General features: G+C 34.7%; 2 protein-coding genes across 4 annotated transcripts; both read left to right on the forward strand.

The window, feature by feature from the left end:
* The first annotated feature begins 12,766 nt into the window (after positions 1–12,766).
* LOC140964640 (probable phosphoinositide phosphatase SAC9) lies at positions 12,767–39,041 on the forward strand. Of its 3 annotated transcripts, none has more exons than XM_073424512.1 (13): positions 12,767–13,085; positions 13,354–13,952; positions 15,402–15,534; positions 16,642–17,858; positions 18,747–18,854; positions 19,033–19,203; positions 20,656–20,898; positions 21,665–22,090; positions 34,286–35,125; positions 35,704–35,901; positions 36,712–37,167; positions 37,247–37,477; positions 38,453–39,041. In XM_073424512.1, the coding sequence occupies exons 1-13, from the start codon at positions 13,082–13,084 to the stop codon at positions 38,732–38,734; spliced, it is 4,908 nt and encodes a 1,635-aa protein (XP_073280613.1). In that variant the 5' UTR covers positions 12,767–13,081; the 3' UTR covers positions 38,735–39,041. The 3 variants fall into 3 exon arrangements, with proteins under 3 accessions (XP_073280613.1, XP_073280620.1, XP_073280603.1); XM_073424519.1 differs by having other exon boundaries at positions 34,289–35,125; XM_073424502.1 differs by lacking the exon at positions 12,767–13,085 and having other exon boundaries at positions 13,293–13,952.
* A 13,469-nt stretch (positions 39,042–52,510) lies between these two features.
* On the forward strand, positions 52,511–57,420 carry LOC140964660 (formin-like protein 2). The gene is made up of 4 exons (XM_073424529.1): positions 52,511–54,011; positions 54,257–54,456; positions 55,612–55,856; positions 56,437–57,420. The coding sequence occupies exons 1-4, from the start codon at positions 52,564–52,566 to the stop codon at positions 57,265–57,267; spliced, it is 2,724 nt and encodes a 907-aa protein (XP_073280630.1). The 5' UTR covers positions 52,511–52,563; the 3' UTR covers positions 57,268–57,420.
* The last annotated feature ends 14,669 nt before the right edge of the window (positions 57,421–72,089 follow it).

The raw sequence follows: 72,089 nt of genomic DNA on the forward strand, positions 1-72,089 counted from the left end.
AAAAAAGTAAAGAAAATTATATACAAGTGTAGAAAGATGAAAAAACGTTCTAGAAGTGAGCGAGCCTTTACAGACACCATTGTAAAAAGTTCTGGAATGCGCATAAAGATGCATGTTTGTGACAATTAGCTTCAATTTAAGGGTTCAATGCGAAAATTGCTATGAATTAAATCATAAAGATTTTTTCAAATAAAAAAATTAATACTTGTTAATAATGTGGATATCATTTGAAAATGAGTAGTTAAGGAAAAAAATTGAATTTTCGGTCAATCGTGATAATAGGAATTTATGACATTTTCAACCTTAGAGCATATATTAAATATTTTTCACTTGTTTTAGTTGTACTTACGAATAAATTGATATCTCTTTTAATTCAATATAATCATAAAACTATATGATTTATTCGAAATTGGCATAAGTTTCTGGTTGGATTTATTCGGAACATTTTTCCTAAGTGATTTGTATATTAATATTTCTTTCATTGAGTTTACCTCTTATTCATATAGTTCCATATTTCGAAAAAAAAATTCCAAGTACAATAATTGATGTCGGTAGAAGAAAAGTCAACAAATGTTGGCTGGTACAACTTGTAGCATAATTTGAAGATGGAGAAAAAAAACGTGGGTTGGCAATCCCCAAGAAATTTCAGACGGAAATAACACGTATTTAACGTGTTTTCACACCGACAGAAGCTCTATAAATAGAGCTTTCCTCTTTATTCTAAAATAATTTTTTTTTCGAGTTTTCTCTCATTTATAGCATTTGAGTGCTTAGTTCTATAATATTTGTGAGGTTTTTGTTCTCCTGTATTAAAAGAGTGTGTGTTCTCTTTGAAAACATAGTGAGTGTGTTGTACAACATAAAATATTATAGTGGAAATCTTTTCATCTTGCCCGTGATTTTTACTCTAATAATTTTTTCGAGGTTTTTCACGTAAATCTCGGTGTCCAGTTTATTCTTTATTTTCGGGTTTATTATCTCAAATTACCGAAAGTGAGACCAACAAGTTGTATTAGAGCCTTGGTTTAAAATTTTCTTAAAATTTTGAGTATGCTATGTGGTTGCAGCCTAGACTGATTTTCCACATCAGAAAAGATTTTTTGAGATTTTTTATTAAGGCGAGATTATTTTGTTCAGTCTACTAAATTGTTGTAGACATAATTGCGGGCAGGTACGATATAGCAAAGTTCAACGGAAGTAATTTTATGCTGTGAAAAATAAAGATACAAGCAGTTTTAAGAAAGGAGAATTGCTTGACGGCTATTGTAGATAGACATGTGGAAATTATGGATGATGGAAAGTAGAATGAGATGAATGATAATGTTGTTGCCAATTTACACTTGGCTATATCAGACGAAGTATTGTGAAGTATCTCTTAGATAAAAACAGCAAAAGTTATCTGGGATACTCTGACAAAGATGTACGAGGTCAAGTCCTTACACAACATGATTTTCCTAAAGAGAAGGTTTTATACTATTCGGATGACGGAATCCTCATCGATGACCGACCATATCAATACACTAAATACTCTATTTGCCCAACTCACTTCCATGAGACATAAAATATGGGAAAATGAATGTGTGGAGCTTCTACTTCAAAGTCTACCAGATTCATATGATCAACTTATCATCAACATTACCAATAATATTCTTATGGGCTTTCTAAAATTCGATGATGTCTTAACTGCAGTTCTCAGAAAAGAAAGCCAGCGCAAGAATAAGGAAGATATGTTGGTAACCTCGAAGCAGGCAGATGCTTTACCGATGATAAGAGGAAGATTTATGGACCGTGACTCCAGTGGGAGCCAAAGACGAGGTAGATCAAAGTCAAGAAGTAAGAAGAAAAATATTTACTACTTTAAATATGACGGTAAAGGGGAAAGAGTGTACGAGTATCGAGACGAATTCTCAAGGAAATGTGACCGGTACTTCAGGCAGTGGTGAAATATTATTCAGCGAAGCAGCAATTGTTACAGAAGGAAGGAACACATTTTGTGACACATGGATTATAGATTCAGGAGAGACGTGGCACATGACGTCTCGGAGAGAATGATTTTATCACTATGAACCAGTCTCAGGAGGATCTGTATTCATGGGAAATGATCATGCCTTGGAAAGTGCTGGGGTCGGTACTATCAAAATTAAAATTTTTTATGGCACCATTCACACCATACAGGAAGTACGACATGTGAAAGGACTGACGAAGAATCTTTTGTCCTTGGGGCAATTGGATGATATCGGGTGCAAAACATGGATCGAGAGCATGATCATGAAAATTGTGAAAGGTGCGCTTGTGGTTATGAAGGCGGAAAAAATTGCTGCAAATCTGTATGTACTTTTGGGAGAAACACACAAAGAGGTAGAACTAGTTGTTGCATCAAATGGTTCAAAAGAAGAATTAACAGTGTTATGGCATAGAAAGCTCGGGCATATGTCAGAACAATGGTTGAAAATTCTCTCAGAACGGAAGCTGCTGCCGTGACTTACAAAAGTGTCATTACCCTTTTGTGAGCATTGTGTTACTAGTAAAAAACACAGATTAAAGTTTGGCATTTCTGCTGCCAGGAGCAAAAGTATATTGGAGTTGATTCATTCAGATGTTTGGCAAGCACCGGTTGTATCTCTAGGAAGAGCGAGATACTTTGTCTCGTTCATTGATGATATTTCTAGGAGATGTTAGGTGTGTCCAATCAAGAAGAAATCAGACGCTTTCCAGATCTTCAAAGATTTCAAAGTGAGAGTTGAACTTGATTCAGAAAAGAAAATCAAGTGTCTGAGAACTGACAATGGACGAGAATATATCAGTGATGAATTTGATGCATATTGTCAACATGAAAGTATCAAAAGACAGTTCACGACGGCTTACACATCTCAACAGAATGGAGTGGCGGAGCGGATGAACAGAACCTTGTTGGACAGAACAAGAGCTATGTTGAGGACTGCAGGTCTAGAAAAGTCATTTTGGGCGGAAGCAGTCAAAACCGCTTGTTATATTATCAATCGTTATCCTTCAATGGCGATTGATCTGAAGACTCCGATGGAGATGTGGACTGAGAAGTCGACAGATTATTCTCATTTGCATACATTTGGAAGTCCTGTGTACGTTTTGTACAATGAGCAAAAAAGATCGAAGTTGGATTCGAAATCCAGAAAATATATCTTCTTGGGTTATGCTGATGGAGTAAAGGGGTTTCGCTCGTAGGATCCTACTGTCCACAAGCTTGTCATCAGCAGAGATGTTATCTTTGAGGAAGATAAAGTAAAGAGAGACAAAGGCACACCGAATTCAGAAACTACTATTTTTCAGGTGGAAAATTAAGACGGACGAAGGTCAAGTTTCTTGTGAAGTAGTACCAGAGCACGAAGAACAAGAACATGTTGAGTCTGAGGTTTCTAATGTGAGGCAGTCAACTCGAGACAGAAGACCATCAAGTTGACTTTCAGATTATGTCACTGAAAGCAATATTGCATATTGTCTATTATCAAAGGATGGTGAGCCATCGAGTTTCCACGAAGCTACTCAAAGCTCGGATGTATCCTTGTTGACGATAGCAATGCAAGAAGAATTGGAGGCATTAGACAAGAATAAAACTTGGGATCTTGTTACACTACCACGAGGAAGGAAAGCCATTGGAAACAGATGAGTCTATAAGATCAAGCGTGATGGCAATAACCAAGTGGAGCAGTATCGTGCTAGGTTGGTGGTAACAGGATATGCTCAGAAAGAAGGCATTGACTTCAATGAGATATTTTCTCATGTGTTTCGGCTTACAACAGTCAGAATAATGTTGGCATTGTGTGCGGTGTTTGACCTACATTTAGAATAGCTAGATGTAAAAACGGCGTTTCTTCATGGAGATCTTGAAGAAGAAATTTATATGCTTCAGCCAGAAGGTTTTGAGGAAAAAGGCAAAGAGAACTTGGTTTTCAGGTTGAACAAATCTCTGTACGGTCTCAAACAGGCGCTGAGGTGTTGGTACAAGAGATTTGATTCCTATATCATGAGCCTTGGATACAACAGACTGAGTACAGACCCATGTACATATTTCAAGAGGTCTGGTGATGATTATATTATTTTGCTGTTGTATGTAGACGACATGTTGGTAGCAGGCCCCAACAAAAATCAGGTCCAAGGATTGAAGGCACTTGGCTAGGGAATTTGATATGAAGGACTAGGGACCAGCAAACAAGATTCTAGGGATGCAAGTTCACCGAGATAGAAGTATCAGAAAAATTATTTGAAGAAAATATTGCAACGCTTCAACATACAAGATAGTAAGCCAATTTCGACCCCTCTTCCTGTTAACTTGAAGTTATCCTCCGAGATGTGTTCTAGCAGTGAAGCAGAGAAGATGTAGATGTCTCGAGTACCATACGCATCAGCAGTGAGAAGTTTGATGTTCGCTATGATCTGTACAAGACCGGACATTGCTCAAGCAGTGGGAGCAGTTAGTCGGTATATGGCGAATCCTGGACGAGAGCATTGTAGCATTGTGAAGAGGATCCTTAGATATATTAAGGGTACCTCAAATGCTGCATTGTGTTTTTGAGGATCGGATTTTATACTGAGGGGCTATGTCGATTCAGATTATGCAGGTGATCCTGATAAGAGAAAATCTACTACTGGTTATGTGTTTACACTTGCAGGGGGAGTAGTAAGCTGGGTTTTAAAACTGCAAACAGTTATGGCGTTATCTACAACGGAGGCAGAATATATGGCAGCTACTCAAGCTTGCAAGGAGGCAATATGGATTAAAAGGTTATTGGAGGAGATCAGACACAAACAAGAGAATGTTCCTTTGTTTTGTGACAGTCAGAGTGCCTTGCACATCGCAAGAAATCTAGCCTTTCATTCTAGAACGAAACATATTGGAGTCCAATTTCACTTTGTAAGGGAAGTAGTAGAAGAATGAAGCGTGGATATGCAGAAGATCCATACAAAAGATAACGTAGCTGATTTTCTGACAAAACCAGTGAACACTGATAAGTTTGAGTGGTGTAGATCATCAAGCGGCCTAGCAGAAATGTAAGCAGCAGGAAATGACAATATTGAAAGGATGTGTGGAGATGTGTTTGATTCTCAATCAAATCTCCAAGTGGGAGAAATGTCGGTAAAAGAAAAGTCAACAAATGTTGGCTGGTACAACTTGTAGCATAATTTGAAGACGGAGAAAAAAAAACGTGGGTTGGCAATCCGCAGGAAATTTCAGACGGAAATAACGCGTTTTTAACGTGTTTTCACACTAACAGAAGCTATATAAATAGAACTCTCCTCTTTATTATGAAATTATCCCTTCTTCGAGTTTTCTCTCATTCTATGGCATTTGAGTGCTTAGTTCTATAATATTTGTGAGGTGTTTGTTCTCCTGTATTAAGAGAGTGTGTGTTCTCTTTGGAAACACAGTGAGTGGGTTGTACACCATAAAATATTATAGTGGAAACTTTTTCATCTTGCCCGTGGTTTTTACCCTAATAATTTTTTTGAGGTTTTCTACGTAAATCTCGGTGTCCAATTTATTCTTTATTTTCGGATTTATTATCTCAAATTACCGCAAGTGAGACCAACAATTGACTCAAGTGTTATTTTTTCCCAAGGCTTTGCTTCTTCAGGTCTTTTAACTAAAATACAGAGAGTTACACTATCAGTACCAACTCTTCAATCTGAGTGGTCAATAATAATTAATGCATGTAAGTACTATTTGTACCAACTCTTCAATATAAGTGATTAATAATTAGTAATGCATGCAAGTATGATGATATTAAGCTTTGTTCGAGCTAGATGATAAAGATTATCATGTCAGTTTCTTCAAAAGATGGAGGTATCTCTTCAATATAAGTGATTAATAATGATTAATGCATGCATGTACGATGATATTAAGCTTTGTTCGAGCTAGATGATAAAGATTAGCATGTTCGGTTTCTTCAAAAGATGATAGTATCACCTCTGATAATATGAAATCATGACTGTGCTGTAATTTTCTATATATTAATTTCTTTTTATAATAAAATTTTCGTCAACCTAAAAAATTCAATTGCATAATTGTGTGTTTTAACAATCAAAATTTTTCATATTAAAAAAAATTAGTCAAAATTTATGTAAATAAATATAACGTAAAATAACAAAAAAATCTAATTTTATTCTGAAATTTCAATATGTTTCATAAATTATGCCCATGCTTTATTAAGAAGATACACAATTTTGGTGTTTTTTTTTATAAAGTATCTAAAAATTTGGAGTGCACAAAATTTTGTTAAAGTTTGTGAGAATGTGGAACACATTAAAATTTGAGCTTAAAGGTAAGATTTTTAAGTTATTTTACAAAATATCTAATATATTCTTTATAATATGGTAAATTAAAAATATTATTTTGAACTTTCTTTATATATATATGTTTTGTTTTTGTTGTGAAAAATAATTTCAAGAAAATACATAACAATAAATTTGTTGAAATTTAATATTTTAATATTGAATATTTGAATATTGAATGTTGAATATTTGAATGTTGAAAATTAGGTAAAATTAGGTGTTGAATATTGAAATTTGTGTGTGATGATGAAGGTAATGATGTAATTTATTTTTGGATTATTTGTAAAGATTTTCTATAAATAGATCTCTCATTTGTGAAGAAAATCACAATTGAGTTGAGAGAAAAATATTATAAAGTGTGTAGTGTGATAATTTTGAGAGTTTGAGATTTTTACTTTTTACCGTAAATTTTTACTTTTTCACAACATGTTATCAGCACGAAGCTCTAAAAGTCCTCCATATTTTTCCAAGCTCCAAAACAGAAGAAAAAGGTAACAAAAGTAATAATATTTATTTTACTGTTTATTTATTTATTGTGTATATACTTAATATATAATATAATGTTATAATAAAATAAATTTTTCAAAAACTTGTTATAAATCCTGGGAGGATGTTAAGACGACATCCCACACTCCCGGTAAGGGATACGACAAGTATAAAAGTCTATAAGGTTTTTAAACAAAATATCTTATGACACCTCATTATAATATTGTGATATGATATACATAATTATTTAAAACATTACTAATATTATATACACCATATTATTACCATAAAATTATACAAATACATACATTTATTTTCTTGTACACCAACGGTCATAAACGGTAACAAAACGGCTAGTTTTTGCCCTATAAATATGATCTCACAAACACATTCAATCACTCCAACTTTCTCTTCTTCTCTAAAATTATTCTTCATCAAATTTTTGAAGAAAAAAGAAGATGGCTTTCACAAAGTTATTTTTAATTATTTTGGTTATAATACTCACGAATCTTGTACTTATCGGAGAATATCCTCCTCATGTGTTTTCTTTATTTTTACGAATGCTTGTATTTGTTGTTTATCCATTACTTTGTATTGCAATATTCATTAACTAATAAAATGCATCATAATTTTTTTTAGTACCACCATGTCAAACTTGACAAAGCTCGAATTTGTTGCACTCGACATTACGGGGAAAAATTATATGCCATGGACTCTCGATGTAGAAATGCATCTTGAGTCATTGGGTCTAAGCGAGACCATTAAAGAAAATGGTATATCTTCATCACAAGAAAAAGCAAAAGCTATAATATTTTTGCGTCGACATCTCGATGAAGGTTTAAAATGTGAATATCTCATCGAAAAAGATCTCATGGCTCTGTGGAAAGGATTGAAAGAAAGATTTGAACATATAAGGGAAGTTATACTTCCGACCGCCCGTGATGAATGGAATATGTTAAGATTCCAAGATTTTAAGAAAGTCAGTGATTACAATTCAGCGATGTATCGAATAATCTCGCAGCTAAAATTTTGTGGACATGAGGTCACAGAATCGGAAATGCTTGAAAAAACATTTTCCACGTTTCACGCATCAAATATAACTTTACAGCAACAATATAGAGTGCGTGGATTTGCGAGATATTCTGAGCTCATCGCCTGTCTTCTTGTGGCGGAAAAAAACAACGAGCTACTAATGAGAAATCATCAGTCCCGACCCACTGGATCATCAGCATTTCCAGAAGTAAATGCTGTAAGTAAAAATGAATTTAAACCTGGAAACCAAAATCAAATTCAAAGACAAGGTTTTGGTCGAGGTCGAGGTCGAGGTCGTGGTCGTGGACGTGGACGTGGAATTGGTCGTGGTCGTGGTCGAGGCCGTGGTTTTGAAAACAATAGAGATAGTTATTTTTATAACTCATCTCAAAAGGGCGTCACGAACCACCCACAGAAAAGGCATCATGAGAACATGAGTGTTAATGAAAATCACTCGAAAAGATTTGAAAGTTCTTGTTTCAGATGCGGCACTCCAGGACATTGGTCTCGTATTTGTCGAGCCCCTGAGCACCTTTGCAAGCTCTATAAAGAATCGATAAAGGGGAAAGAAAAAGAGACCAACTTCACTGAGCGAAGTGACCGTTTGAGTGATTCAACTCATTTTGATGCTGCTGATTTTATGAATGATTTCTCTGGAAATGATCAATATGTTGGTGGGATAGAAATGAACAATATTGATGCTGCAGATTTTCTCAATGATTTCTCTGAAAATGAACAATATAGTGGTAGAATATAAATGTACAATAATTTATTTTTCATGTATTTATATGATAATGTTTTATTGTACAATTATGATATGTGTTATATTTAAATATGTATTGTCATTAATTTTTTTTCATTGCATATTTTTTGAAGTTCAAATATGGAAAATGCTATGAGCAAAGCTGAAGTTTGCATACCCGATAGTGGTACAACGCACACTATCCTCCGAGATAAAAGATATTTCTTGGAACTAAAACCAACAAAAACAACGGTGAATACAATATCAGGTCCTGTAGACTTGATTAAAGGATGTGGTAAAGCACAATTTTTGTTACCTAATGGTACAAAATTTTTGATCAATGATGCTTTATATTCACCACAATCGAAAAGAAATTTGTTGAGTTTTAATGATATATATTCCCATGGGTATGATACTCAAACAATGAATGAAGGGAATGAGAAATATATGTGTCTTACCACATATAAATCAGGAAAGAAATATGTGATTGAAAAACTACCAATGCTCCCTACTGGATTGCATTATACACATATACGTCCCATTGAATCAAACATGGTAATTGATAATTCTTCAATATTAACCAATTGGCATGATCGATTAGGACATCCTGGTTCAACAATGATGCGAAGAATTATAGAAAATACACATGGTCATCCATTGAAAGACCAGAAGATCTTTCAGAATAATAAGTTTCAATGTAAAGCATGTTCTCTTGGAAAACTTATTATAAGACCATCACCAGCCAAAATCCAAACTGAATCACCAATGTTTCTTGAACGTATTCAGGGTGATATTTGTGGACCAATCCATCCACCATGTGGACCATTCAGATACTTTATGGTATTGATTGATGCCTCCAGCAGATGGTCACATGTATGTTTATTGTCAACTCGAAATGTTGCATTTGCAAGATTACTTGCTCAAATAATAAAATTGAGGAATCAATTTCCCGATTATACAATCAAGAAAATTAGACTTGATAATGCTGGTGAATTTACTTCCCAGACTTTCAATGATTATTGTATGTCTATGGGAATCATTGTTGAGCATCCTGTTGCTCATGTACATACTCAAAATGGATTGGCTGAATCATTGATTAAACGTCTGCAAATGATTGCTAGACCAATGATTATGAAAACAAAGCTCCCTATTTCTATATGGGGACATGCAATTTTACATGCTGCTTCATTAATTCGCATCAGACCAAGTGCATATCATAAATACTCCCCATTGCAGCTTGCATTTGGTAAAGAACCAGACATTTCTCATCTGAGAATTTTTGGATGTATGGTGTATGTGCCTATTGCACCACCTCAACGAAAGAAAATGGGACCTCAAAGAAAGATTGGAATTTATATTGGTTATGATAGTCCATCGATCATTCGATATCTTGAACCACAGACAGGCGACGTGTTCACAGCACGTTTTGCTGATTGTCATTTTAATGAGGAAATCTTCCCAATGTTAGGGGGAGAACAGAAACATACCGAAAAAGAAATTACATGGTATGTATCATCATTGTTACATCTGGATCCAAGAACAAAACAATGTGAAAAAGATGTACAGCAAATTGTGCACTTGCAAAGAATAGCAAATCAAATACCAGATGCATTTGCAGACACAAAAGGGGTAACTAAATCATATATACATGCTGCAAATGCCCCTGCTCGAATTGAAATTCCGAAGAAACAAATTGAAGATAGTCATGATGTCATTAAACGCCTGAAGCGTGGAAGGCCAGTTGGTTCCAAGGATAAAAATCCTCGAAAAAGAAAATTCATAGAGAAACACAATGATCACAAAATAGAGAATGATGTTCCTGAAGAAACACATAATGATCACAAAATAGAGAATGATGTTCCTGAAGAAACACATGATGATGAAAATGTTTTGTCAGAACCACAAACTGACGAGAATCATGAAATCTCTATCAATTATATTAATACTGGAAAAATATGGAACCGAAAAGATATAGAAGAAATTGATGATATATTTTCTTATAATGTGGCAATCGACATCATAAATGATAATGAAGATCATGAACCAAAATCTTTTGGTGAATGTAAAAATCGGCAGGATTGGATAAAATGGAAAGATGCCATCCAGGTTGAATTGGATTCGCTAAATAAACGTAATGTTTTTGGACCTATAGTCCTTACACCTGAAGGTGTAAAACCTGTTGGATACAAATGGGTTTTTATTCGAAAGCGAAATGAGAAAAATGAAATAGTAAGATATAAAGCTCGACTTGTTGCACAAGGTTTTTCTCAAAGGCCTGGAATTGATTATGAAGAAACGTATTCTCCTGTGATGGATGCAATTACGTTTCGGTATTTGATTAGCTTGGCAGTATCTGAAAATTTAGAAATGCGTCTTATGGATGTTGTTACAGCCTACTTATATGGATCACTTGATAGTAATATATATATGAAAATCCCTGAAGGATTTAAGATGCCTGAAGCACAAAGTTCAAAACCCAGAGAATGTTATTCTGTGAAATTACTAAGATCATTATATGGGTTGAAGCAATCCGGCAGAATGTGGTATAATAGGCTAAGTGATCACTTGATGAAAAAGGGATATGTAAATAATTCAATATGCCCTTGTGTTTTCATTAAGAAAACAACATCCGGATGCGTAATTATTGCTGTATATGTTGATGATTTAAACATCATTGGAACAAATAAGGAAATTCAAGAAGTTGTGTCATACTTGAAAGAAGAATTTGAAATGAAGGATCTTGGAAAAACCAAGTATTGTCTGGGTTTACAAATTGAACAAAAAGAATGTGGAATATTTGTTCACCAGACAAATTATACAGAAAAGATCCTTAAACGTTTTAATATGGACAAATCAAATCCTTTAAGTACTCCAATGGTTGTTAGATCATTAAACATAGAAAAGGATCCATTCCGTCCATGTGAAGATGATGAAGATATTCTTGGTCCAGAAGTACCATATCTAAGTGCTATCGGTGCCCTTATGTATCTTACAAATTGTACAAGGCCTGATATATCTTTTGCCGTAAATTTATTGGCAAGATTTAGCACATATCCAACAAAGAGACATTGGAACGGAATTAAACATATATTCCGTTATCTACGAGGAACGACAGACTTGGGACTTTTGTATTCAAAAGATGCTAATCCAAGTATAATTGGTTATGCCGATGCTGGATACTTATCTGATCCACACAAAGCACGTTCTCAAACTGGATATGTATTTACTCGTGGAGGCACTGCAATTTCTTGGCGTTCACAGAAACAAACACTTGTAACAACTTCATCAAATCATGCCGAGATTATTGCACTACATGAAGCAAGCCGTGAATGTGTGTGGTTAAAATCAATGACTCAACATATCCAAATCTCATGCGGATTATCATTCGACGAGAAGCCTGTGATACTATATGAAGATAATGCTGCATGTGTTGCTCAAATGAAAGAAGGATACATAAAAAGCGACAGAACTAAACATATTCCTCCTAAGTTCTTCGCATTCACCAAGGAGCTTGAGAAGAATAAATGTATTGATGTTCGTCACATTCAATCAAGTGAAAACTCATCAGATCTCTTCACAAAGGCACTTCCTACGACAATATTCAGAAAGCATATATATAATATTGGGATGCGCAATCTACGAAATCTGTGAAGAATTGTTCGTGTCAACATGAGGTGGAGTTTACGTGACTGCACTCTTTTTTCCTTACTATGATTTTTATCCCAATGGGTTTTTCCTAGTAAGGTTTTTAACGAGGCAGTATAAAAACACGTAATGAAGACAATCATTATGATCATCATCACAAGGGGGAGTATTGAAATTTAATATTTTAATATTGAATATTTGAATATTGAATGTTGAATATTTGAATGTTGAAAATTAAGTAAAATTAGGTGTTGAATATTGAAATGTGTGTGTGATGATGAAGGTAATGATGTAATTTATTTTTGGATTATTTGTAAAGATTTTCTATAAATAGATATCTCATTTGTGAAGAAAATCACAATTGAGTTGAGAGAAAAATATTATAAAGTGTGTAGTGTGATAATTTTGATAGTTTGAGATTTTTATTTTTTATCGTAAATTTTTAATTTTTCACAACAAAATTGAATAATAAATTGATTTTTTTAAAAAAAGATAAAATAAAAAAAGAAGTAAAGGAACATGTGATTTAATGGTGTGTTCTAACAAATTTATTTATAATCCTCCTTCCGACCGAGAAACCCATTGTATATTTTGAAACCAATTGTATTTTTATCTTAGTTCGGCTTTTCGGAGTTTCCGAATTGCAGCATTTCCCATTTTGAAAAATTTGGTCTTCTTTTTTCTCTGAATTTGGCCTTGATTCACGATTTAGGGTTTTTTTTTAAGTGAAGCATGTATAGTGGATCGAGTGATGGCGAAGGTCACGACACGTCTGCGCCAAGGAAAATTCCGCCGGCTTCTTCGATGCTTTGGGTCTGAAACATTCGCAGATATATCGGATCCTGTGCGGGCCTCGGCTCCGAAGCTCTCATGGGTTTGTTTGTTCTTCCCATCAAACTCTAGTTGTACGAACTAATTAGGGAGTTATAGAATTTCAGTTGACTAAGCTGGAAATTTTCATATATTTCTTAAATTGGACATTCTCCTTTGGGCAGAAGTTAAATGTGGTTTTGAAATATAAGAAATGGAGACATGGGTGTGTTTTTAGATCAAATAGGTTTGAAGTGTTCAGATTCTGTGTTTATCAGCTTTAATCATGGTTTTTTTTGCTTATATCTTATGTTTCCTGATGCCTACTGCAGATGGTGGTCTAAGAGATACATCTGTCCTTGTTGTTACGTTGGACTCTGGTGAAGTATATATCATTGTTAGCTTGTCTACTAGAAGTGATACTCAGTTGATCTATGTTGATCCAACTACTGGGGCTCTTCGTTATACAGCAAAGCAGGGTTATGATATTTTCAAGTCTCAAAAGGAAGCGCTAGATTATTTAACCAACGGTTCAAAGTGGCTTTGCAAGAGCGTAACCCATGCACGGGCTATATTAGGCTATGCAGCCCTAGGTAGCTTTGCAGTACTGCTTGTGGCAACGAGGTTGATTCCCAGCATACCTAATTTGCCTGGTGGAGGATGTGTTTACACTGTAACTGAGAGCCAGTGGATTAAAATTTCTCTTCAAAACCCTCAACCACAGAGCAAAACTGAAAACAAGAATATTCAAGAACTCACTGAGTCTGACATCGATGGGAAACATTACTTCTGTGAAACGAGGGACATAACTCGGCCATTTCCCAGCCGCATGCCCTTGCAGAGTCCTGATGAGGAATTCGTGTGGAATAAATGGTTTTCAATGCCTTTCAAAAACATTGGGCTTTCACAGCATTGTGTCATTCTTCTGCAGGTTTTAGTCACACTGTGTAGCTTTATGTCTATTATCATCTGAACGGTTTTGACTTATTTGGATTTCTTTTCTACGGACTTTTTGTTTATTTTAGATCTCAGAAGCTGTGGTTCTAAAATTGTTTGTGTATGTTATCTTTGTATAAAAAGGCTAAAAGTATTAATGATTTTGAAAGTTTAACTCAATACTGTTTATCTGCACAGTGTTATCTTTTCTGTTGAATTCTTAAAAAATCTTCTTAAAAAATAATACAGATATGTTTTTATCTTTCAAAACCGTTCTCATAACCTTTCCCCAATTATTTTTCAGAATATCATAAACAAAACAGAACATGCACTTGAAGCTTCTACCAATACTTTATTTGTACCTTTAGTGTTAAGAGTTACTTTAGATATTGTTGATTGCTTAGCATTTATATATAGCATCACCACCAGTCTGGATTTTTGACATGTTTGTCTTGGAGCTCTGACTGTTGGTAAACATCTGCGTCTTAATTTATGGGGTACATCCTTGAATTGTTGCAGTATAATTTGCTTTTGTGTCATGCTGTCTTCAAAAGAGATGAAGGAACCTGAAGAAGCAGCCGGAGTACATATTTTAGAATAATATGTGGCAAATTTCATTTATTACTCATGTGAAATATCAAAAGGCATAAAACCCCCTAAGTTAAATTAAAGGTCTTTTACAACTCTGTGCCCGATTTGCAGGGGGGGTGTAAATTGGATTTTTAAAAGCACAGGGTATGATAATGTTAAAACAGGATTTTATTGCTTAAGAGTAAGAATATAACGATAACAAATGATTAATGAAAAGCTAAAGAGAAATGGTATGATCAGATGGCGGAGAACCGAAGGACGAAAATTAACGCAGTCACTAGTTGTTTGGAGAATGTTTTAAATGCATTATTTCCTCGAGTAATCCTCTAGAAAAGCAAAAGAGCTCCTGAAAATAAGATGAAGTGAGTTATACTTGATTTTTTTTGGGTGTACGCTTTTATTTTCTATAGTTTGTTTAGAATCTATTTGCTGACATATGCTATGTAACTGTCTTCTTTGTGGGCTGACATTCTATTAAGCTCCATTAATTTTAGAAGTGTATTTAACCTGGATGGTCATGTCGCAATTGTGTCCTTATTAACCGTAAATAGATTTAAAATTCTGGAATCCGTATTTCTTTAAATATTTAGTGCTGTTAAAAAAAAATAAAGAATAGTATTCTGTTCTTCAAAGAAAAGAATACTCATTTTTTGTGATAAAAAAGTTATATTTTCTTTTCTATCAAATATACCTTCAGTAGCTCGGTGTCTTTTCTTTTGTGGTAATATGTGCAGTTGGTTGCCTTTATTTTATGGAATTTACATTCTAATTTCATCGTGAAAGTAATAATGTTTCTAAGTGTAATTTTAATCTGAATAATCTGTTTTTCTATGGATATTTATAAAATGTACAGGGGTTTGCGGAATGCAAGACTTTTGGTAGCCTAGGTCAGCAGGAGGGTGTTGTTGCACTCACTGCTCGTCGCAGTAGGTTGCATCCTGGAACTCGATACCTAGCAAGGGGTTTAAACTCATGTTATAGCACAGGTAATTCTTCCTATGATTTATTTTCTTTATATTGCATCTGCTTTCTTCTTTTACAGGTTGAACTGTTAACACTTAATCACTCTTTTGGATAGTTCCTTTTCACGTATGATATATACATTCCTCGAAAAAAATTGTATTCTTGTCATTTCTTTGTCATAATCTTTAAAGGTAAGAAGAGAAATGTCTATCAACACTTTGTCACCACCGAAGTTTTACTTGGAATTTCCTCCAGATTGCAGAGTAGTTATCACCTACTTGACAACTTATAATTGAAAATGCTGTGTGGCTGAGGAGGAAACATTCTTCAAATTAATCCAATTCTTCACTGAAACATAGATCTAAACAAGTTCAAAATAAGTTTTCAAGATCCAAGTCCAACTTTTCTTTTCTGTTTCTTAAAGCTCCTCCTGTCTTATTTTTTGGCACTTCCGAAAATTTTCCATCTCCTTATTTAAATCTTTTACTCTAAGCTCAATCCCATACTCTCCAGTTTATATTTGTGGTATATACAATGAGAAAAGTGAGTTGGTGGAGATGTCACACCTTCACCTCCTTTTCTACTTTGAGAAATGTGGAAAATGAAGCTAGTTAGTTTCATACAAGTTAAGATGGGAACTAAGAATGGGAGAGAAGATTACATGTGGTTGGGACTTTGGAATAATGGTGGGAGTGGCATGAGAGAGGGAAGAGTTGAGAAGATTACAAACAGGAGACATGTTAATTTTTTTGCTATGGTAGTCTAGTCGACTGATCTTAACTAATTATCCCATTTTATTCTTATCTCATAAAATTATATTATATATCATTCAACAAATAATCAACCCATTATCCCATCAATAAAAAAATTTAGCCGTACTGAGTGTGTTCATCTCGCCGTTCATATCTATTTCTCCTTACATCTCTGTATCTTGATTTGGTACATCTTTTCATATTTATGGATTATCACATCATGTTGCTGCTTGCACTTAAAAGCATTCTTTAATCGTTGTATCATATTACTTATCACATCCAGATTTTCAATACAATGTTACTGTATACTATCCATCAATGACCTTTTCTTCTATGGGTCTTTTCCTCTTCCGATCATCTACTATTTTCAATGAGCAGGCAATGAAGTTGAGTGTGAACAACTTGTTTGGATTCCCAAAAGAGCTGGTCAAAGTGTTCCTTTCAACACATACATTTGGCGAAGAGGTACCATCCCTATCTGGTGGGGTGCAGAGCTAAAACTTACTGCTGCAGAAGCAGAAATATATGTTTCAGACCGTGATCCTTATAGGGGAAGTTCTCAGTATTACCAGAGGTTGACTCAAAAATATGATTCGCGAAATCTGGATGTGGCTGTTGGTGGATATAAGAAAAGGAGTGCTTTGGTTCCAATCGTTTGTGTCAACTTGCTAAGGAATGCGGAAGGGAAATCTGAATCCATTTTAGTCCAACATTTTGAAGAATCTTTAAACTATATTCGATCAATAGGAACACTTCCTTATACTCGAATTCACTTGATAAATTATGATTGGCATGCTAGTGTAAAACTCAAGGGAGAACAGCAAACAATTGAAGGGCTTTGGTATCTTCTTAAGGCCCCTACTGTTTCTATTGATATTTCTGAGGGTGATTATCTGAGATCTCGTGAACGAATTAAAGATTGCAAAGGTGAGATAATCTATAACGATGACTATGATGGTGCTTTCTGCCTAAGATTGCATCAAAATGGAGTACTACGTTTTAATTGTGCGGATTCTTTGGATAGAACAAACGCTGCTAGTTTTTTTGGAGCTCTCCAGGTTTTTATGGAACAATGTAGACGGTTAGGCATATCACTTGATAGTGATTTGGCATATGGTTCACAATCATCTGGTAACTATGCTGGGTATGTTGCTCCATTGCCACCTGGCTGGGAAAAACGGTCTGATTCTGTGACGGGGAAAACATATTTCATTGATCACAACACTAGGACTACTACATGGAATCATCCTTGTCCAGATAAACCTTGGAAGAGGTTTGACATGACCTTTGAGGAGTTTAAGAGATCAACAATCTTATCACCTATATCTCAACTTGCGGATCTTTTTTTGGCTGCCGGTGATATTCATGCAACATTGTATACGGGTTCCAAAGCTATGCACAGCCAAATTCTTAGCATTTTTAATGAAGAATCTGGAAAGTTCAAGCAGTTTTCTGCTGCACAGAATATGAAAATCACCCTTCAGAGAAGGTATAAGAATGCAGTTGTTGATAGCTCGCGTCAGAAGCAACTACAGATTTTTCTTGGATTAAGGCTCTTCAAGCATTTCCCTTCAGCAATGATTCATCCCATACATGTATGCTATTATAGATCTCGACAAATTATTTTGTCTTTGTAGTTTAAGTCTTCTTTTAAGCCGTCTAGTTACTTATGTTGTTTCTGACTCTCCTTAATTTTACTGTCTTGTTCAGTAAACTGATTTCTCTTAAACTTTCACAAGGTTTTCTGTTCGTTCCCGTCATTTTATCCATTGATGGCCATTTAGTAACTTGTGATAGTTGTCAGATCAGTAAACCACTGAAATTCTCCCTCTTTTTATTTGCTCCAGTCTTAACAACTAAATAAAATTGGTTTTAAGTTTGCGTGTCAATTTCTTATTCTTTTTTAATTTTTGCTTCCTTTCCGGTGGATTGAATTTTATTTATAAACTAATTTACTATCTTATTAACTTATATGACATGAATGGACATTGTTGGAACCTGATGAATGCAATGGAGCTACCGACCCAACTATTTCACGAAGGGAAATTTTTTTTTGCAAGTTCTTATTAAGCAAGCACATGTATTTTCGAGGTTGACGTAGTAAGTGCTGACTGGAAGTCTGAAGATGGTTAGACTATGACTTAAATTTAATCTTAATTAAAAATGACTGATGTTTGAGATTCAAGTGGCTTGGTCTATTCATGTACTGTATGTTGTTACACTCTGTTGGCCGCCAATTGTTAGAACACTATTTAATATGTATTACAAGGTTGTAGAATGACAGAGTGGTAGGTAAGAAATGGTTGGCAAAATTATGATGTGTGAAACAGTTGTAGCAACTCTTCCTTTCTTATCATTTGTGAAAGGTTGCTTTAGTCAGACATGCCATTTTTTATTTCAGTCACGGCGCAGAATTTCTGCACCATGTTAGTTTTCTCATGATGAAACTGGCATTATTTTATTCTTTGTGCTGATTTTTACAGGTACCTTCTCGACCATTTGGATGCTTTCTGAAACCAGTCCCAAGCATGCTATCACGTTCCGATGGGGGAGCTGATCTTCTGAGTTTCAAAAGAAAAGACCTCATATGGGTATCTTACTTTATGTTTGTTGTTTTATAGGACTTTTATGGCACTTAAGAATTTGGGTGAATTTAATTCAACTCACCAAACCCTCAACCCCATGTATCATAGATTCATAATCAAACCATCTTCCTCAGGTTTCAAATCGTTGGATTCAAGTTGTTGATCACTGCTTTTGCGTGTATAGGTTTCTTCACAGGATGCAGATGTGATTGAGCTCTTCATCTATCTTGGAGAGCCTTGCCATGTCTGTCAGCTTCTTCTCACTGTTTCACATGGGGTGGATGACACTACTTTTCCCTCAACAGTCGACGTCAGAACAGGGCGTTCTCTGGATGGACTGAAACTTGTTCTCGAGGTCTGGTATATCACTGACATTGATTTTTGAACTATCAGTGACGTGGTTAGCACCGGAAATAGTTTTCTATGATCTGGTGCTCTTTCAGTTACGTTGTTGAACTAAAGAAAATTTATCCTTTAAATCTGTTTTTGAATCGTTTTGTTCTCTTTTCTTTGATGGAAAAACTTGATTGTAGCTGTATTTACAGCCAAAACTAGGTACAAGCGCTCAGGCATGCATCATTAAGGAATTCTTTTATTTTGTGTTTCAGTTTCAACGACAATGGAAAATTTATCCCTCATAATTTTAGGTATTAAATTATATGTACATGTGATAAATTTTGTTTGACTTTGATATACCTGACTTTAATAAAGCGAGTCTCACCTTGCTCCTTAAGCCTTAGTACGAGATGCTCTATCACCCAATCTCTTTGAGTTGGAAATGCTTGACGGTTGCAAAGGTGTGGCTCATTAGCAGACCTAACGTTGTCATGATTGAGAACTATATTTGCAACGAGGATGATAAACCTTTTTGGGATTAGTCCATTAAGTGTTGTAAATTGCGGTAGGCAGTGGCGAGGCGGTCAGTGACAGCTCACCGCCTCGGCTACCTAGGCAGTTGAATTTTTTTACTATTCTTTATACATAATTTTATATAATTATGCAATGCAATTACAAATAGTCATTATTCTTTATGTAATATATGTAATTAATTGATGTTTATGCATAAGTGAGCTTCATACAATAAAATATAATTTATATTAGGTGCAAATAAATATATAAATGCAACTAAAAAGATAATTAATAAAGATTCATCACCGTATTATTACTAAAAAATTAATATTATTACTTTTACCAAAAGTCTAAGTTTGAAATTCAAAGTTTCTCTTTTTCGGCCATTAATCTTCAACAATTAAATAAAAGATTAGAACAAGAATTTTTCGGACATATACAAGAACCTAGTGGGCTGGTGGTGGGCAGTTCGAGGCGAAAGGAGGCCGGGTGGTGTTTAAGTGACTGGTCTGGTGGGCCTATCATGTTTTGGAAGAGAAAGTGTACAAGTGTACTATTAATTAGAGTTTTTTTAATTTTTGTTGACTATGACCTCCTCGCCGCCCGCCCGCTTCGCACCCGTCACCCACCCCTTCTCATCTTGTACCGCCTAAGGCAAAGGCAGGTGGTGCGGGTCAACGGCCGCCTTGACCGCCATTTAGAACACTTGGTCAAATTCTTGAATAGCATATAGTTACACATTGCTTTGTTGGTTTTGCTTCATTCCTGTGGTAGGTAATTAGGTTTGTCTTTCTAGTGTTTTTTGATTTATCTGATTTTGTGATTTGTCTCTGGATCATTTTTCATATTAAAACAAAAGCTATTAAAGTAAATAGAAATTGTTTTTTTAATGTTTCCTTTACTTTGAATTAGTGCTGTCGACCTTATGGTTTTCTGTTAACATATTGACTGTCCATAGGGAGCTTCCATACCTCAATGTGCTAGTGGGACAAACATTCTGATACCACTAACAGGATCAATTAATGCTGAGGATGTGGCTGTTACTGGGGCAGGTGCTCGTTTGCATGGCCAAGAAACTTCTAGTCCTTCCATGTTGTACGACTTTGAAGAATTGGAAGGAGAACTGGATTTTCTTACTCGTGTTGTTGCGCTTACATTTTATCCTGCAGTAGCTGGAAGAGGTCCAATGACACTTGGCGAGGTATAAAGAAATAAGTAAATGTTGTCTTCTCGGCTTCAGTATTGTGTTTGATCTGTTTCATTTTTTTTCTAGATGAGTGTGCTTCATTGGTTGAGATTTGGGTATAAAATTTAGTGTAAATCAAATCTTAGTTTTTTCTGAAAATGTAACGGGATTATGTTTCCCTCACAAATTCATCTAGTGTTCTATTTGTGTATTTAGAAACGACACCTCCAATACGTATATATCATGTTTTAGAGATCCTGGACAAGATTGAGCTCTATTAACATATCTTATCGGCCCCTGCCCTGTGATTATCTTTGCCATGGAAGCTTAAATTTTTGTCGAAGTGCATGATATATTTTTCATAATGAGACTTAAGTTTTAAAAAAAATTTACTATTTGTGGTACATATTTGGTTTAATATTTTCTTTTCACAGTTGATTGGTTAAGTACTAGTTAAAGTTGCTAAACGTTCATATTGTTTATTAATTGCTGCCAAGGCAATATGACCAAGACATACCATTGTCCACACTCGTTTAAGATGGGGCATAACAAATTGCACACTGAATATGGTATCTGCCATCAATTTAAGCTCAACAAAGAGAAAAATCCTTCAGGACCACTTTTTATAAATCAAACAAGGGATAAGAATGATTTTGAAGAAATATAGAAGGATATGATTATTCAACTTGGCCATTTTTGTTATAATTATTTGATCAGAATTTTATGCTGTGTCATAACTTCTCATTAAGAAGATTATGATCCTGTAGTGGATTACGTGCAGGTAGAGATCCTTGGAGTTTCACTTCCATGGAGATCTATTTTGTCCTGTGAAGATAGCAGCTCCAAAATTTTTCAACGAATAAATTCTCAGCAAATGGAATCGAACTGTTCTGTTTTGGATACCAACCCTTTTGCGGCTACCATAGTACATGATAAAGAGCCTCCATCATTTCATTCGGAACCATCTGCCGATTCATTTGTAGACCTTTTGACAGGAGAATTGCAACTTTCAGACTCCATTCCTCAGCCATTTACAGGAACTGTTGATCACCAAGGGAGTGACTTACTTGACTTTTGGGATGATCCTGTGACTGAGCTGGTTGCTGATGTACATAATGACTCCAATATTATTTCATCTCAAGGACCTTCTGATAATGCTTCTCAACTTTACGTTAGATCTTTCAAACTTCTCGCAGGACCTCACTGGGTATGTTTTTATTCTGAACTGAAATCCATATGTCTTACGCTTGTGCTCAATTGTAGTTGTTGATTTCTTTGTTTTAAGTTTTGAATTTCAATTACATTGGGTATTCAATGAGACTCATCTCTCAAGTGGCTCAACCGTGATTGTGCTAATTTTCTGGATTTTTTTTACTTATATTCTTCTGTCAAGCATTTGTAGGGATAAAAATTGATACTCAATTCTATAATTTTAGAAGAAAGAGTCCTGTTGTTGCATCCAGGAATTCATGCACTAAATATTTGATATCATTGATCACTTTACACTCAAACATGCTTCTGTAAATCCTTCAGTGAATTTCAGAATTATTTGAAAATCATTACTTCTCTTATCAAACATCGGGCTAACAGTACAGTAACGGTAACGGGGAGGAATTGTTATAAGATTATCATCTGCTAAACTGATCTATTATGAACACGAACGGTTATTACATGATTCCAATATTTAATTGCTCAATTTATTGTGTAAATTTTCCGTATGAGTTGCTATGATCAGATGGTCAAGACAGATATGTTCAGTTTGTTGCTTTATTTTGGTTCTGCATCATGTGACTATACCATCCAAGATGAGTTTCATAGAGATTGTTTCTCATATTAAAAAAAAAGAGTTTCATAGAGGAAATAAAGATTCAAATGCCACATCTTATGGTCCAACAACAATTCATCAACACTGCGTGTATCATGCATTTGCCTATGTATCTAACTCCTTTTGTCTTTTTTAATTCTTCTTTTTCCAGAGTGGAAAATTAAAAGAGAGCTTCTCTTTTGTGTTTTTGTCGAGTTGGAAAGTTATGTTATTGTTCTTTGACAAATCTTTGGAAGCTTGTATTTTTTTTAAAAATAGCATCCATTCAAAAAGGTAATTATTTTTTGTACAATTACACTATACTTCCGGAGGAGATAGCAAGTATTGAACCGATGGAACCAATAATACTATCACCAACTACCATACCCCGGTTCTAGAAACAAGTGAAGATGATCATATTCACAGACAACATAAGAAAAAATAATAATACAATCAGGAGCCTATATCCAGATGACTTGGAGAACGTCAAAGAGTAAGTCTTGATTTTCCTAATGATATCCTCGGGACACAAACATTTCTTCTTCAATCAAAAATAGCTCAATTGCGTGCATTCCAAACATCTCATCTTGGACAATGCAGAATTATCTCTATAGACACCTTGACAAGCTTTTAGAACCGATGTTGCAGATCCCATGATTTTGCGCATGTCTAGCCATTCTTTGATGTCATTTTAGATTCTCTTCAACACATCACAAGCAAAGAAGAGATGACCAGCTGATTCCTCATTGTTATTACAAAGTTCACACATCTTGTTCTCAATATAGCATTGCCTATCTTTAGTTAAGAATTTACCGTGTGCAAACAACCACATGGCAAAATGATACTTGGGGAGTTTACATTGTTTCCAAATAATAAGTTTCCATGGTCATTGCCTTTCTTTTTGAGCAAAGAAATCATAAGCTCGGGCAAGACCACCTTGACATCCGAACCAATTCAACATCCCTGCACTCGCAGTCAAGGGTTGTCTAAGTAAAAGAACATCTCGGATTCTCAGAATTTGTTTAATCAAAGGAGACTCATCTTTGTTCCAATTCCATTCCCAAACGCTACCAAACCTTACAGGGATCTCATTCACGCATTTCACCCACATGCTATCCTTCTTCATATGAATCTTCCATAATGTTTTTGCAATCAAAGCATTGTTCCAAGCAAATAATTTTTTAAGCCCATGCCCTCATCTTTATTTGGTCTACAAAACATGTTCCACGAGATAGGACAGTGCTTCGAGGGCCACACAAACTTCCTACAAATCTGGTAAATGTCATCCACGATCTTAGAATGGAGTGGTAGAATAGATAACCAGAAGCATTCCACTCTTTTTAAGTATCGACCGAATCATTTGATCTTCCCGACATATGATAGTGAGTGTCTCGGCCAGGAGCTAATTTTAGCCCCAATCGCATCCACAAGTAGGCTATAATCTGAGGTGTGCAACTTCCTAGATGCAAGAGGAATACCGAGTTATCGAAACGGAAGGTGACCAGCATTATGATAGCAAGTGTCATATACAAAATGGACTCCATTACACCATTATCCATGCCGACCATAAAATATGTTCAACTTCATATATCGAATCATTCGATCTTCCCGGCATATGATAGTGAGTGTCTCGGCTAGGAGCTAATTTTTGCCCCAATCGCATCCACAAGTAGGCTATAATCTGAGGTGTGCAACTTCCTAGATGCAGGAGGAATACCGAGGTATCGAAACGGAAGGTGACCAGCATTATGATAATGAGTGTCATATACAAAATGGACTCCCTTACACCATCATCCATGACCGCAGTAAAATATGTTCAACTTCATATGGTTCACTCTCAACCCCACCGTATTACCAAAACGATTCAAGCAATCCATCATCATAGAAACATTGCTAATATACTCTTTCGAGAATAAAAGTAAATCATCTGCATATGCAAGGTGTGTAATGCCCAGCTTACCGCATCTTGGGTGGAACCCTTGGATGATGATTTAAAATGTAGAAGCATACTATCACGTTCTTTATGAGAAATTGACAGAGATTCGCTACTCGAATGACTCACTAAAGCTGGAAAGGATGGACATTGATTTTTCCAGGTTTGCTTTTCAAAAGCTTCATTGACTTCCAAAAGATAGAGCGCCACAAAATCTCTTTAGCACTGTCAATCGTCTTCCCTGAGCCCAAATCCTGAAATGGACAGTGAGAGGGTAAAAAATTAGCTATGCAATTATGATCTCTTGTAAGTTTACTCATGACAACAAATTACATTTTAAGTTGAAACAAACAAAGCGTAGAAAGAATAGAATTTATTATATCTCGCAATTGATTACAATGTTACATATAAATAAGAGCCTAATATTCTAAATCCAGTAATAAGATCCCTACAAATCTGGGATAGAATATTCACCGTACAACTAACATAATCTGCATGATTTATCTACTATAATAGAAGGTTAATTCTAATCATATATTATCTACAGAATCTGACATTCCCCTTCAAGCTGGTGAATGGATATCGCCTATTCCAAGTTTGCTAACAATGTTTGTGAACAACCTACTGGATAGTGCCTTTGTGAATATATCTGCCAACTGATCCTTGGAAGAGACAAATGGAGTGCATATTAATCCACTTTCCAATTTCTCTGTGATGAAGTGTCTATCTGACTTCAACGTGTTTCGTACGGTCATGTTGCACCGGATTGTGAGCTATACAAATTGCTGATTTATTGTCACAATATAACTTAATGGGTGTCTTCCACTTAATTCTCAAGTCATCAAGAATTATCTGCAACCATAGCAATTCACATATTCCCAAAGCCATAACTCAAAATTCTGATTCTGCGCTTGATCTTGCAACCACATTTTGCTTTTTACTTCTCCACGTCACTAGGTTTCCCATGTGCAATAGCCGGAAGTGGACCTTCGATCATCCAAGGAGCCTGTATAGTCAGCGTCTGTATAGGCTTAAAGAGTCATAGCATCCCTTTTTGTGAATAATATACCTTTTCCTGGACTGCCTTTAAGATACTGCGATATCCTATGGACTGCCTTGAGGTGTTTTTCCTGCGGATTTTGCATATATCTGCTAACTACACTTACAACATACGAAATGTCTGGTCTAGAGTGAGTTAAATATTGTAACACCCAACCAGCCTCTGATAAGAACCTCTTTCTACCACTGGGTCATTTGGTGCATCACATGGTCCGTGATTGACTTCAATAGGGGTGTCTGCCAGCTTGCATCCCATCTTTCCCGAGTCTTTCAACAAATCCAGCACATATTTTTGTTGGGAAATGAATATCCCATGCCATGAATGAGCCACTTCAATTCCTAGAAAGTATTTTAACTTCTCAAGTTCTTTTATATCAAACTCTTTAAGTAAGCGCTGCTTCAGATCCTGTATTCCTGCTAGATCATTCCCGGATACTATCATATCATCAACATACACCATCATAATAGTCACTCCCCCTGAAGCTGAGCGCTTCACAAACAAAGAATGATCCCCTTGGCTTTGTCCGTATCCCAACCTAGTCATTGCTTTACTGAGTCTTCCAAACCAAGCACATGGTGATTGTTTGAGGCCATAAAGTGCCTTTTTCAGCCTACACATCATCCTATTTTTAGATTCAAAACCCGGTGGGATATCCATATAAACTTTTTCGGCAAGATCACCATGAAGAAATGCATTCTAAACATCAAATTGGAACATATTCCATCCAAAATTTGCCGCTAATGACAGAAGGATCCGTACTGTGTTCATCTTTGCAACATGTGCAAAGGTTTCCCAATAGTCAAGTTCATATGTTTTGGTGTATCCTTTTGCAACTAGCCTCGTCTTATAACGTTCAATTGTCCCATCTTATTTATATTTGATAGTGAATACCCATCGACAACCAACCGGTTTAACATCATGTGGCAATCTAACCAGTTCCCATGTTTTGTTTCTTTCAAGAGCTTCCATTTCTATTTTCATGGCATCTTCACACTTCTTGTCTCTTAATGCCTCTAATAGATTTCTCGGAATTGATATGTTGTGAAGATTGGTCAATAAGGCTTTATGGCTGTGGAACAGGTTATGATAGGTCATAAAATTATGTAAGGGATGTTTAGTACATGTTTTAATTCATTTTCTTAATGCGATTGGCAAGTTCATGGCCTGGTCAACACCATCTAAGGTCTTAGAATCTGTTAAGATTTTTGGTTCAACGATTATTTCACTATCGGCTATGGCTTGGCCTTTTCCAGCTGGTAGCGTGGAAATTTCAGGAACTCGTGCAACGTTCAGAGGTGGTGGTGCTACTATAGAGGCTGTAAATTTTTTCCTAGAATAAGTTTTGAGTGGCTGTGTTGGGGTTTCTTTTTCCTTATCCATGATCATATCGTTCTGTGGGGCTCATTTGGATGTTTGATCAGGAAGTATAGATGGTGAGTTGTGTTGTAGTGACAGTGTGCTAGACTCGAAGGGAAGATCAAGTGAAAGGCTTATATCCCATCCATCCCTATTTGTTTTGTTTTCTAGAGATTTTGAGGGAAAATAAGGCTCATTTTCGACAAAGGTGACATCAGCAGAAACAAAAGTTTTTCGAGTGGAAGGATGAAAGCACTTATATCCCTTTTGAGTAGAGGAATACCCGATTTCCTCTATTTTGGGAATGTATGTGAACGAAGACGACACTTCCAAAAATTCTAGGACCAATAATATTATACGCAACAAAATTTGGAAAAAATTGTCAGAATTTCTATTGGGGTTTTAAAATCAAGAATACTAGTGGGAAGTTTATTAATAAAGTGTGCAGCGGTAAGGACAGCTTCTCCCCAATATTGTTGAGGAACATTTTTGTGAAACAATAATGCTCTTGTGATATTTAGGAGGTGGCCGTTCTTTCGTTCAGCTACACGTTTTGTTGTGGTGTATTGACACAAAAGGATTCATGCAAAATTCGTTCTTTTTGAAAGAAAGAGGAAAGGGACAAATTGAAGTAATATTTGGCATTGTCAAACCTAAATCTTTTAATTCTCACATCAAATTGCGTCTTAATCATGTTATAGAATTTTGGAAAAATAGTGCTTTAGATTTATTTTTCAAAAGATAAATCCATGTCACGCGAGTGCAGTCATCGATAAAAGACACAAACCACTTGGCACCAAAAATATTTTGAACACTGGAGGGACTTCATATATCGCTATGGATCAAAGAGAATGGAATAATAGTTCTTTTATTGCTTGTTGGAAATGAAACACGTTTGTGTTTCGTAAATTCACGGTCATTATAATGAAAAGACTCTAATTTATTTTCTTTAAACCATAAAGGAAACATTGACTTAAGGACCCTAAAGGAAAGATTTTATTTTTATTTGACAAAACAGACTCAGAAAAGAATGATGTGGATCTCTCCATCCTAGTTCCTCCATTTTGACTTTTCAGATAGAAAAGACCATTTCTCTCATTAGCACGTCCAATCATCCTCTTCATTTTCAGTTCCCGAAACTCACAATGGGAAGAGAAGAAGGTCACACAACGATTGGAATCCATGGTTAGTTTCTCAATGGACATTAGGTTTGCAAACAATTTTGGAACGTGGAGGACATTTTTAAGAACAAGGGATGGGCTTATATGGATATCATCTTGACCAGCAATAGTAGTGAAAGATCCATCAGCTAAGGTGATTTTCTTGTGGCTAGAGCATGGTGTACAGGTAGAGAATGATTTGGAATTATAGGTCATGTGATCAGTGGCCCCGGAATCGATTATCCATAACTTTGGAGAAATCATTTCAGAGATATTAACATAGCTAGAAGTAGGAGCGGTACCTGAAAAAGCCAAGGAGTTAGTACCTGACGAGGAGGGTTTCTCAAGTGACCCTAAGAAATTTTTCAACGCCTTGATCTCCTGCTCACTTAATCCTGCAGCAAGGTTTTGTTCGCTTCCTTCATTGTTCGATGGTGCACTTACCATATGGGCTTTGCCTCCTTCATCAATGTTTCGATCAGGCCTACCTTGCAGCTTCCAACACTGATCTTTGGTGTGACCATTTTTTCTGCGGTAAGTGCAATATAGAGATTGACGACGGTTGAATCTTGATTTTGTGTTGATTGTTGAACTTGGATTCTTTTATCCCAACCGTTTTAGCAACAAGTGCAGATCCTTCCTCTCCGTGTGTCTCGAGCATCACCCTTCTACGACCCTCTTCTGCCCGAATGGTAGAGATTGTTTCATTTAAGGAAGGCAGATCTGCCTTTCCTAAAATTTGCACTCTGACTGCATCGAACTTCATGTTGAGGCCAACCAGAAATTCATAGGTTTGTTTCCTTCAATAAACTGCTTTAAGACTGTAGCATCTGATGCACACGGCATCTTAATGCACTGGTATTGATCCAGCTCTTGCCACAGTCCTTGTAAGAGATTAGCGTACTCTGTTGTGGTCTGATTTACTTGCTTTGTTGTTGCGATCTTTGACTTAACTTCGTAAATCTGGGCTGCGTCATTAGCCTTGGAGTAAGTCTGTCGCATGGCCTCCCAAATTTCTTTGGTTGATCCAAGGAACATGCACGTATCGCTAATCTCAGGCAACATCGAATTCCATAGCCATGACATTACCATGGAATCACATTACCATGGAATCTTGTTCATCCCAAGATGCAAATTTGGGATGTTTCTCCGAAGGTCCAGTACCTGTTAAATGATCCAGCCGCCTCGACCTTTCAGAAAGGTCTTGACAAGTTGGGACCATTTCAAGTTATTTTTCTATGAGCAGAACGAAGATTTTGTAATTCCCCTGTTGCTGCAGTATGTTCGACAGTGGCAGCATCAGATCTAGGGCTGCTTACAGTTCTATCTGACATTTTTGCTGGAGATGGATGAACTTTGCTCTGATAACAAAACAAAGCGTAGAAAGAATAGAATTTATTATATCTCGTAAGTGATTACAATGTTACATATGAATAAGAGCCTAATCTTCTAAATCTCTAGTAATAAGATCCCTACAAATCTGGGATAGAATATTGACCATACAACTAACATATCTGCATGATTTATCTACTGTAAACCTGAAGAAATACAGACTTTTTCTTTTTATTCTTGATGTGATCCCATCAACCAAGGAAACAAAATAGCACAAAATAAGGAAACAGAATAACCAAAATCAAATCTAAATCATAATCAAATCTAAATCATAATCAAATCTAAATCTTAAATAGAATATTTTTCTACACTCCCCTCAAGCTGGATTGTATATATTATGCAAACTAAACTTGGAGTTTATTCATCGAAAACAACTCTTGGAATTGCTTTGGTGAGAACATCAGCAATCTGCTGTCGTGTTGGAACATAACTGAGTTGAACAATTCCTTTGTTCACTTTCTCTGATATGAAATGTCTATCGATCTCAATATTTTTAGTTCTGTCATGATGAACAAGAATGTAGCTTGACTGTCACTAAACATCTTTACTTCGTCTTGTGTCTGAACCTTGAGCTCTTTTAACAGCCTTTGAAGCCACATTCCTTCGCAAATTCCTAATGCCAAGGCACAGTACTCTGATTCAGCACTACTACGAGAAATAATAGCTTGCTTTTTGCTTCTCCACGTCACAAGATTACCCCAAACATACGAACAATAACCAGTTATTGATCTTCTATCTGTTAGTTCTCCTGCCCAACTAGCATCAGTGTAGATTTCTACATCCCGATTTTTAGACTTTCTGAACAGAAGATCGTGTCCCGGAGTCATCTTCAGGTATTTCAAAATTCGAATCACTGCTTCCATATAATTCTCATTTGGATCATTCATATGTTGACTGACTACACTAATAGAGTATGCAATGTCAGGTCTAGTATGAGATAGATAGATGAGCTTACCAACTAGTCTCTAATACCTTCCTTTATCCACGAGGCTGCTGTCCACACTCCTGATCATCTTCTTATTAGGATCCATTGGCGTGTCCACAGGTTTGCATCCAAGTAAACCTGTTTCACTTAACAAATCTAGTATATATTTTCTCTAAGATATGATATTTCCTTTTTTGGACCGAGCCACTTCCATTCCTAGAAAATACTATATGTTCCCAAGGTCCTTGATTTCAAACTCCGCAGCCAACATATTTTTGAGACTGATAATTTCCTCTGAATCATCTCCTGTCAGTATGACTGTTTCAGGCCATACAAGGACTTCTTAAGTTTACATACTAACATGCTGTTTGGCTTGGTTTCCATTCCTGGAGGGATAGTCATATAAACTTCTTCTTCTAACTCCCCATTCAGGAAGGCGTGTTTTACATCAAGTTGGTGAAGAGGCCAATCTAGATTCACTGCAAGAGAGAGTAAAACTCGAATTGTGTTGAGTTTGGCAACTGGAGCAAATGTCTCCTGGTAATCAATCCCATAGAGGTTTGGAAGATCATGGATGTTTCTGATTTTTCCTTCGTGAGAAAGGTCCAAGTAATTCTTGTGTGATCATCTATGAATGTAACAAACCACCTAGCCCCATTATTATTCTTGATGCGTGCGGGTCCCCATATATCACTATGAATTATAGAGAATGAAGATGAAGGTTTGTATTGTAAGCTCGGATATATACTTCTTGTATGTTTGGCAAGTTGACAAATTTCACATTGGTAAGCGCTTGAACTTTTATTAATGAATAGATGGGGAAACAACTTTCCTATATAATCAAAGTTAAGATGACCAAGGCGAAGATGCCATAACATAACTTGGCTTTCAACAGACGCTAAATTAGAGAAAGACACAGAATTTGGGAACATTTGACTGAATTTGATGTAGGACCAAGGTCTGGTGAGTTAACTTGTCTACTGAGGAGATTATTTCCTTTGAGTAAATACAGGCCATCATGCATCTCAACACTGCCAATCACCTTCCCCGAAGCCACTGCCTGAAAATCACAAAGATTGGAATAAAACTTAGTCACACAGTTAAGATCCCGCGTAAGTCGAAATCAAATTACAATTCAATTTTGGAACATAAAGAACAGAAGAAAGTTGAAGGTCCCTTGTCAATTGAATTGATCATATTCCTGCCACATGTGATAAAGATCCATCGGCTATTCGTACTCCAGAATTATTTTTGCACGGCTGATAATTTTTTAGGAGTTGGATCTCCAATCATGTGATCTGAGGGCCCTGAGTCGATTATCCATGGCTGTAATGATTTATTTTTGACAATATGAGCATAGGAAAAGATACCTTGGTGTGCAAGAAGCACTGTGTGTGACTCGGCAGGTGCGTGGGATGATTGTCCGGGGCTCGATGTTTGATTTAGCATTTTCTGCGATGCCTCTATTTGTTCTCTGGTGAAAGGACTACCCTCAGTACTAATCTCTATGGTAGTAGCATTATTTGCACGGGTTTCTCTCACCCCGAGTGTTGGATGGCTTCCAATCTACTGGTTTGCCGTGTAATTTCCAGCAAGTAGCCTTGACATGACCCGGTTTCTTTCAATGGTCACACCAGGGCCGTCTTTTGCCAGACCTATTGGGTTGAGAGGAGTTGTGAGAATAAAGCCGAGCCTTCCACTCCGGGTTTATTTTTTGTTAACATCAACTTTTTCCTACTTCATCTAGGTCCCTATTTAGGCCAAGGAGAAATCGAACTGTCCTTTTCTGCTCAACTATCTTCTTATAAAATGCAGAATCATCAACACACTTCCAAGAATATACTTCGTATAGGTTTAGTTGCTGCCAATAGCGTGTGAGAGTGTTAAAGTACTAAGTAACGCTCATATCCCCTTGTTTAAGATCATACAGTCTCGTCTCAACCTCAAGTAGTTCAGAGGTATTTTATGTGCTTGAGTATGTTTCAAGTGCTGCTTCCCATATGTCCTTGGCTGTTTTGTGAAATAGGAAATTTTCTCCGACTTCAGTAGCCATGGAATTTATCAGCCAAGACATAACAAGGTGATCATCAAACTTCCAGGATCGGTGTTAATGACATCCTCTGCAGAGGAAGTGACCTCGGAGGGGCTGCTGTTTTATCGGTTTACATGCCATATTTTACCATCGGCTCTAGTACGAATGCGATGAAAAATTCATCTTATTTATGTCAAAGCGTACAAGAAATTAAATAGAGGATGAGGACACCACAGGTTGGAGATTCTCCATAATTCCGGTCCTGCAAACAAGGAAATAAAATCTTATCTAACCAAAAATATAACTTAAACTTAAAGAAATCAGAAACACAATTTTTATTAAAAGAAAAAAAGATCCTTATTAATTTCACAGAGCTAGAGCCATCTACTTCCCCTGCACACTGCTTGCCCATTGCAACGATACCACAAACACTTGCCAAGCAACAGATGAACTGTAGCAAACAAGAACACAATGCACACCAGTAGCAGCTCCTCGAAGAGATCTAAAGCAACAAATACAAGCTCACAAATAGCACAATATCCCAATAAACCAGCCAGCAACAAGATAGAACACAATAAAATCAGCGATAAGAGCCCTAGACCAAAAACGCTATACCACAGCGTACTCTGCGCAGACTCGCGAGAATTAGACTCACAAGAAGCCACAGTGGACCAGTGGGATGTAGCAGAAGATCTTAAAGGAGATCCAGAATCAGATGAAGAAACGAACTAAGAAGATGCAACAAATCTGAAGAGTAATCTGAAAGAGCCGATCCAAGAGAAATCGCGCCATGTTCCTTATAACGGAAGCTTGTATTGCTGTTACATCAAACAGATATACAGTTCAATCAAATTGATAATGCATGACGTGCATGATAGTCAGTGTAATTTTGCTTTTTCCAGAGTGGAAGTTTAAAAGAAAACTTCTTCTCTTTTGAGTTTTTGTAGAATTGGAAAGTTGTGTTATTTTTCTTTAGCAATTCTTTGGAAGCTTCTAGTGCCTCCATAACAATTGGATGCATGATTCAGCCAAACTGATGACATGCGATCATGAATTATAGTCATCATAATTTTTACTTTTTCCAAAGTGGAAGATTAAAAGAGAACTATTTTGTGTTTTCGTGAAGTTGGAAATTGTATTATTTTTCTTTAAAAATTCTTTAAGAACTTTTCTGCCACATTAAATATTTGTATGAATCAGTCAATTTGATAGTACATAATCTTTAAAAATTCTTTTAGAACTTTGCTGCCACATTAAATGGTTGTATGAATCAGTCAATTTGATAGTACATGATCGTGTATTAGAGTTGTCATAATTTTGCTTTTTCCAGAGTAGAAGATTAAAAAAGAATTTTCTTTTGTTTTTTTGTGGAGTTGGAAAGTTGTGTTATTATTCTTTAACAATTCCTTTAGAAGCTTGCATTTCTTCCACATAAGACGCATGTTAGATGCAGTCATATTGATAATATATCATGTGATTATGGAAGGATAAATTCACAGCAGAGCCAACTATGTAGTTGAGAGAGATGGGACTAATTTGAATTTTTGCTTCTTTTATCGACCTTCATTGTGTAGCTAATTTGCAAGATCTTACGGATTAGAAGATAATGTGATTTTCTATACATGCATTGCTCACTTACTAAGTATAAATTAACAGGTTTATGGATTAAATCCATTGTTTAATTCAATCAATATATTATGTTTCGTATCAAAAAAAAATTTATTTCATTAATAAAATTAGCAGGATAGAAGATTAGATTTCGCAGAAGCTATTAAACTTGAAATAGAACGCCTACGGATGAATCTTTCTGCAGCTGAAAGGGACAGGGCCCTCTTATACATAGGCATTGATCCTGCTAGTATAAATCCAAATATGCTGCTTGAAGATTCATACATGAGCAGATTATATAGGGTGGCCAGAACACTTGCGTTGCTTGGGGAGGCTTCCGTTGAAGATAAAATTGTTGCTTCAATCGGGCTTGAGATAGTTGATGAATGTACTGTTGATTTCTGGAATATTAATGCAATTGGGGATAAATGTTCCGGCGGTGTTTGTGAGGTTCGTGCTGAGTATGGGTTTGTGGCTGGTGCGTCCACTAAGTCATCATCTTTCACATCTTCAGAACCCCTTTTTGTGTGTTCTGAATGTGGAAGGAAGGTCTGCAAAATTTGTTCTGCTGGAAAAGGAGCACTTCTTCTTGCAATAAATAACTCAAAGGACTCTTTAAATTATAATGGTGTTACTAATCAGGGAGAGTCAGTCCATGGATATTCAACTGATGCATCGTCCAACCGGTTGACAAATCTTGATGGGATTATCTGTAAACTGTGTTGCAATGAAATTGTCCTTGATGCCTTGATATTAGATTACATCAGATTCTTGATAAGCCTAAGAAGAAGAACTAGGGCAGATGATGCTGCAAGGAAGGCCCTGAACCTTGTGACTGGATTACCCTCGATAAATTATATTCATGAAAGAGATCGATTTCTAAATGGTCAAGGAAATGTTGAGCTCTTAAAGAAGTTAACAAATGGCGAGGAATCACTTGCGGAGTTTCCATTTGCCGGCTTTCTACAACAGGTATTTTGCTGAAAACTGGATGTCTTGACGTCTGATGATATGTGTCTTATAAATCATTCTAAAAAGGCTCACCTAAGTCGAGATTCTTTTGAACTAAAGTAGTTTTCTGATGTGTATATAAAAAGCATACGATCCGTTTTGACGTTTTTATTTTATTTTTCATAATTAATTGAGAAGATTGCATGTTCAAGTCTTTACTTACTTGAATTGTGTGGAGTAAATAATCTAAATTGAGCAATAACTATATTGTTTTCAAGATCTATACAACATGTCGCCACATGCTCCTTAAAGGCAGTGTTTCCTTTTCTAATGTTGAACTCCATATGTGTTTTTATAGTTTTCTTATTTTTCAGTATTAATCATATGTTGCTGTGTAAACATGAAAAGGCCGCCTTTACACAATATGACAACTATCCATTTAGGAAAGACAATCAGATGTTCTTCTGCCTAATACCTTATGAATAAACATGATTTTTTCCAAGTAAGTTGCATGTATGCATGTTTATTTTCTTTATGTAAGTACTTGTAATCAGAATCAATTATTGCCTAAATACTTAGATATGCTTTATGTTGTACAGGTTGAGACGGCGGTTGATTCAGCACCCTTGCTATCATTGCTTAGTCCTTTATATTCTGGATCACATGAGTCATATTGGAAGGCTCCCCCTAGTGTCTCATATGTGGAGTTTGTTATTGTGCTCAGCAGTCATTCTGACGTATCAGGTGTTGTCCTTCTAGTTAGTCCGTGTGGCTACTCAATGAGCGATGCTCCTGCTGTAAGTATTCTTTCTGCTTACTTGATTACAGAGGTTAAGCATTTAAGCTACTCAAACTGTACTTAAATTATGCAAAAACTTTACCATGACAGTCTATTATGGAAAAATCAGTTAGTTCTTGTGTGCCGTGAGGATATGTGTGCACACATGTATGCATGTATGTTTTTGAATGACGTGTGCGGTGGTATAAATTCTCTAGGTTTTTCTTGTATCCATTCTTGTGAAAAATACGGTCATGAAGAGAATATTACTGGAGCATAGCAATTCTATTGTGAAATTACACAGTTTGATTATATATTTTATCCTCAACCCTTTAAAATGAACGAATCAATAAATAAATTAATTGATTTCTTTTGGTAAATTGGGAAGAAAAATATAAAGAACACTTATAACACCAAATATGTCTTGGATATCCCGTGGAACAAAAAGTATTTCATTTTTTAGGACAATTATGCTGAAGGCTGGTTTTTCAATGGAAAATTATTATTGAACTGTTGATGAAATACCATGTGATGTCGAGTCTTGTTGATAGTTGATGTTGGAGAAATACAGTGTGACAAATTTTCAGTGCCTGCTACTTTGCTATCTGAAATAAAATGTAAACTTGTCTATTAAGGTAACTCTTCAACCCTGCCACGTCCTTCATGCACATCTGTGCATGCATGTTGCACATATTGCCATTAACTCTACAGATTATTATCGGATCTTACAGTCAGAAGACAAGATCCGAAAACTAATTCCTGATTTCAAGGTCAGTTTATTTTCCAGTAAAGCTATCATTTAAATTGCATCTGTCTGGTGTATCTGCAGGTGCAAATTTGGGCTGGCCATAAAGTAGACCTTGAAGAAAGAACTTGCACTGGGAAATGGGATTTGCAATCCCTGATAACATCTTCAACTGAACTTTGTGGGCCTGAGAAATTAACTAAAGATGATAAAGTGCCCAGACACATAAAATTATCCTTCAAGAATCCTGTTCGATGCCGTATTATTTGGATAACTCTGCGTCTTCGGAGACTTGGTTCAAATTCTGTTAACTTGGATAGAAACTTTAATCTTTTGTCTTTCGATGAAAATCCCTTTTCACAACTTGGTAGACGTGCTTCTTTAGGAGGACAAGTGGAAATTGATCCGTGCATTCATGCTAAAAGAATTTTAATTGTTGGGAGAACCGTGAGAAAAGAAAATGGGGCATCCCCACTCGATTCTGACCAAGTAAATGTCAGAAACTGGCTGGAGAGAGTTCCTCAATTGAACAGATTCAAGGTAAAACTTGAGAGCTCACAAATAATTTATTGTTCAAAACTGTTTATGTTTTATGATCTAATTTTTTCTCACTCTTCAGGTTCCAATTGAGGTTGAAAGGTTAATTGACAATGATCTTGTTCTGGAACAATTTCTATCTCCTGCTTCACCAATGCTGGCTGGATTTCGACTGGACGGCTTCAGTGCAATAAAGCACCGAATTTCTCACTCACCTTCCATAGATGTGAATGCAGAGGATTCTACCACGTGTCTCTTAGATGAAAGGCTCATATCTCCTGCTGTCCTTTATATTCAAGTGTCCGCCCTTCAGGTATTGCAAATCCCTTGTTTTGATTTAGCATCTTGATCCAATGACAGAGAAGAAATCCTCAATGCTGAAGTAATATAAATTAGTAATTAATGTGACATATTTTGGTACTCGTTCCAAAAGTTTTCATTTAAGAATAAAAAATTATGGCTACTCAAATTATGGTGATTTTGATTCCTACCTTATTACATTTTAGTATATCAATCACGGCCTAAGAACATGCGTACTTTGGCAATGCCAAAAATAGTTGATGACTTAATGTTGTTTTACTGCTCAAGTAAGCTACTTAAATTTTTACCTATTATTGGCTCAATCCGAACATTTAAAATGCCATATCCTATTTGCTAGCTGATGGCCCAATGATGGTTAGCCTTCTCTATTGATGGTCCTGAAAAAAACAAAAATCTTGAACTAGCATCCAATTAACCCATAGAGAGCGACGTCTTCTTCTCTACAAAATCGAATTTCCTTGCAAGGGCTTCAAGCTCAGCCTACTAGGTGTACCCTTGACCAAAAAAAATGATGACAGCTGAAATCATCTTTCCTTAAGTCTCATAGAACTCCTTTTCCCATCACTTTTTACTCGTGCTTTCTAAAATGGTATTATTTGCAGGGTAAACTCTTAATCTGCCGAGATCTTGCAACAGATTAGATCAATGATGACTGTTAATATAGACCTTTTTTTTTTATCAAAACAACTACTCTTTATGGACCTCGTTAGAGTTCACAAGGATAATGTATTGATGACAGACAATATTGTAATGTATTGATGACAGACAATATAGACCTCGTTAGAATTCGTGAGGATCTTGCTTGCATTTTGTCGCGAGGTCTTGATGACTTGTGAATTTGAATTAATGAACGGAAATAAATGTTGATTGGGATAGCATCAATAAGTAGAAAATATAAACTGGTAACGTACTCGATTCCTATTTAAATCTTGACGACTTGTTTTGTATTTTATATCTAAATTCACAGGAACACCACAATATGGTCTCCATTGCAGAGTATCGTCTACCAGAAGTGAAGGCCGGTACGCCCATGTACTTTGATTTCCCTCAGCAGATAAGCACCCGTCGCATTAAATTTCGACTTCTTGGAGACATCGCTGGATTCTCAGATGACCCATCAGAACAAGATGATTCAGAATTCGGAGCTCGTCCATGGCCTACAGGTTTGTCACTGACAAACAAAATTAAGTTGTATTATTATGCTGACCCTTACGAACTCGGAAAATGGGCAAGTCTTTCTGCAATCTGATTGAACTCGCAACCCCCTAAATATACCATCCATTAGTTTCCCATACTTTCTTGGATACTCATAGAATACTACTCAACTCGATTTCTTGAGTATATAGTGAGACTGGAAGCACGATTTTTGTTCCCTATTTTTTCCTTGGTTGAGTATGATGTTTTCTTATGTAAATTAGAGATTTCTGATTCTTTGTTTTGTATTTTTCGTGTCGAGAGTAGCCGTTGTATTGGTTGGTTATCTGTTCTACAGATGACTCCCGAAAATTTTACTGTTGTGTTAATGAAATAGGAAATTATGGAGTTATCATTTCATATCCTGCTTGTATATTTCTACTTTCCAAATAGCCCAAAATAGCTAGGAGCACTGGATTTGATCTAGGGAGTTTTGTAGGGATTATGAGACCCGGCCATGGGTGTGATTCGAACAATAAATCAATATTTTTTAAAAAAAATATTCTGACAAAATTCGAATATTACAGAAATTATAGTGAAAATCTTTGGGGAAAAAAATTTGAAAGCTGAAATTCGTTTTTGGTATGTGGGGAACTCGAAAATATCAACAGAAGGATATTAGCACAATGGTGGCACTTCTCAAATACTTTGGCCATTTTAAGACAATAATAAAATTTTTAAAGATAAAGATGGATGGAAAAAACTTGTGTGAGACGGTCTCACGGATCGTATTTTGTTAGACAGATATCTTATTTGGATAATTCATGAAAAAATATTATTTTTTATATTAAGAGTATTATTTTTTATAGTGAATATCGGTATGATTGATCAGTTTCACAGATAAAGATTCGTGATATCGTCTCACAAGAGATCTATTCAACATGGATTCCTTTATATTTCCGTAAAAATTTTGAAATTTTAAGGCAACAAACCAAAAGTAATGAAGAATATTGCTCTAAATTCTAGAGTTTTGATGGGAATCAATAATCATGTAGGGACAGTTACCATAGAAAAGGATTATTTAAGTTTTGAAAAAAGAACACAAAAAGCAAAAAAAGGATGGAAAAAGGGAACCAAAACCGGAGAGCAAAAAGTGGAAGATACGCATATCTTAGATTTCTCATAGTAAGCCAAAAATACTATTGCAATATTGGGGCATTCATTCTAGACCCCATCAAGTACTACAAAAATATTTGATAGGAAACAAATTTGATTATTTATTTTTTTCTTTTGACTTTAATCAATTTTGTAGGTTTCTACTTTCTACTCTACTCGTAATTGAATTTGCAATAATGTGTGGAGTATTTTTGGTGTACTATATAATATTATATTGTATATAATACTAAAGACTTTTGAGAAGAAATAAGAAGTTATTTAGGGAAATTATTATATTGAGAGATTCGATAAAAAAAAATTAGAAATTAAAAATAAAATTGTTATACATAATTCTTGTTTGTGTTTTTCCCTATGGAAATTTATTTTTCGACAAATGGGAACAAATAAAGACAGCCTATGAATGAACAATTGGAAATTGGGTTCAAACCTTAAAAGTGACCAAAATAATTTGGTCAAAAAAAGGTATCAAATTTGTTATTATTATAATTGTTTAGAGTTCGCAATATCCCATAAAAGAAGTGCCATTGATTTAAAAACCTAGGTAGAGCCGTAGACAAAAGAGGTTGGAGCTTAAGGCTCCGTTTGACAACTTTATTAACAATATAATAATTATTATGGTTGTGGTTTCAAAAAATTGTTATTATTGTTGAAAAATTATTTAAAAATGTGTTAAATATTTGTGTTGAAAATGTGAATGTTGAATGTTGAAAATTAGGTAAAATTAGGTGTTGAATATTGAAAATTAGTGTGTGATGATGTAGGTAATGATGTATTTTATTTTTGGATTATTTGTAAAAATTTTCTATAAATAGATCTCTCATTTGTGAAGAAAATCACAATTGAGTTGAGAGAAAAATATTATAAAGTGTGTAGTGTGATAATTTTGAGAGTTTGAGATTTTTATTTTTTTACCGTAAATTTTTACTTTTTCACAACACGTTATCAGCACGAAGCTCTAAAAGTCCTCCATATTTTTCCAAGCTCCGAACAGAAGAAAAAGGTAACAAAAGTAATAATATTTATTTTACTGTTATTTATTTATTGTTTATATATGTAATATATAATATAATGTTATTGTTAGAAATAATAAAAATAATTTTTTCAAAAACTTGTTATAAATCCTGGGAGGATGTTAAGACGACATCCCACACTCCCGGTAAGGGATACGACAAGTATAAAAGCCTATAAGGTTTTTAAACAAAATAACTTATGACACCTAATTATAATAATGTGATATGATATACATAATTATTTAAATATGACTAATATTATATACACCATATTATTACCATAAAATTATACAAATACATACATTTATTTTCTTATACACCAACGGTAATAAACGGTAACAAAACGGCTAGTTTTTGCTCTATAAATACAATCTCACAAATACATTCAATCACTCCAACTTTCTCTTCTTCTCTAAAAATTATTCTTCATCAAATTTTCGAAGAAAAAAAGAAGATGGCTTTCACGAGGTTATTTTTAATTATTTTGGTTATCATACTCACCAGTCTTGTATTTATCGGAGAATATCCTCCTCGTGTGTTTTCTTTATTTTTACGAATACTTGTACTTGTTGTTTATCCATTACTTTGTATTGCAATATTCATTAACTAATACAATGCATCGTAATTTTTAGTACCACCATGGCAAACTTGGCAAAGCTCGAATTCATCGCTCTTGATATTACTGGGAAAAACTATATGCCATGGACTCTTGATGTAGAAATGCATCTTGAGTCATTGGGTCTAAGCGAGACCATTAAAGAAAATGGTATATCTTCATCACAAGAAAAAGCAAAAGCGATAATATTTTTACGACGATACCTTGATGAAGGTTTAAAATGTGAATTTCTCATCGAAAAAGATCCCATGGCTCTGTGGAAAGGATTAAAAGAGAGATTTGAACATATAAGGGAAGTTATACTTCCGACCGCCCGTGATGAATGGAATATGTTAAGATTCCAAGACTTTAAAAAAGTCAGTGATTACAATTCAGCGATGTATAGAATAATCTCGCAGTTAAAATTTTGTGGACATGAGGTTACAGAATCGGAAATGCTTGAAAAAACATTTTCCACGTTTCACGCATCAAATATAACACTACAGCAACAATATAGAGTGCGTGGATTTGCGAGATATTCTGAACTCATCGCCTGTCTTCTTGTGGCGGAAAAGAACAACGAGCTATTAATGAGAAATCATCAGTCCCGACCCACTGGATCAACAGCATTTCCAGAAGTAAATGCTGTAAGCAAAAATGAATTTAAACCTGGAAACCAAAATCAAAGTTACAGACAAGATTTTGGTCGAGGACAAAATCGAGGTCGTGGTCGTGGTCGTGGACGTGGACGTGGACGTGGAAGTGGTCGTGGTCGTGGACGCGGCCGTGGTTTTGAAAATAATCGAGATAGTTATTTCTATAACTCATCTCAAAAGAACGTCCCAAACCACCCACCGAAAAGGCATCAAGAGAATATGAGTGTTAATGAGAATCACTCAAAAAGATTTGAAAGTTCTTGTTTCAGATGTGGTACTCCAGGACATTGGTCCCGTATTTGTCGAGCCCCTGAGCACCTTTGTAAACTTTATAAAGAATCAATAAAGGGGAAAGAAAAGGAGACCAACTTTACTGAACACAGTGAACCTTTGAGTGGTTCAACTCATTTTGATGCTGGAGATTTTCTGATTGATTTCTCAGATAATGATCAATTTGATGGTGGAATAAATATGTAAAATATTTTATTTTTTATGTATTCGTATGATAATGTTTTATAGTGTGTTATATTGTATTGTATTTTATTGTCAATAATTTTATTTCATTGCATATTTTTTTGAAGTTCAAATATGGAAAATGCTACGAACCAAGCTGAAGTTTGCATACCTGATAGTGGTACAACGCACACTATCCTCCGAGATAAAAGATATTTCTTGGAACTAAAACCAACAAAAACAACGGTGAATACAATATCAGGTCCTGTAGACTTGATTAAAGGATGTGGTAAAGCACAATTTTTGTTACCTAATGGTACAAAATTTTTGATCAATGATGCTTTATATTCACCACAATCGAAAAGAAATTTGTTGAGTTTTAATGATATATATTCCCATGGGTATGATACTCAAACAATGAATGAAGGGAATGAGAAATATATGTGTCTTACCACATATAAATCAGGAAAGAAATATGTGATTGAAAAACTACCAATGCTCCCTACTGGATTGCATTATACACATATACGTCCCATTGAATCAAACATGGTAATTGATAATTCTTCAATATTAACCAATTGGCATGATCGATTAGGACATCCTGGTTCAACAATGATGCGAAGAATTATAGAAAATACACATGGTCATCCATTGAAAGACCAGAAGATCTTTCAGAATAATAAGTTTCAATGTAAAGCATGTTCTCTTGGAAAACTTATTATAAGACCATCACCAGCCAAAATCCAAACTGAATCACCAATGTTTCTTGAACGTATTCAGGGTGATATTTGTGGACCAATCCATCCACCATGTGGACCATTCAGATACTTTATGGTATTGATTGATGCCTCCAGCAGATGGTCACATGTATGTTTATTGTCAACTCGAAATGTTGCATTTGCAAGATTACTTGCTCAAATAATAAAATTGAGGAATCAATTTCCCGATTATACAATCAAGAAAATTAGACTTGATAATGCTGGTGAATTTACTTCCCAGACTTTCAATGATTATTGTATGTCTATGGGAATCATTGTTGAGCATCCTGTTGCTCATGTACATACTCAAAATGGATTGGCTGAATCATTGATTAAACGTCTGCAAATGATTGCTAGACCAATGATTATGAAAACAAAGCTCCCTATTTCTATATGGGGACATGCAATTTTACATGCTGCTTCATTAATTCGCATCAGACCAAGTGCATATCATAAATACTCCCCATTGCAGCTTGCATTTGGTAAAGAACCAGACATTTCTCATCTGAGAATTTTTGGATGTATGGTGTATGTGCCTATTGCACCACCTCAACGAAAGAAAATGGGACCTCAAAGAAAGATTGGAATTTATATTGGTTATGATAGTCCATCGATCATTCGATATCTTGAACCACAGACAGGCGACGTGTTCACAGCACGTTTTGCTGATTGTCATTTTAATGAGGAAATCTTCCCAATGTTAGGGGGAGAACAGAAACATACCGAAAAAGAAATTACATGGTATGTATCATCATTGTTACATCTGGATCCAAGAACAAAACAATGTGAAAAAGATGTACAGCAAATTGTGCACTTGCAAAGAATAGCAAATCAAATACCAGATGCATTTGCAGACACAAAAGGGGTAACTAAATCATATATACATGCTGCAAATGCCCCTGCTCGAATTGAAATTCCGAAGAAACAAATTGAAGATAGTCATGATGTCATTAAACGCCTGAAGCGTGGAAGGCCAGTTGGTTCCAAGGATAAAAATCCTCGAAAAAGAAAATTCATAGAGAAACACAATGATCACAAAATAGAGAATGATGTTCCTGAAGAAACACATAATGATCACAAAATAGAGAATGATGTTCCTGAAGAAACACATGATGATGAAAATGTTTTGTCAGAACCACAAACTGACGAGAATCATGAAATCTCTATCAATTATATTAATACTGGAAAAATATGGAACCGAAAAGATATAGAAGAAATTGATGATATATTTTCTTATAATGTGGCAATCGACATCATAAATGATAATGAAGATCATGAACCAAAATCTTTTGGTGAATGTAAAAATCGGCAGGATTGGATAAAATGGAAAGATGCCATCCAGGTTGAATTGGATTCGCTAAATAAACGTAATGTTTTTGGACCTATAGTCCTTACACCTGAAGGTGTAAAACCTGTTGGATACAAATGGGTTTTTATTCGAAAGCGAAATGAGAAAAATGAAATAGTAAGATATAAAGCTCGACTTGTTGCACAAGGTTTTTCTCAAAGGCCTGGAATTGATTATGAAGAAACGTATTCTCCTGTGATGGATGCAATTACGTTTCGGTATTTGATTAGCTTGGCAGTATCTGAAAATTTAGAAATGCGTCTTATGGATGTTGTTACAGCCTACTTATATGGATCACTTGATAGTAATATATATATGAAAATCCCTGAAGGATTTAAGATGCCTGAAGCACAAAGTTCAAAACCCAGAGAATGTTATTCTGTGAAATTACTAAGATCATTATATGGGTTGAAGCAATCCGGCAGAATGTGGTATAATAGGCTAAGTGATCACTTGATGAAAAAGGGATATGTAAATAATTCAATATGCCCTTGTGTTTTCATTAAGAAAACAACATCCGGATGCGTAATTATTGCTGTATATGTTGATGATTTAAACATCATTGGAACAAATAAGGAAATTCAAGAAGTTGTGTCATACTTGAAAGAAGAATTTGAAATGAAGGATCTTGGAAAAACCAAGTATTGTCTGGGTTTACAAATTGAACAAAAAGAATGTGGAATATTTGTTCACCAGACAAATTATACAGAAAAGATCCTTAAACGTTTTAATATGGACAAATCAAATCCTTTAAGTACTCCAATGGTTGTTAGATCATTAAACATAGAAAAGGATCCATTCCGTCCATGTGAAGATGATGAAGATATTCTTGGTCCAGAAGTACCATATCTAAGTGCTATCGGTGCCCTTATGTATCTTACAAATTGTACAAGGCCTGATATATCTTTTGCCGTAAATTTATTGGCAAGATTTAGCACATATCCAACAAAGAGACATTGGAACGGAATTAAACATATATTCCGTTATCTACGAGGAACGACAGACTTGGGACTTTTGTATTCAAAAGATGCTAATCCAAGTATAATTGGTTATGCCGATGCTGGATACTTATCTGATCCACACAAAGCACGTTCTCAAACTGGATATGTATTTACTCGTGGAGGCACTGCAATTTCTTGGCGTTCACAGAAACAAACACTTGTAACAACTTCATCAAATCATGCCGAGATTATTGCACTACATGAAGCAAGCCGTGAATGTGTGTGGTTAAAATCAATGACTCAACATATCCAAATCTCATGCGGATTATCATTCGACGAGAAGCCTGTGATACTATATGAAGATAATGCTGCATGTGTTGCTCAAATGAAAGAAGGATACATAAAAAGCGACAGAACTAAACATATTCCTCCTAAGTTCTTCGCATTCACCAAGGAGCTTGAGAAGAATAAATGTATTGATGTTCGTCACATTCAATCAAGTGAAAACTCATCAGATCTCTTCACAAAGGCACTTCCTACGACAATATTCAGAAAGCACATATATAATATTGGGATGCGCAATCTACGAAATTTGTGAAGAATTGTTCGTGTCAACATGAGGGGGAGTTTACGTGACTGCACTCTTTTTCCCTTACTATGGTTTTTATCCCAATGGGTTTTTCCTAGTAAGGTTTTTAACGAGGCAGTATAAAAACACGTAATGTATACAATCATTATGATCATCATCACAAGGGGGAGTGTTGAAAAATTATTTAAAAATGTGTTAAATATTTGTGTTGAAAATGTGAATGTTGAATGTTGAAAATTAGGTAAAATTAGGTGTTGAATATTGAAAATTAGTGTGTGATGATGTAGGTAATGATGTATTTTATTTTTGGATTATTTGTAAAAATTTTCTATAAATAGATCTCTCATTTATGAAGAAAATCACAATTGAGTTGAGAGAAAAATATTATAAAGTGTGTAGTGTGATAATTTTGAGAGTTTGAGATTTTTACTTTTTTACCGTAAATTTTTACTTTTTCACAACAATTATTATTATTATTATTATTTTGGTTTATTTTTCTGATTTGAAGTAATACAAATAATAGTACCAAGTTTGGTTAGCTTCATAAATGTTATACTCCCATTATACAATGTTAAGTGTTTGTTTACATGGATTGTTTGAGGGGTTTTTTTTTAGTTAGGGGAGGCGATGATTACAGTTGATTTTCAAATCCTAGACTTCAACACAAACATAAGACCTTAATATAATATGTGTTTTGATATTAGAGATACAAACGAACCAAGCTGTTCGAGAGCTACTCGGAGTTTAGCTCAACTAGGTAAAAGGCTCATTCGAGATCGTTCGTTAAGTTTATTGAGCCGAACTCAACAATTTCATCTAGCCGAGCTCGACTTTAAGGATATTCTGTTCGGCTCTTAAGCTTGTGAGCTCGAACTCTACTGGGCATTGAGTGCACAATAATAACTTGCATTGTCACACATAGAAATTTGAGATTAAGGGAAGTGATTGGAAACTATAAAATGGGAAGCCAACCCTTTTAAATTCTTATGTTTTAGTTGACTTTTTGCTAGAATGTTTGACGAGCTCGAAAACGAACATGTTTAAAGAGCTCAAAATTGATCTTGTTTAACGACCTCAAAAATGAGCCCGCTTAACGAGCTGAGCTCGAGCCACAATCGTTAAACATGATAAATGAGCTATTAACGAATCGATCTAGAGTTATTTACGAGCTTAATATATACCTTAAAGAAGTCGAACTCAACTTTATATATACCTAAAACAAGACGAGTTCGAGAGTTATTCATGAGCTTAATACATCAAGAACACCTTCAATTGCTACTATGGCTAAGACGTTTCCACCAAAGAAGCAAGCTACCGCTCAAAAGCTAAAGCAAAGGAAACACTACTTTATGTGTAAATACTGTTTCAAACATGGTCATATCAAGCTCTACTGTTTCAAACTCGGGGAAGACTACATGTATGAGAAAGCTACTCAGATGTTTCCCAAAGTGTTGCACAACACCTACAGCAACAGATTTGGGTACCAAAAGACAAAATTCATTGTCATGTTGTGTATACATTATTAAAAACTAACATTGCAGGTCATTGATACTTTAATAGTGGAAGCTCACACCACATGACAGGTTCAAGAGAACATCTCACGGACTATGTTGAACAAAATAGTGGTAAAGTGACCTATGGAGGTGGAGCAAAAGGAAAAATTGTTGGAAAAGAAACTCTAAATGTTGAAGGACTGCTTAAGCTTCACAATACATCTAAGAAATTATTCCATCGAACGTACTCTCCTCTGGATCCAAGAATCTGACCCGCCTATAACAGTAACGGTATTCTACATGTTGAGGGATTAAACTCAAATCTGATAAACATTAGTCAATTGCATGATAATGACTGGCATGTTAATTTGATAAAAAAATCCTGTGAAGTTTTTGAAAAGACTAACATGTATGTCATGTCTAGTATAAGATCTACAAATAATTTTTATCAATTAGGAAATGATCTTAAAGGCAAACATGCAAAAGTGAATAAACTAGATTTAAGATATCAAAATTTGGGCTATGAAAACTTCAAATTGCTAAAAAAACCTTTGTAAGTATGATGTTGTCCGACGTATGCTCAATTTATCATCATGAGTACCATACGTTTGCGGAGCGTGTAAAAAAGACAAGAAAACTCTTGTATCACACCCTGTGTTGCAATACTTCAGCACAACAAGCTGTCTTAAACTACTACATATAGATCTTTTGGGTTCAATAGAAGTAGAAAGCTATGGAGGTAAAATCTCTTACTCTTCACTATAATAAATACTTTCAGCTTAATTAAAAAATAACTAAAAATGGATAATTTAATTATGACATCACCCAAATCAACTAAATATTTTATTTTTATAAAGAGGTAATTCGATACAAGAAATATGATTATCATATGAATGTATAATATTTATTTTAAATTTAAATAATTTTATAAACATATTTTATAAGAGTCACAAAAATATAATAACATAAAATAAGCCTAAAATGCTTCTTTTTTTCAAGTCAAGGAATGGGAAGTCTTTGGTCAATGTGAAAGGCATTTGTCAGATGTCACACTCCTCATCTCATTTATGGCCGACTTGCTTTTATTATTATTATTATTTACCATGCATTTAATTTGATTTTGCTCAATTTTTATATTATTATTTTCTGAGCAGTGTTAATTTCTTTTTTAAAATGTGAGCAATTTTAAATTAGAATATAACAAACATTGAGATTTTATAATTTTTACAATTCTAAATTATATTACTATATTATACACATTTTTTGTTTCATGTTATATACAATCATATAACATTTTTGATATGTTATTCATTAATTTTATTCATTTATATATTCATAATTGATATGAAATTTACTGGATGTTCAATTTTAATATATTTAATCACATNATGCTATTTTTAGTAGAGGGCGATACTTACATTTCAGTAACAGTGAAAAATTGCAAAGCCCGAGGATTCGTGTGATTGTCAGACATTTGTTTGTTTATATCATGAGATTAAACTTTGTCCGAATTTTCGAATTATAAAGGTCACCAATAATTGAAACAATAGTACAAAATATTTAAATTCATGGTTATGTCTATTATAAATTTTTTTTGACAATAAATTATATATTGATCAAATTTATTTAGAAATTTCACTCGAAATAATCAATCAGACAACATATGTGTTTTTTTATTTTTGTTCTTGTGTATCAATTTGTTTAGACCAAGTTATGTTTTCAGGAAGAAGATTCGACCGATTTGGTTGTTTTATAATAAATTACATTAATTAACTCGTTTCTTGGAACGAAGTTCAATTCGAACCAAATTGTTCGAAGAAGTTTACGTCACTCTTTCTAAATGATGTAGCGACATCGTCGTAATTTTTTAAAATTTTTGTTATAATTGTTTTAGAAAATCGATTCAAACAATGATTGACTACAAATCGAGTAAAAATAAAATATAGCTTAATTTGATTTTTTCATCTAGTAAGTCTCTTGTGAGACAGATCCGTGAGATATGTCAACCATATTCAATACTTTTCAATGAATGAGTTAAATAAAAGATTTATATCATAAAATAATATCATAAAATCGTCTCACATAAATTTATTTAGACATGTTTAGTTAAGTTTCCAATAATCAATATATAAAAGTCAAAAAATTGTGTGAGACAGTCTCACAGATCGTATTTTGTGAGACAAATATCTTATTTGGATCATCCATGAAAAAATATTACTTTTTATGATAAGATTATTACTTTTTATTGTTAATATCAGTAAAGTTGATCCGTCTCACAAATAAAGATTTATGAGATCGTCTAATGAGAGACCTACTTGATATAAAAAGTGACAAGTGGAAACCAGACAAATTAATTTTTTTTAAAAAAAAATATGCCTAATTATTTAAAGAAAGTTAACCCAAAAGTCTCCATTAAATTCCCCCTTTTATTACCGGTAAAAGACAGATGGATTTGACATTCCATGGAGCAGATTCGACAGTAGAAAGCAAATGGAAAAATTGCTTTAAACTCCCTCAACTTCTTTTATTTTCAATGCGCCCCTTCAGTTATACATGATCTCCCAGTTTATCCATTTTACCGGGAAAGCGAGTAAACCATAAAACTAAAATTGTAAATAAATAAATCATAAAAAGAGACTCAACTAGATAATTTATACAAAATTGATTTATTTGATAAAAATATAGTGATCATGTTGTTACAAAATATATCAAACGATAAAGTACAGAAAACTTTCGTAAAAAAACCAATAAACAATATGAGAAGAAAATGCGACAGACCAAAGCTAAATTAAACCAAACCGAGACATGTGCGAAGTATAATGTCTTTAAAATAGATTCGTCTCATCCGATATGTGCTTGTGATGTAGCAACGGGCAGACCAGCAACCTTGTCTGTTTCCCATGATACAACGAACAGACCTACAATGATGTAACACAAATCACTACGCTGGCGAATGAAAGATTACCTGAACTTTATCAGCGGAATACGCATGAACATAAGCAATTTTCGCAGGAGAGAAATAAGAGGCACAAATACAGGGGAAGTGGATGTTTGCTGGTGTGTATTTTGGCCTTGGTACATCCTTTATTTATACAAGTTGATAAGAGTCATACGAAAAACCAACTGTTGCCATGAAGAGGTCAGTCGAAACACCAAAAGTTGTTATCAATAGGGACGTCGAATTATAAATGTCAACCATAATTGTATTGCTCACAAAAATCTCCTTATAATTTATTTATCGAATACTTTACCTTGAAAAAATCAACTTTCAAATTTAATTTTTAAATACTATTTATTTATTATTTTTTCCCCTCTTCTTTTATAATCTATAAATTTAATCATTTAGATAAAAACATACTATTTTACAAACATTATCTTAATATTTAAGTTGTCGGAAAAAAATTTATGATGGAATACAATTTTATGCGTATTAGTTGGAGATTGTCCACATCCATATTTTTTTTTTACTATATTTTGACTAATCCATTTTTTTTATGAAATATTTTTAATGAAAGTTTTTGGGTAAAATAATTATTTTTGCTGAACAGAGCAATCGAAACATTATTCTTGAACTGTTGTACGGTTTAAAAAATTTGAATTACATTGTTACCACAAATTATTGTTTTTAGTAAAACATTAAGCGCTCAGTCCTACAATTGATATCAGAGTCAATGTCAATGGTTCAATTCACATTGATCGTAAAGGGTACAATTATTGAGATGAATATTGTTTATTGTAATAATTATCCATGCTGGATAGAACAATCAAAATGTATTGTTTGAACTGTTGTGCAATTTAAAAAGATATGAGTTGCACTTTCACTACCAATTATAAGTTTTGGTAAAACGACAAGCGATCAGATGCAAAATTAGATAAATGAATTTAATTATTTTTTTAAAAAAATTATTTTATTAAATCACAGTAATTACCTTCATTGGAGAAAATGATAAACAAAAGATATATAAGGATTTTCGACCTACAAAAGACTACATCATATAATATTTAACAAAAGGTGCTACATTGAAAAAACATGTATTTTATGAGACGGTCTTATATATTTTTATCTATGAGACGAGTCAAATCTGTTCATATTTACAATAATAAATATTACTCTTGACATAAAAAATAATATTTTTTTATGGATGACCCAAATAGGAGATTCATCCTATAAAATTAACATGTGAGATCATATCACAAAAGATTTTGTGTTTTAAAATACACTTCTAATATATATTTGAATATGCAAAGTATTTTTTTAAAAAAAGTAAATTACCTTTATTTATTTATTTAAAATAACGTAATTAAAAGATCTAAATTTTGTTTATAATAATCAAAATATTTAATCGAAAAAATCTAATCTAAAACATAAAAATCAAACCAATTTTTTTCCCTTTTATTTTTTCATTTGAATCCTCTTATATGAGAGGGTTTGCCCAAAATACAAAATGGCAGGATTTAGGAGTTGGTACCGTATGTTTAATAAATCAAAGAATATGTATCTTGTGAGACGGTGTAACGAATTTTTATCTGTAAAACGAGTCAATCCTACCGATATTCACAATAAAAAGTAACACTCTTAGCATAAAAAGTAATATTTTTTTATGGATGACCTAAATAAGAGATCTGTCTCACAAAATACGATATGTGGGACTATTTCACACAAATTTTTGCGAAAATGGAAAGAAAGTTGCACGCTTCTTACAATTACCTTGTTTTAGTCAAATTTAAGTTCACACGCACATCATTTATAAAATGTATATATTCATAATTATATAATATAATATTTATATATATAAATATAGTAATATTTTGTTTGAAGAATAGTAATTATAAAATACACATTTAAATATATTATTTTAAAATTTTACATTCCACCCAAACTTTCATCTTCTTCTTCACTCTTTCTGAACACAACAATAGCAAATATGCTCCATTTATACCTTCCAACCATTGCTCTTTCCATCCTCACCGTCACCACCGCCGCCGCCAACCGGCGTATACTCCACCAGCCCCTTTTCCCGGTAGACCAACTTCTCCCTCCCACCCCCGCAGCCACCATTTCTCAACCGCCCTTCTCCTCTCCCTCCCCTCAACCAGTAGGCCAACCACCCCTCACATATCCCTTCTCCGCGCTCTATCCCCCTGACACTGCCACTCAGAACCCATTCTTCCCGGTTTACTATTCCCCGCCGCCGCCGCCACCTCCGCCGCCTTCCACCACCGCATTCCCCACGTTCCCTGCCAATATCTCCTCCCTGGTCCTCCCTTCTTCTTCCTCACCCACTTCCCACAAGCCCACCAAACTCATTTTGCTCGTACTGTCCGTCTCACTCCTCTCCGTAGTCCTTTTGGCTTTGTCCGTCTTCCTTCACCGCTGTTGCCACCACCGCCATAACCAGAGAACTGAAAAACGTCCCCTTTTTCCTCCCAACACCACTCCCTCCGACACATCCGCTACCACAACTTCCAAGTACCCGCCGCCGCTTCCTCGCTACACCGCTTCCTCGAACTCCTCTGAGTTTCTCTACCTCGGCACGCTTGTCAGCTCACGTGACGCCAATGGTAGCTCAACTTCCGAACTAAATGAGATAAAAGCCCCTCCTTTAGCTGCTGCATCTCTTAACTATCAAAGGCTCGGCTCGCCGGAGCTCCAGCCCCTCCCTCCATTGCCGCGCGAGCACGCCAACCGAGTGTATGACAATGCCCGTTTGAGTTCTTCTTCGGAAGGAGAAGGAAATGATAATGGCAGTGAAAAAGAAGACGCGGAAGTGTTCTTTTCTCCTGGAGGGTCCACAGGAAACAATGAAGGAGCATTCCCCCATGTCAACACTTTTAATAATAGTGGAAATGATTTAAAAGGAAGAATCTTTATATCAACGAACGATAATTCTTCAAGAAACTCTTTATCATCTGATGGTAGCCCGTCAGTCGTATTGAATTCTTGTAGCCCGCTAAGTGTAGAGTCGAAATCTCCGGACAGTTTAGTGAGTTTCCCACCTGTTCTATCGCGGTTTATTCCTCCTCCACCGGCACGGCAGCCGAGAGTGTTTTCGGCAATTTCCTCCTCGGATGGACACACTCCCGATTACTCGTCAGATTGTCCCGGTGTAGAGTATGTGCCGTCACCTCCTCAGGCACCGCCGCCTCCGGAAAGGTTGTGGGAATCAGTTCCACAAAGTGGACCGCCGGAGCTGCTTGCCCCGTCTCTGAAAGTTGTTCAGAATGTGGACGAAGGGAAACGCAGTTCGTCGAATTTGGAAGGAGGGAATGAGGAAAATGTTAAGCCAAAGCTGAAGCCTTTGCACTGGGATAAAGTAAGAACTAGTTCCGATAGGACAATGGTTTGGGATCAGATGAAATCCAGTTCCTTTCAGTAAGATTTTCTTGACTTTCTGGACTTTTTTTTTATCATTCTTGCTCCTGATAAATTTTTTTTTTGTGGGCTTGATTTTGTGTAAGATCTGCCATGATCCTAGTACAGATTATTGTTTTTAAGTAGTTTTTAGTAGGATATTCCTCTGTGTTAGGAATAATATTTTAACCTTCAATTTTCCGTAACTTGAGGTTGTTTTTAAGGTTTTCTTTGTCAAGCTATTTGGAACATGAATCTTATTGTAGGTTGAATGAGGAAATGATCGAGACACTGTTCCCCGCGAACTCTTCCAATATGAATGCAAAGAACACCGTCGGGTGCCAGATTTTCCCTGACACGAGTCAAAAAAATATGGTGCTTGATCCGAAGAAGTCCCAAAATATTGCTATATTGTTGCGGGCGCTTAATGTTACTGTAGATGAAGTTTGTGAAGCACTCGTGGAAGGTGGTTTTCTTCTCTCCTTCTGTGTTTTGATCGCACGTCTAACACTGTTATTTGTGCCTGGTATTGACTCAATTTAGCTCAATTTGGACTGTTTGTGGTCCAGGTTTACACACCTTTAGCTTCCAGCTCCTGTCCACAAATTTAACATAGTTGGTTAATCCAAAAATGATATTTTTGTTTTGGCTTTGTTTGTACGAGTAGTACATTGGTTGGTGTTTCTTTTCCTTTTCTGGTGTTCTCTATGGCAAGCAATTGAATTTTTACTTTTTAAGGGAGGGAAAGAAGAATGAGAGTCTATATGTTGATGTCAAAACATTGTAGGCTCTTTGAATATATGGAATGAACTTTAGAAAGATTTGTCTCGAAGTCGAGACCAAACAACCAAGATGACAGAGTCTTGCCATCGAGAAAGTTGGTTGCGCACATTATCCACTGTCCTTTTTCCTTTGATTCAACTAGGATAGTCAATTGGATCGGACCAACCCAACCTCAGCCAGCTCGATGAAAATTGATCTGAGTCTGATATAACTGTGAGTGGAGTTGAGTTTGGGCTTGAGTATTTTGCCCGAAATCTGAACAATTTTGTGAGTTTGAGTATTGGCCGCGTGTATGTCATCTTTATCGCGCCGAGCTTGGTCCAGAAGTATTAAATTTTAAATTGGACTGAGCTCGGGTCACATAACCAATTGATAGGTCTTCCATTGACTATGAGCGGATAATCTTTTACTTGTTCGTAAATGAAATGTTCAATTTAGGATCATCAGCTCTTTACTTCAATACTTTTATTGATAGAGATGCCTGGTGATTAGGGACTAGTATTAATTCATTGTTTGAAAAAATATTCTAACTTACTGATTAGTCTCATTTTTTCTCACTTTTCAAGAAGAGGGATTTGTTATCATTCCTAACAATGTTTAGATATCAGCGAAGTGTTCTTGCATTGCTCTTGGCTATTTAGGACAATTTTCTTTGCTATCTGTTTGGTTAATGTACAACTGTGTGAGATGGCACTGGTTCTTTATTTGTTATGAATTCCATTGTCATATTTTCTTGATAGAAAGGGTTATTAGTCCTCAATTTCTCCATTGAAGCTGCCCTTTACAATGTTTTAAAAGTTCTGAACGTAATGGTCTTTGGGGGGACTCGATGGAACAGGTAATGCTGATACACTTGGTACCGAGCTTCTCGAAAGTTTATTAAAGATGGCTCCTACTAAGGAGGAGGAACGGAAATTGAAGGATCTAATGGAAGAATCACCATTCAAGCTTGGCACCGCAGAGACATTTCTCAAGGCATTGCTTGACATACCATTTGCATTCAAGAGAGTGGATGCCATGCTTTACATGGCCAGTTTTGAGTCGGAAGTTGAGTACCTGAACAGGTCATTCGAGACGTTAGAGGTAAATCGAGTCATCTCACATATTACTGTGACGAAACAACCTGGCCTTGTGCATTTTAAACTTTTACTTACGTTTCAAGGATCAAATGAAGCTTAGCCTCTTACACTGTCACTTCTGTCAGATTGGACGTTTGCCACGTGATGCTAGCATGCTCTTCATTATCGATCTAGGAAAATAATTAAAACACCATTACAAATTTGCTCATTGCGAATGCTTTGCACGAAGAGTAGATCCGAACGGGGTTGGACCGAGATAGTTGCGGCAACTTAACAGTCCAAATTTCAAGTATAATAATCTGGAATTAACCAGTTTTTCTTTTTTCCCCGTATGGTGCACGTGCTATTTTATTTTACTTCAACACCCTTTTTTGTTGAACTTCTGAATTTCAAGCACACCTTGCCCGATGATCAAAATCAATACTTGTGTGGAATGCTGTGTAATGGACCGTACACTTTTACTTGTGGAGCATACAATTTTTGTCTGAAGCGATCCTCAATAAGGCGGCTAAATGCTGATTTATATCCCAAGAATAAATAATTCCACATCAAAGTAAAATATCTATATTTCTATTTCCTTACAGTCGGCTTGCAAGGAATTGAAGAGCAGCAGGATGTTCCGCAAACTTTTGGAAGCAGTGCTGAAGACAGGTAATCGCATGAATGTTGGCACCAATCGAGGGGATGCCCATGCATTCGATCTCCATGCTCTTCTGAAGCTTGTAGATGTTAAGGGGGCGGATGGGAAAACGACCCTTTTACATTTTGTAGTCCAAGAAATCATTAGGACAGAGGGTGCCCGTCTTTCAGGTGTCGATCACAATACAGAATCTGAAAAAAGTCAGCAGCCCACACTCCGTGATGAAGTTGAATTTCGAAAGATTGGCCTTCAAGTAGTTTCTGGGCTGAGTGGGGAACTGACAAATGTGAAAAAAGCAGCTTCTATGGATGCCAACGTTCTTGGTAACGATGTTACCAAGCTAGTTACTGGAATTTCCAATGTCACCGAAGTCTTGAAACTCCATGAAGAGGTCGCCTCAAAGGATGACACTGGAAAGTTTGCTTGCCATACGAATGAGTTTTTGAACAAGGCAGAGTCAGAAATAGCACGCATTCAAGCACAAGAAGGCATAGCTCTCTCGATGGTGAAGGGGTTAACTGAGTTTTTCCATGGTGACTCAGCTAAGGAAGACACTCGGTCTTTTTGGTTATTTGTCATTGTAAGGGACTTTCTATCCATCCTCGATAATGTGTGTAAGGATGTTGGCAAGATAAACGAGCGTGCGATGGTAAACTCAAACTCGGGGTCGCAAATCCAGATACCAACTAATCCATGCCTTCCTCGAGTGTTTCCGAGATTAAATGGAAGTCCACAGTATAGTTCTTCGGATGGGGAAAGCTCGTCATCGACTTAGCCGCTTGTGTCATGTCATGTAGTCGAATAACACTTTCAGATTTCTGTCGCTTCATTTAAGAATTTGTATGCAGAAGATTTTTGGATCGGTACATGTGTAATATAATGTGTGTAAAATTCGAAAGTAAATAACATGTAATTGGCTTCGAAAGTTCATCATTTTTCTTCACTTTCTCATTAGCCATATATTGTTCCAGCAACTTGCTTGGTGTTATTATATGATCACAACACCCACTATCAGTACTGATGCCGCCATCGCCGCCGTCGTCGTCGTCGGTGTTCTTATGAATATTATTTCCGAGGAAATTTTCGCATCCAGAGCACATTATTATAATAAATAATATATATTAGCATATCGTGGTAATGTGTAAAAAAATATAAAAAGAAGTAGATTTTATTTATTTTTTCCTTTCTAAACAATTTGAATAGGTGTCTTGTGAGACGGTCTCACGAATCTTTATCTGTGAGACGGGTTAACTCTACCGATATTCGCGATAAAAAATAATACTCTTAGCATAAAAAGTAATATTTTTTCATGGATGATCCAAATAAGAGATCCGTCTCACAAATTACGACACGTGAGACCGTCTCACACAAGTTTTTGTTAAACAATTTAGTTATCAATTTTTAAAATTGAAATTGTATAAGATAATATAAATATAAGATAAAATGATAAATGTGGAATAGTTAAAAAGATGTTTTTTTTGAACTATAACAACTTTTCAATAAGATACCAAAAGTTTGTTATTATAGAAGGATTAATTTTAATTAATAGTATAAATATTATTATTATTATTATTATTATTATTATAACTTAAAGTATGAAAAAAATACCAAAAGTACCAATCGAACCAGTGAATCTAAAGATTCAACAAGTTCGTCTCGTACATAACAAATAATACCTATCAAAATTGACAGACATTTACAAATTCTCAAACATCATAAGCACTAGCACACCCATTCACACGCATACATATAAATTTTTTTAAATAACTTTTTGTAAAAAACTTTAGATATTATATTCAAAATTAAAAATATAAAAAATGGTTTGGTATAATAATATTTGTGTGTTATAAAAGATAAGATAATTTAAAATTCAAAAATACAAATAAAGATATATATTTTATTTATTAAGATATGTTAGACATAGACGAGATACAAATTTAATAAACTATGTTTTATGATTTTTTTATTAAATTTAATGAAATTTTTCTTAATTAGATAAAAATTGTATTTTTTTTATAAAAAATATTACGACACCAAAATTATTTAAGTCCTCAACTTTAATAATATAATATAAATAATAATTAGTTTCCTGCAATTAATTTAATAAGAACCTTTTAAACAATCAAAATTTATCGTAACATGTGAATCGTTCATCTTTTATCGATCAACGGTCATAATTTTTAGATTGTGAAAATGGTTGGAATGGACCTGACCATCTCAGGGCCAAGCTTCAAAAGAGGTCCCAAAAAAAATTAAATTATACATTAATTTTAGATTAAAAAAAATTATTTTAATTTTTAAATTATAGCAATTAAATTCAATTATCTAAAGATTTGGAGGGCCCAAAAAAATCTCTAGGCCTTCTTCGAATAACATGCTTTACAAAAGGTGAAAATAAGTTGGAAAAAATGATACAATCAAATCAAAAAATTTGTAAATATTAAAAGTAAAAAAATTTATGGTAAAAAGTAAAAATCTCAAACTGTCAAAATATATTAAATTACATACTTTATGAAATTTTCTCTCTACTCAATTGTAATTTTCTTCACAAATTGAGAGACTTATTTATAGAATTTTTTTGGAAATAATTCAAAAATAAATACATCATTAAATACATCATCACAAACTAATTTTCAATATTTACGACTTTTATTTTCAACATTCAAATATATCAACTCTTATTTTTCAACATTCAAATATATCAACTATTATTTTTCAACACTTCCCCTTGTGATTATGATCATGATATAATGATTGTCTTCATTAAGTGTTTTTATACTGTCTCGTTAAAAACCTTACTAGGAAAAATCCATTGTGATAAAAACCATAGTAAGAGAAAAAGAGTGTGGTCACGTAAACTCCCCATCATGTTAACACGAACGATTCTTCACAAATTTCGTAGATTGCACATCCCAATGTTATATATATGCTTTCTGAAAATTGTCGTAGGAAGTACCTTTGTGAAAAGATATGATGAGTTTTCACTTGATTGAATGTAACGAATATCAATATCTTTATTCTTCTCAAGCTCTTGGGTGAATGCGAAGAATTTAGGAGGAATATGTTTAGTTCTGTCGCTTTTTAGGTATCATTCTTTCATTTGAGCAACACATGCAGCGTTATCTTCATATAGTATCACATGCTTCTTGTCGCATGATAATCCGCATGAGATTTGGGTATGTTCGGTCATTGATTTTAGCCACACACATTCACGGCTTGTTTCATGTAGTGCTTCTCGGCGTGATTTGATGAAGTTGTTACAAGTGTTTGTTTCTGTGAACGCCAAGAAATTGCAGTGCCTCCATGAGTAAATACATATTTGGTTTAGGAACGTGCTTTATGTGGATCAGATAAATACCCAGCATCAGCATAACCAATTATGCTTTGATTTGTATCTTTTGAATACAAAAGTCACAAGTTTGTCGTTCCTAGTAGATAACAGAATATATGTTTAATTCCATTCCAGTGTCTTTTTGTTGGATATGAGCTAAATCTTGCCAATAAATTTACAGCAAAAGATATATCAGGTCTTGTATAATTTGCAAGATACATAAGGGCACCGATAGCACTTAGATATGGTACTTCTGGACCAAGAATAACGTTATCATCTTCACATGGATGAAATTGATCTTTTTCTATGTTTAATGATCTAACAATCATTGGAGTACTTAAAAGATTTGATTTATCCATATTAAAACGTTTAAGGACTTTTTCTTTATAATTTGACTGGTGAACAAATATTTCACATTCTCTGTAATTAATTTGCAAACCCAGACAATACTTTGTTTTTCCAAAGTCTTTCATATCGAATTCTTCCTTCAAGTACGACACAAATTCTTGAATTTCTTTATTCGTTCCAATGATGTTTAAATCATCAACATATACAACAATAATTACACATCCGGATGTTGTTTTCTTATATATATATATTACTATCAAGTGATCCGTATAAGTAAGCTGTGACAATATCTATAAGACGCATTTCTAAATTTTCAGATACCGCCAAACCAATCAAATACCGAAACGTTATTACATCCATAACAGGATATAACGTTTTTTCATAATCAATTCCAGGTCTTTGAGAAAAATCTTGTGCAACAAGTCAAGCTTTATATCTTACTATTTCATTTTTCTCATTTCGTTTTCGAATAAAAACCCATTTGTAACCAACAGGTTTTACACTTTCAGGTGTAAGGATTAGAGGCCCAAAAACGTTACGCTTATTTAGCGAATCCAATTCAACCTGGATAACGTCTTTCCATTTTATCCAGTCTTGTCGATTTTTACATTCACCAAATGATTTTAGTTCATGATTTACATTGTCATTTATGACGTCAAATGCCACATTGTAAGAAAATATCTCATCAATTTTTTTTGTATCTTTTCGGTTCCATATTTTTCCATTATTAATATAATTGATAGAGATTTCACGATTCTCATCAGTTTGTGGTTCTGACGGAACATTTTCATCATCATGTATTTCTGTCGGAATATCATTCTCTATTTTGTGATCATCGTGTTTCTCTATGATTTTTCTTTTTCGAGGATTTTTATCCTTGGAACCAATTGGCCTTCCACGCTTCAAGCGTTTAATGACATCATGAGTGTCTTCAATTTGTTTCTTTGGAATTTCAATTCGTGTAGGGGCATTTACAACATGTATATATGATTTAGTTACCCTTTTTGTGTCTGCAAATGCATCTGGTATCTGATTTGCTATTCTTTGCAACTGCACAATTTTTTTTACATCTTTTTCACATTGTTTAGTTCTTGGATCCAGATGTAACAATGATGATGTATACCATGTAATTTTCTTTTCGATATGTTTCTTTTCTCCCCCTAACGTTGGAAAGATTTCCTCATTAAAATGACAATCAGCAAAACGTGCTGTAAATTCGTCGTCTGTCTGAGGTTCAAGATATTGAATTATTGATGGGCTATCATAACCAACATAAATTCCGATCTTTCTTTGAGGTCACATTTTTGTTCGTTGAGGCGGTGCAATAGGCACATATACCATACATCCAAAAATTCTCAAATGAGAAATGTCTGGTTCTTTACCAAATGCAAGCTGCAATGGAGAGTATTTATGATATGCACTTGGTCTGATGCGAATCAATGCATCAGCATGCAAAATTGCATGTCCCCATATAGAAACAAGGAGTTTTGTTTTCATAATCATTGGTCTAGCATTCAGTTATAGACATTTAATCAATGATTCAACTAATCCAATTTGTGTATGTACATTAGCAAAATGATGTTCAACAGTGATTCTCATTGACATACAATAATCATTGAAAGTCTGGGAAGTAAATTCACCAGCATTATCAAGTCTAATTTTCTTGATCGTATGATCGAGAAATTGATTCCACAATTTTATTATTTGAGCAAGTAATCTTGCAAATGCCACATTCTGAGTTGATAATAAATATACATGTGACCATCTGCCGGAGACATCGATCAATACCATAAAATATCTAAATGGTCCACATGATGGATGAATTGGCCCACAAATATCACCCTGAACACGTTCAAGAAATATGGGTGATTCAGTTTGGATTTTAGATGACGATGGTCTTATAATAAGTTTTCCAAGAGAACATGCTTTGCATTGAAACTTATTATTTTGAAAGATCTTCTGGTCTTTCAGTGGATGATCATGTGTATTTTCTATAATTATTCGTATCATTGTTGAACAAAGATGTCCTAATCGATCATGTCAATTGATCAGTATTGAAGAATTATCAACTACTAGGTTTGATTCAATTGGTCTTATATATGTATAATGCAATCCAGTGGGGAGCATTGATAGTTTTTCAACTACATATTTCTTTCCTGATTTATACGTGGTAAGACACATATATTTCTCATTTCCTCCATTTATTGTCTGAGTATCATATTCATGAGAATATATGTCATTAAAACTCAAAAAACTTCTTTTCGATTGTGGTGAATACAAAACATCATTTATAAAAATATTATAGCTTTTGCTTTTTTCTTGTGATAAAGATATACCATTTTCTTTAATAGTCTCGCTTAGACCCAATGACTCAAGATGTATTTCTACATCCAGAGTCCATGGCATATAATTTTTTCTTGTGATGTCGAGCGCAACAAATTCGAGCTTCGCTAAATTTGACATGGTTGTACTAGAAAAATAACAATGCATTTTATTAGTTAAGATCTAAATTTATTAATATGACAATAAAAAGTAATGGATAAATTATAAGTACAAGCATTCTTAGAAATGAGAAAAAACACGAGGCGGATATTCTCCGATAAATACAAGACTAGTGAGTATTATAACGAAAATAATTATACAAAATATCCTTGAAAGAGTCATCTTCTTCTTTTTCGAAAATTTTGATGAAGAAAATCTTTTAGGGAGGAATAATAAATTTTGAGTGATTGAATGTGCATGTGAAGTCATATTTATAGGGTAAAAACTAGCCGTTTATGACCGTTACAAAATCTTAAAAAAATAAATGTATGTATATGTAAATTTTATGATAATAATATGATGTATATAATGTTAATCATGTTTAAATAATTATGTATATCATATCACAATATTATAATGAGGTGTCAGTGACTCCTTTTATATAATACTGTGACATTATACAAATATATACATAATTATTATATAGCACAATAAAAATATTTAAATAGTGAAATAATCATATCACGTTATTATAATGAGGTGTCATAGACTCTTTTTATATAATAACATAATATTATTCAAATATATATATATACAATAATTAAACAATAACACAATAAAATTATATAAGCAGTGTAATCACATCACGTTATTATAATGAGGTGTCATAGACTCCTTTTATATAATAACATGATATTTTACATTAAATATATATACAATAAAAATAAATAAATAGTAAAATAAATACTCTTACTTTTGAATATTATTACATTTTCTTGTGTTTTGGAGCTTGGAAAAATATGGAGAACCGAACCTTCGAGTATTGTCCTGATAACGTGTTAAAAGTAAAAATTTATAGTAAAAAGTAAAAATCTCAAACTCTCAAAATATATTAAACTACACACTTTATAAAATTTTCTCTCTGCTCAATTGTGATTTTCTTCACAAATTGAGAGATCTATTTATAGAATTTCTTTGGAAATAATCCAAAAATAAATACATCATTACATACATAATCGTACACTAATTTTCAATATTTACAATTCTTATTTTCAACATTCAAATATATCAATTCTTATTTTTTAACATTCAAATATATCAACTATTATTTTTAAACAGTAAAAGAAATTTAGATGATATTTTTGCTATTAAAAAGACACGATCTATTTAAGTGTTTGTTCAAAATATATTGTCGGCAATATACATTAAATAAAGGTGGGGACAAATGCATGAAGCAAAGAATTCAACAAAATGCAGCAAGGAATTCTTATTTGGTTTGCTATGTTGAAAAATGAAGAAAACGCGTTTTCTGAAAACGCGTTCCATAGTGATCAGAGAGCTCTATAAATAGAGCTCTCCTCTCTCATTTTGATATCATCATTTTTTCGAGTTTTCTCTCATCTCATAGCATTTAAGTACTTAGTTCTATAATATTTGTGAGGTGTTTGTTCTTCTGTATTAAGAGAGTTTATGTTCCCTTTGGAAACACAGTGAGTGAGTTGTACACCATAAAACATTATAGTGGAATTCTTTTCATCTTGCCAGTGGTTTTGACCCTAATAATTTTTAGGGGTTTTTTACTTAAATCTCGGCGTCCATTTTATTCTTTATTTTCATATTTATTATCTCAAATTACCGCACGTGAGACCAACAAGTGGTATTAGAGCCTTGGTTTAAAATTTCTTAAAATTTTGAGTATGCTCTGTGGTTGCAGCCTAGACTAATCTTCCACATCAGAAAAGATTTTTTGAGATTTTTTTTATTAAGGTGGGATTATTTTGTTCAGTCTATTAAATTGTTGTAAACATAATGGCTGGAAGGTACGAGGTAGCAAAGTTCAACAGAAGCAATTTTATGCTGTGGAAAATAAAGGTACAAACAGTTTTAAGAAAGGAGAATTGCTTGGCTGTTATTGGAGATAGACCGGTGGAAATTACGGACGATGAAAAGTGGAATGAGATGAATGACAATGATGTTGCCAATTTATACTTGGCTATAACAGACGAAGTATTGTCAAGTATCTCTGAGATAAAAATAGCAAAAGTTATCTGGGATACTCTGACAAAGATGTACGAGGTCAAGTCACTACACAACAAGATTTTCCTAAAGAGAACGCTTTATACTCTTCGGATGGCGGAATTCTCATCGATGACCGACCATATCAACATATTAAATACTCTATTTGACCAACTTACTTCCATGGTGCATAAAATAGGGGAAAATGAACGTGCGGAGCTTCTAATTCAAAGTCTACCAGATTCATATGATCAACTTATCATCAACATAACCAACAATATTCTTATGGGCTTTTTAAAATTCGATGATGTCTTAACGGCAGTTCTTGGAGAAGAAAGCCGGCGCAAGAATAAGGAAGATAGGCTGGTAATTTCTAAGCAGACAAAGGCTTTGCCGATGATAAGAGGAAGATTTATGGACCGTGACTCCAGTGGGAGCCAAAGACGAGATAGATCAAAGTCGAGAAGTAAGAAAAAAATATTTACTGCTTTAAATGTGGCAGTAAAGGGCACTTCAAGAAAGAGTGTATGCGTATCGGAAAAAATTCTCAAGGAAATGTGGCTAGTACTTCAGGTAATGGTGAAATATTATTCAGTGAAGCAGCAACAGTTGCAGAAGGCAGGCACAAATTTTGTGACACATGCATTATGGATTTAGAAGCGACGTGGCACATGAAGTTTCGGAGAGAATGGTTTGATCATGATGAACCGGTTTCAGGAAGATCTGTATTAATGGGAAATGCCATACTTTGAAAATCACTGGGGTCGGTACTATAAAAATTAAAATATTTGATGGCACCATTCACACCATACAAGAGGTACAACATGTGAAGTGTCTGACAAAAAATCTTTTGTTCTTGGGGCAATTGGATGATATTGGGTGCAAAACACGTATCGAGAACGGGGTCATGAAAATTGTGAATGGTGCGCTTGTGGTTATGAAGGCAGAAAAAGTTGCTGCAAATCTGTATGTACTTTTGGGAGAAACACACAAAGAGGCAGAACTAGCTGTTGCATCAATTGGTCTAGGAGAAGAATTAACAGTGTTATGGCATAGAAAGCTCGGGCATATGTCAGAACAAGGGTTGAAAATTCTCTCAGAATGGAAGCTGCTGCCGGGACTTACAAAAGTGTTACTACATTTTTGTGAGCATTGTGTTACCAGTAAAACAACACAGATTAAAGTTTGACACTTCTGCTGCCAAAAAGCAAAATCAAATTGGAGCTGATTCATTCGGATGTTTGGCAAGCACCGGTTGTATCCCTAGGAGGAGCGAGATACTTTGTCTCGTTCATTGATGATTTTTCTATGAGATGTTGGGTGTATCCAATCAAGAAGAAACAAGATGTTTTCCAGATCTTCAAAGATTTCAAAGCGTGGGTTGAACTTGATTCTGAAAAGAAAATCAAGTGTTTGAGGACTGACAATGGAGGAGAATATACCATTGACGAGTTCGATGCATATTGTCAACATGAAGGAATCAAAAGACAGTCCACGATGGCTTACTTACCTCAACAGAATGGAGTGGCGGAGCGGATGAATAGAACCTTGTTGGACAAAACAAGAGCTATGTTGAAGACTGCAGGTCTAGACAAGTCATTTTGGGCGGAAGCTGTCAAAATCGATTTTTATATTATCAATCGTTCTCCTTCAGTGGCGATTGATATGAAGACTCCGATGGAGATGTGGATCTAGAAGTCGGTAGATTATTCTCATTTCCATACATTTTGAAGTCCTGTGTACGTTTTGTACAATGAGCAGGAAAGATCGAAGTTGTTCCAAATCCAGAAAATGTATCTTCTTGGGTTATGCTGATGGATTAAAGGGGTTTCGCTTGTGGGATCCTACTATTCACAAGCTTGTCATCAACATGGATGTTATCTTCGAGGAAGATAAAGTAAAGGAAGACAAAGACACATCGAATTCAGAAACTACTATTTTTCAGGTGGAAAATAAGACGGACGGAGGTAAAATTTCTTGTGAAGCAGTACCAGAGCACGAAGGACAAGAACATGTTGAGTCTGAAGTTTCCAATGTGAGGCAGTCAACTCGAGACAGAAGACCACCAGGTTGGCTTTCATATTATGTCACTGAAAGCAATATTGCATATTGTCTATTATCAGAGGATGGTGAGCCATCGAGTTTCCATTAGGCTACTCAAAGCTCGAATGTATCCTTGTGGATGATAGCAATGCAAGAAGAGTTGGAGGCATTGACATGAATAAAACTTGGGATCTTGTTACACTACCACGAGGGAGGAAAGCCATTGGAAACAAATGGGTCTATAAGATCAAGTGTGATGGCAATAACCAAGTGGAGCGGTATCGTGTCAGATTGGTGGTAAAAGGATATGCTCAGGAAGAAGGCATTGACTTTAATGAAATATTTTCTCCTGTGGTTCGGCTTACAACAGTCAGAGTAGTGTTGGCATTATGTGTGGTGTTTGACCTACATCTAGAATAGCTAGATGTGAAAACGACATTTCTTCATGGAGATCTTGAAGAAGAAATCTATATGCTCCAGCCAGAAGGTTTTACGGAAAAAAGTAAGGAGAACTTGGTTTGCAGGTTGAACAAATCTCTGTACGGTCTCAAATAGGCGTCGAGGTGTTGGTACAAGAAATTTGATTCCTATATCATGAGCCTTGGATACAACAGACTGAGTGCAGACCCTTGTACATATTTCAATAGTTCTGGTGATGATTATATCATTTTGGTGTTGTACGTGAACGACATGTTGGTAGCAGGCCCAAAAAAAGATCGGATCCAAGGATTGAAAGTACAGTTGGCTAAAGAATTTGATATGAAGGACTTGAGACCAGCAAACAAGATTTTAGGGATGCAAGTTCACCGAGACAGAAGTAACAGAAAGATTTGGCTTTCCCAGAAATATTATTTGAAGAAAGTCTTGCAACGCTTCAACATGCAAGATAATAAGACAATTTCGACCCATCTTCTTGTTAACTTCAAGTTATCCTCAGAGATTGTGTCCTAGCAGTGAAGCATAGAGGATGAAGATGTCTCGAGTACCATATGCATCAGAAGTGGGAAGTTTGATGTTCGCTATGATCTGTACAAGACCGTACATTGCTCAAGCAGTGGGAGCAGTTAGTCGGTATATGGCGAATCTTAGACGAGAGCATTGGAGCACTGTTAAGAGGATCCTTAGATACATTAAGGGTACCTCGAATGCTGCATTATGTTATGGTGGATCGGATTTTACACTCAGGGGCTATGTCGATTCAGATTATGCAGGTAATCCTGATAAGTGGAAATCTACTATTGGTTATGTGTTTACACTTGCATGGATAGCTGTAAGCTGGGTTTCAAAACTACATACAGTTGTGGCGTTATCTACAACAGAGACATAATACATGGCAGCTACTCAAGCTTTCAAGAAGGCAATATGGATTAAAAGGTTATTGGAGGAGATCGGACGCAAACAAGATAATGTTCTTTTGTTTTGTGACAGTCAGAGTGCCTTGCACATCGCAAGGAATCCAGCCTGTCATTCCAGGACGAAACACATTGGAGTCCAATTTCACTTTGTACGGGAAGTAGTAGAAGAAGGAAGTGTGGATATGCAGAAGATCCATAAAAAAGATAACACAGCTTATTTTCTGATCAAGCAAGTAAACACCGATAATTTTGAGTGGTGTAGATCCTCAAGTGGCCTAACAGAAACGTAAGCAGCAGATAATGACAAGATTGAAAGGATGTGTGGAGATGTGTTGATTCTCAATCAAATCTCCAAGTGAGAGAAATGTCGACAATATGCATTAAATAAAGGTAGGTACAAATGCATGCAACACAGAATTCAACAAAACGCAGCTAAGAATTCTTATTTGGTTTGCTTTGTTGGAAAAATGAAGAGAACGCGTTAACGCGTTCCACAGTGATCAGGGAGCTCTATAAATAGAGCTCCTCTCCCTCATTTTGATATCATCTCTTTTTCGAGTTTTCTCTCATCTTATAGCATTTGAGTGCTTAGTTCTATAATATTTGTGAGGTGTTTGTTCTCCTATATTAAGAGATTGTATGTTCTCTTTGGAAACATAGTGTGTGAGTTGTACACCATAAAATATTATAGTGGAATTCTTTTCATCTTGTCCGTGGTTTTTACCCTAATAATTTTTAGGGGTTTTCCACGTAAATCTCGGTGTCCAGTTTATTCTTTATTTTCATATTTATTATCTCGAATTACAGCACGTGAGACCAACAAATATTATTTTTAAAAACAAAACACAAAATTCGTAATAACTTTCTTTTTCTTTTTCTTTTTTTAAAAAAAAAATCAAATTTTCATAACCTACATAGAATCATAACTTTCACTCTCATGTTATTATTATTAACCGTATGTCTCTAATTAATTTTGTGACAAAATCGAAGTACCACTCGATGTCTTTCCTCATGATCGGGTAAGTGATTGCAATATTTGTACCCTACTGATTGCGATATATTCATGTGGCTTGTCTGTGCTCATTAATTCCTCGTCATATTCAAAGATTCTCCAACTTAATTATGAAGCATATCATACAATCTTTGCAATAAGAAAAATGTTGTCAAATATTTTTGTGTGAGACGGTGTCACGGGTCCTATTTTGTGAGACGGATCTCTTATTTGGGTCATCCATGAAAAAGTATTACTTTTTATGCTAAGAGTATTACTTTTTATTGTTAATATCGATAAAGTTGACCCGTCTGATATATAAAGATTCGTGAAACAGTGTTACAAGATACCTATTCAGAGATCAAAAGGATCTTATTAATCGATCTTATTAATCGATCAAATTGGTAGAAAGTATTGAACAAGTGGGCTTGTGGTGGTCTCAGATGTGCATAAACCATGTGGTCCTTCCCCCGGGTTCCGTACACCCTTTTTGTTTTATTTTGCTGTAATAATATCATGCCGACCTTCAATTTCATCGTTCAAACCTGAACCAACTTCATCCTTAAATTTGTGAGACCATTCCATATAAAACTATTATTATTTACCCAAAATAAACAAAAAAAAAAATCTGAAATTCTTAGCTTCAAATCCATGATATCATATTTAAATTTTTTAGTATTTGTTTATTTTAAATTATTAATTGATATTTGTTTAACAATTATATTATATATAATGAGAGTTACACACACGATTACACGTTATTCAATTTCAAAAAATACATTAGAGTAATCTAAAAAATAACGTGTAAACCTTATTATATATAAAACATTTTTCTACACTGAATATGCTTTTGAATAATATAGCCAATTAATTATTCATATATTTGTTGATTAATAATCTTGAACCCAACGAAAGTTGATTAAATATAATTTCGAAAATAATAACCCCATGATAAGAAATCACGAGAATTGTTATTAATATTTCAAAATTTATTACAAGCTGTGTGAGAATAAATTTTTAGATTGTCAATAATATCTTTCTAAATAATTATTTTAGATTGTCAATAATAATAATTATTATTTGGGTATTCCACATAGCAAGAAATTTACCTTTTATATTTGGGTATTGCACATAGCAAGAAATTTAAATGTTTTTTTTCAAGAAATATAGCTAGTATTCTCACTAAGATACCTATACTATTAATTTTTTTTAAAAAAAATATTACTATATCCGTCACAATTATATAAGTTTGTTTTTCACACATATTAATAAATTCATTATATTGGGGATCGATTTAGAGTTTAGAGGGGGGTGAATAAACTCTTTTTTTTCTTTGATGTTTTTGCAAATGTTCTAGAATCCTGTTAGAGATTATAGCTTATCTTGTTCGAATATATTTTCAGCAGATCACAATAACTTGTGCGGAAACGATATTATGGTTTGAGGTGAAAATAAAACAGCAGGAGTAGACAGTTGTTTGTTTCTGGAAGTTCAAAGATGAAATCTTCTACATCTCCCCTTCTTCTGTTTCCAGAAGGTATCACTAAAAGACTTTGGTTTTTACAGTACAACTCTTGTACACATCCACTTCAGTAGGATTTACCATTCGCCTACTGAAACTCTTAGTTTCACAACACAATATGATAAATGCAACAAGGTTCTAAAAAGACTCTTTTCAGATTACAGACTCTTCTCAATAAGATGTAATAAAGTGAATAGTTTGTGAAGAGATTAAGAAACAGCATCACAATATGATCTCAGAAGATCAGATATTTGCTATAAGGAGTGTGCTACTTTTCTGTATGTTGAGATTGAAGATAAAGAGTAGTTGCGATTGCTCAAATAACGTTGGACATAGAATGTGTTGCTTGTTGAATAATCATCGGTTGTTGTTTCTATATTAGATTGATCCTTAATATATAGAAACCTTGAATCCAACGTCTATAAACAAAACGGCTTCTTTGATTCTGAGTGAATCAGCTTTATCACCGAAATGGGTCATGCAGAAAGCTTCAGAATAATCAATTTTTTTTATACCAAAACTAGTAAGGAGCGTTAAATGTCTTCGTACAACATTAATGGTGCAATTAATACTAGTACTAGGTAAAGTAACGGTAACATTTAAGACTTGTAACGATCAAACAAAAGACGTTACGTTCTACTTCTGCTTAGACTACGTTTCGCTTCTGCTTCTGCTTTTTTTAGGCATTAAGCTTAGCTAAGAAATATTCGATAAGTACTGCTTCTGTTTTAGCTATAAGAGTGCTTCTGTTTTAGCTAACGTTCTGCTTTTGCTATTTTATACTTTCCTACTGGTTTCGATTCTCATTACCACAATTAAATAAAGTCTAACACATTAGAAATATAATTATACAAATAACATTTTTTTCATTTTACAATTATTTAATGACTGTTTATGTAATGGTTTGTTATCTTTTCAATATTAAAATCTCTAATTAAATAGGACTATATTAGAAAAAAAATAGATAAATAAAACTAAATTTGAGATTACTACTTTTTTTTTAAACTAAAGAATCAGCCGTAGGATTTTGTAATCAAGAAATTAGAAAATTTGAGAAACCGTTTGAGCAATAAATCGAGGTGGGACTAGGGATGAAAACTTTTCCAACGGGTTTGGGGTCTCACGAGAAAAACTCGAAAAGGGGACGGGAATCCCTGATTTTTTCGAGTTTAGGTTCGAGGATTTTTTAAAATCCCCGAAGTAGTTTGGAGTGGGTATGAGATTACTATCTCCATCATTGAACCCGACCCGAAGGTAATATCAATAATAAAATAAGAATATTATCAGTATTAATAATATAATAATATTATTATTTTTTAAAATATTAATATTATCACTAATAATAAAAAGTTTTAGTTTGAGAAATTCCCCAAATCTGTTCTCATATTATCCCATTGATATTTTTGAAATTGGGATGGGGGTGGCAATGAGAAGTTGATCCTCGCAGTTTCGGATTTGGGGATTCTGCAAAACCGAAAAAGCAAGGATTGGGACGAATACGAAGATGGAG

This window comes from Primulina huaijiensis, chromosome 2 (genome assembly GCF_012295235.1).
Source record: "Primulina huaijiensis isolate GDHJ02 chromosome 2, ASM1229523v2, whole genome shotgun sequence".
In the NCBI taxonomy this organism is placed as follows: domain Eukaryota; kingdom Viridiplantae; phylum Streptophyta; class Magnoliopsida; order Lamiales; family Gesneriaceae; genus Primulina; species Primulina huaijiensis.

Excerpts from the sequence above, each read along its gene's own strand:
- LOC140964640 (XM_073424502.1), top strand. The coding sequence starts at position 13,308 with ATGGTTTTTTTTGCTTATATCTTATGTTTCCTGATGCCTACTGCAGAT. Across the intron at positions 17,859-18,746 it reads CAATGATTCATCCCATACAT|GTACCTTCTCGACCATTTGG; the intron begins GTATGCTATTAT and ends TGATTTTTACAG. Across the intron at positions 37,478-38,452 it reads TTCAAGTGTCCGCCCTTCAG|GAACACCACAATATGGTCTC; the intron begins GTATTGCAAATC and ends CTAAATTCACAG.
- LOC140964660 (XM_073424529.1), top strand. The coding sequence starts at position 52,564 with ATGCTCCATTTATACCTTCCAACCATTGCTCTTTCCATCCTCACCGTC. Across the intron at positions 54,012-54,256 it reads ATGAAATCCAGTTCCTTTCA|GTTGAATGAGGAAATGATCG; the intron begins GTAAGATTTTCT and ends ATCTTATTGTAG. Across the intron at positions 55,857-56,436 it reads GGTCATTCGAGACGTTAGAG|TCGGCTTGCAAGGAATTGAA; the intron begins GTAAATCGAGTC and ends ATTTCCTTACAG.